The sequence below is a fragment of the Gossypium arboreum genome, chromosome 7 (genome assembly GCF_025698485.1).
Source record: "Gossypium arboreum isolate Shixiya-1 chromosome 7, ASM2569848v2, whole genome shotgun sequence".
NCBI lineage: Eukaryota > Viridiplantae > Streptophyta > Magnoliopsida > Malvales > Malvaceae > Gossypium > Gossypium arboreum.
In genome coordinates, this window is record NC_069076.1 from 105,026,788 (window position 1) to 105,097,652 (window position 70,865).

Consider the following 70,865-nt stretch of genomic DNA (forward strand, 5'->3'; position numbering starts at 1 on the left):
GTAAATTTTGCAATATTCCAATTTTGCCCTTAATTTATCAATTTTCCTGCTGATTTCATGCACCTTGCCGTCCAGCCCAAATAGACCTTGGGTCTATTTGCCTTTTAAACCCTCTTTCTTTTATCATTTAAGCTATTTAATCATTTCCCATAATTTTACATTTGTTACAATTTAATCCTTTTTATTCAATTAACTATCGAAACTTTAAAATTTCTTAACGAAACTTTAATAATAACTTATTAACACTCCATAAATATTTATAAAAATATTTATGTCTCGTTTTTAAAATTTCAAACTCTCGATATCTCATTTCCGATTCTAATTTTTAAAATTTTTATTTCTAGTACACTATTCGCTATTTCAAAAATTTTCCTAACTTCACACTTAACTTATATTTACTAAATTATTAATATTTTCTACTCATTTGTCGGATTTAGTGATCTTGAATCACTGTTCCGACACCACTGAAAATTTAGGCTATTACATGCATGATTAGATTAATTTGCTTTCGGGTTTCAGGAAATCTAAAAGCTTCTATTAACAATTAAAATTTTGTTCATCAAAAAAAAAAAATCTTCTTGGATAATGAAGTTATGGAGGCAGCTAGTTGATGTTCAATCTAAACAAGTTGTTCAAGAAGCATTGGATCGAATCATGGTCGGAAGGATAACGATGACGATGACGATGACAATATCATTCTTTAGTCTAAGGTGTCGCATGGTTAATTTCTTTTAAGAATATTATATTTTGAGTTAAAAAAACCTGACTAATCAAATAAATAAGGGTGAACCCAAAAAATTCTTAGGGTCGGAATTGAATTGTAAATGAATTTAGTTTTTTTTTATTATGTATAACAAAAAAAATTCTCTTTTAGGAAGGCCAAAGTGTAATTTTATATTAACATAAATTTATCATTTTTGAAGGGGCTAGCTAGTTTATAATTTTCCAGCCCCTCAGTTAGGGACTACTTAAGACAAAAATCGTTACGGGCCAATCTTAAAATCGAAATATAGTTCCATACTATTTTACCATTAAAACCTTTTTAAAAAAATATATATTGGCATTAATTTCCTTTTAGGATAAACTACCCAATTGATCATCCAACTTTTAGGATTTTCATTCTAATCACCCAAAAAAAATCCTTGCAATTTTGTCATTGTTGTTAGAGAACACTTTCATTTTAATTGTCCAAGCGCTAAATCTCTAACGACAGTTAATTGTAAATGCCACATCATATTTACACTTTCATTTTGGTCAGGCAAAAAAATCATTTTTTATCCACTTGATGTTTGTAAACATGATTTGATTTGTACAATCAACTATTGTTAGAGACTTTACCCTTAGGTAACTAAAATGAAAGTCCAACAACGATGATAAAAATATAAAGATTTTTTTAGATCAAAATAGAAACACTCTAAAATGTAAAGATTTTTTTTTTATTAAAATGTTGAAGTAATTTAGTTTCTATATATTAAATGGGCAAACAAGTCAAGACATGTAAAGTCAAACTTGAAGTTTTAATTTAAGGATAATATACAATTTTACCCTTATTCTTGGTAATTAGGTTCATTTTGGTACCTATATTTTTTATCCACTTTAGTACCTAAATTTAGTAACTAGATTTATTCTGGTCCATAAACTTGAAAATTTTAATAGTTTGATAACGTGACACTCTGAGATTGTACCACATTGTCACTTGAAAATTAAAAATTCATATTACTGGACCAATGGTTGAACTGATCAGACCACTAATTCTCAATTCAATTGTTAGACCAACAATAATTAAATAATTAATTAAAATTCATAAAAAATATATATAAAAATGGTTCAACATGTTCAAACCATTGGTTTATCTCAACTTTCAATTTTTATCGGTTTCGAGCAATTTCTGATTCAATCAATTCAACACCTTCGTTTGGATTATTATATCGATCGATTCTCAATCTAATTGGTCCAACTGACCAATCTAGTTATATTTCAAAAACGCTGGTCACATCATCAAATAATGACAGAATCCAAGTTTAAGTATCAAATTGAACAAAAAAATACAAGTATCAAAGTAGACCTAGTTACCAAATTCACGGGCCAAAAATTAAATTATCCTTTCAATTTAATCACAAAAACTAAACCCTAAATTTAAAAATAAAATCTGAATTTAAATTCAATTTGATAACAAATTTTATAACTTTATTTAAGTACACCCTTCGAAACATATATACTCTCAAATATTAACTTCTCGATTAAAACAAAAACAAACTGTTTGCTATACTAACTCTGTTAATGCTAAAAAAAACCTGAAAAATTTTAAGGTTGCTATAACAATGAACAAAAAGATCAATGTCATCAAGAGTTACATGCATGAGGTTCAAATGTAATGGAAAAAACAAGAACTTAGTTCTGGTTTTGAAACCAAGAACAAAAAAGCTGTTAATGAAAAAACACCCTGTAATGTTTATAAATTTAATTCCAATCATTTTGCCAATCCCATTATCAAAATATCTTTGTAGCTTTGTACCAATTTGCAGGACTATCCACCATGGCTTACAATTCAAGCTCCTACACTACTGGCATGGATAGAACAGCAAGATCAGAAGAGGTTTGCCTTAAATTCCCACCCAAAGTCATCTCACCAGGCTTGGCTGCATTGCTTGTTCAAAAGGACAAACTTGGTAAACTCATGGACTATTCTGGGCCAAGACTTCATTTTCAAATGGTGGTCATTTTTGTTCTCACTCAAATCAACCATAGTTTACTAAAGCTCTTTGGTTTGCCATTGTTCATCTCCCAGCTCCTTGTAAGTGCATGTTCATATGTTTTGCGTATGTGTATTGGTAATATAATATAAACATTAAAAAAAATCTAAGATAATTATATATAATTTTTTTTAAAAACATAATATGGGCAAACCTAAAATGAGTTTGGTTAGCTACTTATAAATAGACGGGATTAAGCAAAATTTTAATATCATATTTCAGTCGAGCCAAGCTTGGGTAAGTATAAAATATGTTAATATCATACGTAAACTCAACTCATCCCATAAACACCTCTAAGTATATAGATACACTAATTTACTCTTTTTTTTAAGTGAAAATAATAAAATGCAATCTGATTATTAAGACAATAGCCTCAGTACCTTTTATGTTGTTTAACAACCCACGTATATATGTTTTGCAGGCAGGGATACTAATGAGTCCTGTGATAGTCAGTGATGAGCATTCATTGGTTACCATATCAGAGGATAGTGTTGCAGTTTTAGGGTCAGTGGGAGCATTAGGGTTTATGTTCTTCATGTTCTTAAGTGGGGTAAAAATGGATCTTAGGTTAACATGGAAATCTGGAAAATTGGCCATAGCTATTGGTTTGTTCCCCGTGTTGGTATCATTGATATTTTGGTTGATGACAGTCAAGACACTTCACCCAGAAGGCAATGTGTTTTCCAACAAAATCTTTCACCTTGCGGTAACGTATTCTGGGACGTCATTCCCGGTCATACATAGCCTTCTCAGCGAGCTGAAGATACTTAATTCGGAACTCGGCAGGCTCGGATTATCCGCGGCACTCATAGGCGACATGGTGACATTATTGCTCACCATGTTTAGCGTATGGGTCAATACCGGGATCCAAAAGGGCAGCAAAGATGTTCTATTTGATGTTGGAATGGCTATGCTCTATGTTTGTATCCTCGTATTCGTTTTACGGCCCGGTATGAAATGGATGGTGAAACGTACACCTGAAGCTGGCCAAATCAAAGACACTTGCTTTTATATCATCATTTTGGCCTTCATGATATCACCTAGGTTTACTGAACTATTTCGTGTATATTTTTTATATGGTCCATTTATTTTCGGATTGGCTGTACCGGATGGTCCGCCATTAGGGTCAGCATTGGTTGAAAAGCTAGACCCTGTTGTTATGGGCTTGTTTATGCCTATATTTGCTACAACATGTGGTATGAGGTTTGATTTATCTTACTTTAAATACTCTACCAAATATGCATATCATCAAGCCGTTGGAGCTGTGGTAATATTGATTATCAAATTTGGGGTCTCTTTATTGTTGCCTTTATTATGCAAGATGCCCACCAGGGACTCTTTTGCACTTGCTTTTATAATGATATCGAAAGGGATTGTCGAGATCGGTTCTTACAGCATCATGAATGATTCTAGAGTACGTGTTTCTCGTAATATTTTTCGAGTTTGGAATGGATTTCGTTATGTCTAATGCTTTGTTGTTTTGATTTGGTTAAACGAATGCAGATTATATCGGAGGATATATTCGCTCACTTGACTATTGTAATCATTATTGTGGCAAGCATTGTGCCAATAGCCGTGAAAAAGCTTTACGACCCATCTAAGAAGTATTTATGTTTTCAGAAACGGACCGTCATGAATTCCAGGTTGAACCAAGAGTTGCGAATGATCGGTTGCGTTCACGTGCCAGGTAATGTTAATTCCATTATCAACCTATTGAACGCCTCTTGTCCGACTAGGGAATGTCCGATTGCTTTGGATGTACTTCACCTTGTGAAGCTTAGCGGACAAGCCACGCCGCTATTCATCGCTCATCACCACCAACAGAAAGCGTCATCTAACAAAGAGTACTCTGACAATGTCGTGGTCGCGTTCAAACAGTTCGAGCGGGACAACTTGGGAGCTGTATCTGTAAACGTTTTCACTGCGGTCTCTCCATCGAATTTGATGTACGAAGATACATGCAACCTCGCCATGGACCGCCTCACATCCTTTATAATACTTCCGTTTCACCGTAGGTGGTACAGTGACGGGACCATCGAATCAGAAGATCAAACCCTAAGAAGCCTCAACTTCGACATCCTCGAACGAGCACCTTGCTCAGTAGGGATCCTCGTCGAAGGACGTCGCAATATAAAAGGCTCCAATTCCAAAGACACACTATCACCATCCAACTCCTCATCCTACGCCATTGCTGTAATTTTCCTAGGAGGCGAAGACGATAGGGAGGCTCTAGCATTAGCTAAACGCTTTTCGCAAGACGAAAGCGTTAGCCTCACCGTAATCCACCTCAAAGCTGTGGACAGCTTAGAGTTCTTCCTAGCCGAAGATGAACGAATGCTCGACAAAGAGATATTGAAAGACATCAAAGCAAGTGTGCTCTTAACGTACATCGAGGAACATGTAAAAGACGGACCCGAAACATCGACTTTTCTTCGATCCATCGTCAAAGACTACCAACTTATTATTGTTGGGAGAAGATACAGGAGTGAAGATGCAATAACCTTAGGTCTAGAAGAATGGTGTGAATTTCGGGAGATTGGGATAATTGGAGACTTGCTTTCATCTTCAGATTTCATTGGTAATTTTTCTTTGTTGATTGTGCAACAACAACGAAAAAGGAATGGTTAAGCACTAATGTAGAGGATCCATCCTCAATAATAATAAAAATTCTCAGTCACTAATTAAATTTGGATGGGATTTGTGTGTATATATATATATATGTATGGTAATTAGTTTGACTTATATACAGGAAATAATCTTTTTACTCCGTAATGTACGAGTTTGGTTGCATATATTAATTAGAATATTTTAAAGTTCCGTATATGTTTAATTTTAATATCATAAATAAACTTAAATAATTTATATTTTTATATATTTTATAATTTAATATTTTATTTAAAATAACTAAAATAACATGAAAGAAAAAGACTTTAATGTAGAAAACTAAACTACATCGATAGACTTTGATGTCCCTTATTTTACTGTGTTTGTCACAGTGCTTACCTGCTCATACTTTGCTTATTACTTAAATTAGATCAACAAATAATTTAAAATTATAAAAATATTTAAAAAAATAAGATGAAGTACAATTATCATATAAGTTATCAAGTTAAAATTTAACGTCAACAATTTGACTCTCTGAAAAGATTAATTGTCAAATTTAACTCTTTTAAAAGATCGATAGTCAAATGTAACTAAAAGAAATATCAAATTGATAAAAAAATATAAACTTTAAAAACTAAATTTGACATTATCTGAAACTTATATATACATATTTACTAATTTAATCACATATAATGTCACATCATCAAATTATAATATGGCATAAAATTTTACTTGTAAAAATTAAAATTATATTAATTATATTAAATTAAATTAATATCTTAAATTTAAATTTTAAATATATGTATAGCAGAATATTAGTAGAAACTAAATATATAAATTTAATTTTCTTATATGCATTTGCACATAAATTTTTGAAATGAAAATTTATTATATTGGTTAAAATATATCATAAATCTTAGTATTTCTTGTAAATTTAAAATTTTATCCTTATACTTTCAAGGATTGAATCCTTTACTTTTTATATTTTAAAATTCAAGTCCACTTGTGAACACTACTAAAATTATTTTATTAAATTTAAATTCATTACGTCATTTTTGTGATTTTTATTTGAAATATCATACAAAACAATTTAAAAATGTTAACAAATTACATCCAATTTTAAAATCTTAAAATAAAATAACTAAATTCCTGAAAATAAAAGTAAATTTGTAAAGATGGTATTATTATTTAATTATAAAACATGAACAGAGAAACACTCTCATAGTCTGCTTCAAAAACATAATAATACAACAGTTTCAAACACTCATAACAGTAAACATTTCACAACCCAAGTCATATTTTTTGGTCTATTAGACAACATATACAGCATACCATGAGCTTCAAGATGAAGCTATTATATACGAAAATGGTGCATGAAAATTTACCTGTAACTACGGTAGACAGGCGAGTACATGCAGCTCTCGGCATACTTCACAAGATTGGCAGGACGGGGGAGATGAGTTGCCACACCTAGAAAGCAAATTACAAACAGTTTCAGTCTTAAACGAATTGAAAACACCTATATATATGTGTCTGTAATTCGACTAGAAGTGTCAACTGACCGAGTTCATATGCTTTGGCAGCAACGTTAGCAGCTATATTAGCTGAAATTTTCCTAATGTTAGAGAATGGTGGATAAATAAGGCCCTTGTTGTAGTTTTCGTCAGATACTTGTTTAGCCAAGGCTTCCGCTGTTAATACAAAGACAGGCAAGAACAGTATACAGTTAATCTAAATCCCAGCGAATTTCGGTATGTATATGTTGTTGTGTTGCTCATAAGTTAATTATTGTTTACTTACAGGCAGCCAAAAGCATGTCGTCATGCACACGAATTGCTCCGGAGATGACCAAACCCAGACCAAATCCGGGGAAAATGTAAGCATTGTTGGCCTGAAATGACAGAAGAAAACACGGTGATCAGTTCCTGGTATTCATGAGATATTGCATATGGGGAGAATTTGCTATACTATACTAAACAATCAAATAATGGTCGGACCTGTCCAGGAACAAAAACTTTGCCATTGTATTCGAAAGGATCAAATGGACTTCCACTAGCAAAAATTGCATGGCCCTGCAAGATGCGGACAACGTTAATAAGAATGAGATTTTGAAGCAAATACGGTAACTGAACTTTCTGGTAGCTTTTACACCTTAGTTATGAGGTTTACAGAGTACGAACTAAGAAATGAAGAATGTTACCTGACTCCAAGTATAAGCTTCTTCAGCAGTGCACTCAGATTGTGAGGTCGGGTTGGAGAGAGCCATAATAAGAGGTTTCTGCATCATTATCAATATACAACAATGTAAATATTTTCCAGTTCCGGTTGGCAGAAAGTTATATTATACCAGAAAGCATATAGATACAAGGACTTCGTAAAGTACCTCATTGAAGGAGGCTAGAGTCTCGATAATTTCCTTCGTAAAAGTTCTTCCAACTCCAGATGACCCAATCAAAACAGTTGGCTTGATAGCCTGAAAAAGTACGAGAAAAGTAAGCACCGGAAATTAGTTTAAAAAACATGAAAGTAAGTAATATCTTTCTTACCTTGACAGCACCTAATAGATCCTTAACAGGTTCATGGTCATGAGCCCATGGTTTCTTGAAGTGTTGAAGTGATTCTTTACGAGAGTTAACAATCAGTCCCTGAAAAGTTTTTCTCATGCCGATTTAGGTGAAAATGGATGTTCATACGATATATTTATTTCTACAACAATCGAGACCAAGCTTATAGATACCTTTGAGTCCACAAGCCAGATTTTCTTACGGGTCTCTTCCACAGGAATTTTTGTCTGAAAGTTAACAAAAAAATAATCACTCCGAGCACTGCAATGGAATTTAAGATCACTAAAAAGATCTGTAAAATTCTTATTAGTAAGTTTTTACCTGCTTTGACATCTCAAGAGCTATAAGCTCTGCTATACCAGTCCCAGCCTGCAACAGTACAACAAAAGCAACTATCAGTGACTCAATCTAGAGGTATTTCCAATTGGTCCATTAAAAGTAAATTATTTCAGCATATTGCTCCCTTCCCTTCCCAGGAAAAAAAAAATGACGAGGCAGAGATTGGTGTCTTACTTCCCCGGCACCAAGGAACAAGAATTTGTGGTCAGCTAGGGTACCACCAATCAACTTCAATGCAGCGACAACCCCAGCAAGAACAACGGATGCCGTCCCCTGCACCAAAAGTGATCATAAATTAAAGAAAAACCCAAACAATCGTAATGAGGGAGCTCTCTACAATGTTGCTAGAATAACCAACCTGTATATCATCATTGAAGACAAGGTGGGTTGTGCCGTATTTCGCAAGCAATGTAAAAGCATTATGATTTGCAAAATCTTCAAACTGCGTGACGTTTGAAGAACATGGTTAGGAAAATGCAAGAAGAAAATACATTCTAAAAGACAAAAGGAAGTGTCCTACCTGTATAAGAACTTTTTCCCCATAGTTCTGCTTGACAGCACTCATGAACTCGTGTAGCAAGTCAGCGTATTCCTAAAATGTAACCAAAACAACCTCAGAATAACATAAGTTATGTTCATGATGATTAAGATATTAAAATCTGCAAACCTGTCCGGTTGCCCTCCTTTGTCTAAGTCCAATGTAGAACTCATCTTTCAACAACTGCTCATTATTTGTGCCCACATCGATGGTCACCGGTAAACACTATAGGGCGGAATCAATCATTATGATAGCATCATTACAAGTGCCGTTTATATCCAAAGATCACTTCTCCTTTAACTATGTAAAATTTCATCTTAAGAACATAACAATGCTTACCGCTGAAGGACGAACCCCTCCGAGTGCTGTGTACAAAGACAATTTCCCAACAGGAATTCCCATCCCCTGAATTTCCAACAGAATCATATCCAAACTAGTTACTCATTTACATTACAGAATACAAAAACCGCATTAAAACATTTCTAATTTAATCAATTTACCTGACAGCCAAGATCCCCAAGTCCCAAAATACGCTCACCATCAGTTACAACAATAACTTGAATACTCCTTTCAGGCCAATTCTTCAAAACATCAAGAACTTTTCCCCTGCACGTTATTGTCGAATTAAATTGAGCCAATCCACTAGGATATTGAAATTATACAAAAGCAGAGAAACATTCATACTTCTCTTTCAAACTTATATAAAGACCCTGCGGTCGCCTAAAGATGCTTCCATACTTCTGGCAAGCTTCACCTACAGTTGGGGTGTAAACAATTGGGAGCAACTCCTCAACGTTATCAATCAAAAGCTTGTAAAACAGTCTTTCATTCCTTTCCTGTTAATGGTGAAAAACCAATGAGCAAAAATGAAAAAAAAAAACCTGTAGAGGGGAGGTCGGACTCTCTCTTTGGAGAAGTCTTAGAAGTGTCATCTATCAAGAGCCGACAGACCCCTCAACAGTGTAAGTATTGTGCCTGCGGTGTCTATGCTCGGTTTTATCCCTTGTTTAGTCTCCTTACTCCGCGAAGAGTCCCAACGGGTTCACAGAGTGAAAGCACCTTGTCAACCAAAGAAATGTGAGCATGGAGGCCAAATGCTCACATTTCTTTGGTGGGCGAGACGCTCCTTCCCTGTGAATCTGTGGAGTATGAAGACAAAACCCGGGATAAAACCAAATTACACACCCCGGGCACAATTCCTCCAATGTTGAGGGGTCCGTCAACTCTCGATGGACTCCAAAGAGAGACGTCCGACCTCCCATGACCCTCAACAAACCCTTTTTCCCAACAATTCCAAAGCTTAAAGTGAGACCTGAAGTTCCATCATGGCCATATATTTTTGCAGTGGAACTTGATATTTCCGGAGGTTATCCATCAATTTTTTCTCCTAGGAATTAAAACAAACAAAAAACATGCATTAATACCACTCCTCAAAATCTGATCATAAAAAGGGGCTTCAATATAAACCTGAAGCTGTTGAGTGACAACAGCAGGAGGCAGTAACCCAAGCAAGTAATGAGAATCCCTTTCTTTCTCAGTGAATGCAAGCCCTTTGTTATGATGGGGATCCCTCAACAATGAATATCCACTGTAACCATAGAAGAGATAGTTAAAAAAACTTTGTAAAAAAAACCCATAACCGAAAACAAAAGCTTTTACATAAAAAAGGTGACCTTGCAACAGAGTAAGCCCAAGGGGTGACAAGTTGTTCTTCGGTGGCACAATCCTCACCGTAAACATCCTCAACACCGCCACCGACGGTGGCTTTGGGGGACAAGTCAAGTACTGATTCACCACCTCTCATCTCCTTCAAGGTGCTCTCCATTTCTCTCTGCTTCAGCTGATACTATGATCACTTGGTCTTTTTTTTTAAATTTAGTTCAAGTGGATATTATACAAATAAATAATCAATCCCCTGAACATCAAAAAGAAAAACAAAGAACACTTTGATCAGCTGCTTTCAGTGTAGTTAAATTAGAGCATGAAACCAAAAAGTCAAATTGATGACTAAAAATTTTATATATTTTTTTATTTTTTAAATTTGTGTTTTTATAAAATTTAACCCTCTAATATTTATTATTGCACTAAAATTTGAAATGTTGAACAAACAACCACCATTAGAAATGTTGCCCAAGCACCTGTTACTACTCAACAGAAAGAGTAGCTTGAGAAAGAGATAAATTTTAAAAATTAAATGAATAAATCAAAAATTAATAGTTAAATAATCAAAATGAAATTAAAACTATAATTGAGTGGCTATTTTAAATTTATCCATAAAATTTTTAAGATATTATACCACATTTTTAAATATGCCACGGCAAATTATTAAACAAAATTAGCATAAAAAAGTTAACAAAATTACTCTGCAAATGAAAAAATGAATAATAATAATAATAAATTAAAATTACGAAAAATTACATGAGGTGTTTTTATTTATTTTTATTTTGATAATTAAAAGTAAAAATAAAATTAATTGAGATCCATTCCAAATTCTCGTACCCAGAATTTCATACTTTTATCATTGTGTCGACTGTCTTTTCTAAACTTTCACCCTTATAAAAAATCACAGTCATGGTCAATTTGTCATATGCACTAACAAAATGTGGAACAGACCTTAAGAGGAAAACAGCCTTTCCAATAATAAAAGGAAGTGTATTCTTTTAGTGAAATCATTATCATATTAGAGTTTGAGTTTTTTTTCTTAACGCTAGAAAATTGTTCTGATTTAAATTTTAAAGTTTTAAGGATAAATTTAGAAAAAAGTTTAAAATTTAATTTGAAAAAAATTTAGACTTCAATGTGAAAAAATTATCAAATTTAAACATAAAATATAATTTAACCATTTTTCCGTCTATCTTTTATGCCGATATTACCATCTATATTTGAATTCTGTAGTTATCTTTTATAATAATTTTATTTTTAATATTCGAACATTTATTTTTATTGGAATTACAATCTTTAATTGTTTTTTAAAAACTGGTGCTTTAAAATTTAATAGAACAATGCTTTAAATATTTTTTTTAGAAATGCTTTTAAAAAATTTGAAAGAACAAACAAGAGTGATTTATTGATTTATTTGTTTTAAGAAAAATTATACGAATAACAATAGATGATTTTTGACTTTATATTTTTAAACGAAATGGGTATTAAGAAAAACATAAAGTAATATTTAGTCTCTAAATTTAGTGTTTTTCAATTTAATCTTTAAATTTAGATTCCGCTAAAATAAAAATAATGTTATATTTAAAATTATATTACATCATCACATGAAAATTTTATATAAAATTAATAAAAATTTCAAGTGATGATATGATATAATATCACAATGTCATATCATGATATTTTAAAGAGGATGAATTTTCAAGATTAATGTAAGTGAAAGAAACTACTAAGTTTAGGGGTTAAATGTATATTTCTAAAAAAAAGTCTTTGTTGGCAAGTTGAGGCACCGTCTGAGCTGCGAGCTCTATTAATACTTTAACAAATAACCTATGTTGTCCTATTTTGGAAGGTTTCGAATATTAAAAATTATATGAAAACAGTGGGGAGAGGCGGCTAGGTGGCAGATTTAGGCCAAACGTGGTAGCCAAGTGGTGGTGGTGGGTGGCGGAGTTTTGTCATTTGTCAATAAAAGAAAGGCTTAGCTTTTTTATGTTTCTTTATCATTTACAGCACTTTGGTCGTTGAGGTCCCATGAATGTTTATGGCATCATTCATTAGAATATACTCCTTTATTCAATAACAATACAATTTCGACATTTTTCAGCATCTCATACATATATTAAGTTTTAAATAAATTCAAAGTTGAGATATCGATTTTATTTTTGGTTAAATTTGTTAAAGTGAAAAGTTTTTAATTTAAAATATAAAATTAAGATTTATCATGTTAAATTATTAATAAAAAAATTAGATGTAAAACTATACCTCTATTGATATCTTGAGGTCTTTGAGTCTTGAAGTTTTGATTTTCAAATTGAAAAATGTAACTCTTTTCACTAAAGATGGGATGTTAGAAAAATTACGTGGCTGTAATTTGATAACCATAACACTGATATATAATTTTTGCATGTTAAGATTAATTTCTATTTAGCTCATCGTCAATTAAAATTAATTACTAGAGTAACTACATATATTTCACTTATACATTAATATTAATTATTCTTATTATATATGTAATGTTTGTATTATCCAACAATATTATGCTATCCGTCAATGTACTTAATGAAAATTGTAGATTTAATTCATGTACTTTAATTTGATCAAACTTAATCTCTGCAGTTTTCAAACTAGTCAATTTTAGTCTTGGCCCAAAGCAGTTAAATTTATTTAATTAAATTTAATTATTAGTCTTGTACGTTAATCTAAATTTTTATATTTTTGAATTTTAAAATTTTACTTATAATGTAAATGACAATTATTAATTTATTAATTAAATTTTCAGTGACTAATACGTTAAACAACAAATTCACTCGATATTACACTATGGTAACATATTTACCGTATCAGATTCTTGAATTTTAATAGCAAAATTTATCTCCTCTTTTGTACGGGTCCCATTTATTTAGTTTCTAGTGACTCAATTAGGAAGAAATTGTCGGATAAGACTAGGGAAGTAGATAGATATGATGTTTTTGTAAGTAGATATTGTCTTTTATCATCGGTTTTTTTTCATTTTAAAAGTATAATATAAATATAGAATAAATTATTAAATATTTAATATTTTAAACAATATGAATAAATAGATATTGATAATTTTATCTTATTTTAATATAGATATATTCATGGATCAAGTTAAATTTAAGGGTTTAGACAAAATATTAAATTTGAAAAATAAATTTAAACAAAAAATTAGACTTATTTAAAATATGGGTCAAGATTAGGCTATAGCTTAGACATTAAAGCCGCATACCCTTTTTAAGTTTATTTATATGTTATGTTATTTTTATATATTAGGTAAATTATAAAACATAAAAATTAAATGTACAGTAATATATAATATTTCAATAACGTAAACATTTAAAAGTTGTTGACTATATTTAAAATTTTAAAATATTAAATATTAAATAATATAAATATTATATTTTAAGTAAATTCAAATGGACTTGAGTTAATTATTTATAAAGATGAGTGGATTTAAACAAAATTTTAAACTCATATTTCGGACCAAATCAAGTTTAAACAAACATAAAATATATTAATATTATACTTAGGCTAGAAGCAAACCAATTTGACCCAGGCCCGTGAACACCTCTATTTTAACATATATCCTATTTTATTTGTTATATTTACTAAACGTATTAAGCTTGTCCTTTAATATGATATTTAAAATTGTTATACTACGATTGCAACACTCCCATCCGTCTACCTTCACATTACTTCTATTTGTCACTCATGAACATCATGTTTTGGGGCACATCTTCACCACAAGCTACCTCCGTTAGAGATGCCCAGAGCATTTTAATTACCATCCTACTATGTCACGCCCCTAATCTACAGAGTCGAATCACCGCCCAGCTAACACTATGCTTACACGTGATGTCTCTAGTATTCCATATACTTGTCTTCACACCTGAACAGTAGGGCAAGAAACAATCTTAACTCTCTCACTAAACTGAGCAGCTCCCTCTTCTCTCATCTCCCGAAGTCTACTTCTCTTGCACCATTTTATCCCAACGGCTCCTCGCCCTTTAAGATTGAACTGCCACCTTTCTCTGCCTATCTTCTTCCATATTGATTCTTACCATTAAAAAGAAAAAAGAAAAAGACATTCCGTGTTTTAGGGAAAAAACACACAATATATTGATTTTTAAAGTATTGAAGACCCATAAGGGAGACAAACTACATAGTATATATACATACACACATACACAATTAAATTTCAAATTAAGCTCATAATTGCAAAACACTTAAAGCTATTATTATTACATACAACATTATTAGTTCACGAGAAAAGTTCTTTCAACACTGATGGAGCACATGAGAGTGTCTTTTCACCCAGCCCCAAGACATGCAGATTCAAAAGGGCTGAGCCAGCAACTTTCCAAGCGAACCCACATTTGCCAACATCGTCCTTTTTTATGGCATATTCATAGCAAATGTTGTAAATGGCAAGAGCTTCCTCACTGATTTGGTTCATTGGTCTTTGTCTCTCTACCAACTCTGCACCTCCATACAATACCTAATCCCGCAACAATATATGTATTCAATTAGATTTGTGAAGCTAAGAATCGACTAGAGCTACCTAATCCCGCAACAATATATGTATTCAATTAGATTTGTGAAGCTAAGAATCGACTAAAGCTACTAATCATGACCTGAACTTGGAAACTTAATCTGAATAACTCAAATATAAGCTCGGATTTAACTTGATTTGATCAAAAAAGGTTAACATCAAGAAAAGTCAGTACCCCAAACCTGAAACGACCTTGAATCAAGTGGCAAATCAAATGATAAAACCAATGTTTGTTTGAACCAGACCAGACTGACCGATCAAACCAAGAACCAAGCCCAGGTATCAATTCAGTGAGAAGTAAAAATCAATTGACTCGTAAACCGGCACAGACCAATTAAACTGATCTAAAAACCGGTAGCTGAACCGGTTTTTATAGTTTTTAAATTTTTTTTCTTTGAACTGACCAGACCATTCAGACCGAGAACCGGTGGTATGATCAGTTCGACCACTGATCCAACTCCATAAACCTTGGATAAAACCCGAAATGACCTAATCAACCAATCCAAAAACTACCAATGTAACTGAATGACCTGAACTGAAATGAGCTGGACCAAAATTGACCCAAACCTAAAGTTACTTCATTTTGAAATGATTTGGAAAAGAATTTGACTTAAAAAAAAAAAAAAAAAAAACCAAATTGATCTACCAAGATCGACTTGAACCCGAAAACCTAGTTTGATTAACCCCAAATCTAAGTCAGACTCAACTCGATTTGTCTGTAAAAACTCAACAACTTGAACCGTGAAATCGAATCCAAAATCACTTGAGAACTAATTGTCAAGCCAAAGGATAATAAGCCCAACCCGATAGCCAACTAGCACAACCAAATGTTCCGAGCTTGAATTGACCCAAACATGAAACAACACAAACCAGAAACTGACTCAAACTTGAAATGATTAGAAAAGAAAATGACCCAAAATTTAAAAACTCAAATTGATCTACTAAGATTAATCCAACTCTTCTAGCTAAATGAGAGGTCTACTAATCACCTTTTTGTACACGTCATAAAGTGCATTAGCAGCTGCATCATTTTTTTCTTTGTTACTGCTGTTCAGGACATAAGTCATGTCTTTCCTGTATTGCTCGTAAAGTACTGTCCATTTAGAACGGCATTCTTCAGAGACCTCAACGTTGAAACAAGGGAGCTTTTGAACTTCTGAATAGGATTAAGGTTTAAAAATGTTATCCCACTTTCACTTATTCCATAATAAGCACATAACATAAAAACTCTAAGAACATGCTTTACCTTTCCTTGATACTTCTTCTTGATATGCTTTGACATGATCATAAATCTTCCCCAGTATCGAAGTCGACTTAAATGAATTTTCCCGTTCCATATAATGAGGAAATACAGCTACTCTCAACTCTTCCGGAACAATGACCTATTCGGAAGTAGGGAAAGGTTATACAGGTTTCTAAGACAAGCATCAATCTCTCAGAAAGGCTCACTTTCTATTTCGAGTCATTTCGGAGCTATTTAGGGTTTGAGCTATTCAGATTTGAGGCTCCGGCTTTCAGTCCGATCATTATGGTTTCAAACATTTCATGTTCAACTTATTTCAAGTTCGAGTCTGTCAAAGGTTAGAGATCATTCTTCAAATCAATTGCTCACTATTGATTGGCTTCACTTAAAGTATCACATTTAACTGTACTACAAATATCAGTTATATCGATTTCTTTGTCAAAAGTAACTTACTAACCTTCTTTCCCGTCTTTGGTGCATCCAAAGCTTCATAGTATAAATCAATCAGCTTTTTCAGGTTTTCTTTCATAAGAGTTTTCTCAGATGAGTTACTATCTTCAACAGTAAGAAAGCGGTCCATTATAGCAGACCAATTATCTGCTGCCATACCCATAGCATAACTGAAAAAAAGCCAAAAAGCACCATAATATCAGAAATTAATCTGAGACTAAATTATATTAAGGTATAAAGTCAAGTGATTACCTTGGCTGGAACCTAGTTTTCAAGAATGATTCAAAGAGCTCACTCTCCAACTCCTCATCTGAAAATTCACTGGGCCGCCGACTGGGACCTTCAGGAGTAGTACAATTTTCTGTCCAGGGCTCACTGACTTTGAAGTAATCCAATAACTGAAGAAAGTATAAAAACCGGTATCCCTCGTCTCAGAAAACATTAAAGTAAAGCAAAATATGTTTAAAACCGAAAATTTACTCTATGTAGTTCACAGTTGTATCTGTATCTATAAAACCATAGTCCTTTTTGAAGGGTAAGTCGAACTTCATGTTTTAGAATTCAGTGGCCAAAACAATAGGGTGAAAAAATTACCCAACAGACAGGGAAAATGCAGAGGTTGAAGCACCAGAAGTATCCCAACACAACAGTTAAATTTCTTTTGATTTGTGTTTTGTAAATGCTTAAAATTGAATAAGTAGGACAAAAAATAATCCCATCGTTTTCATGCTTGATATCTAAGAATGTCGTTGAAATCTAGACCAAAGGAAATGCAATTGACAACAGTTACCACCAACCATGTAGGAATGTAAAGGCATTCTCATATGTAAGAACTAACGAGAAAATTAAATGTCACCTTTTATCGGATACTGAAATTAATAAGTTCATCCAATTGGAATGAAGACGGAAAAATCATAGTAAACTGTTTGAGTACTATTAAATGATGATAGCAATGACTGAAAAAAAATGTAAGAAAGAGGTAAATAAACTCTTTGACCAGATACTATTTCAAAATGAAACCAACCTGTGGATTTTTTGATACGAAGAACATATCACCATCAAAATCACCTCCAGCCATCTCATCAGCCAAAGAGCGTGGGCCATTGGAAGGAAAGAATATGGCATACTTGGCATGACCTACATATTCATCCAATTCTTTAACATATCTAGCAGTGAGAATATGAATATCTCCAAAATGTACACCAGGATGGCGGTACACAAGCACTTTTCCAGAAATCTGCCCATTATCCCTACACATATCATCAAAGACCCATAAGTTCTATTGGATTAGAGAGATTCATGTTGTTGCAAGTATAAACAGAGTTGTCAGGTGTCTTAACACTCGACCATAGTACCCACTAAATGAAAAGCCCTTTAAAAATTGTGATGCTCCAAGGGATTAATCTTTTTGTTTTCTACTGAAGAGAATATACTCGATGACACGTTGGAGATTATTAATTATTTTTTTATGTGGCCATCACAAACAAAAATGAGACGAACGACAGAAAAACCCTACTTACAAGATGATGCTGACTTCGTCACTTTCTAAGACTCCAGATGGATCTACAGTACCCATTAGATGATAAGAGTCGGTTATAGGGAGTTTTCCACTGAGGAGACCCTTCCTATCCTCATTCAACATTATAGACATCCGATATTGTAAATATGATTCATCAAGAGGAATCCCTGATAAAATCATTTTTGCAGCCAAAAGCTCATCCAAGCCACCACGGTTAAGAGCAACTGCATGTGATAATTAAGAATATTGATTAAAATTGATCACACCAGCGAGAAGCAGCAGATAAGCAAAGGAGCATCAATTAGACAAGACTATTGGTGACATGTAGATAAATACCAGGATATTGTGCAAAGCCAACAAAAGCAAAGAACAACTAAAACATTCGAGTAGAGTTTTTTTCTCTACAACAGTATAACACATTCACATTAAGTTAGTATGATCTTCAAAACAAAAATTGGAGAGAGGACAAATTTGTAAATGCTACAAGTTATGGTGACAAAGAAGTTAAGAAAACTACCTCTGAGAGCTGTTCGCTTGTTGGAGAAAGCACCCTGTGACTCTTCTAAAGCATTCTTCAATAGGTCCATAAAAAAATTGTCTGGGACACCTCCACAGCTAAGGAGCATAATCAAATTCTTAGAAAGACTAGTTCTCTTTGGTTGGTTACTGCAGGAGATGACAAAAATCATATCACCCAAAACTGCAGCAAGGATCATTAACAGCTCACAGGGCATAATCTCATCAAAGCCAAATTCATCAAAATCAAGCCAGAAATAAAAGAAATATTGCATCTTCAGTTGCAGATTGTCTTATAACAGAGAATGAGCAATTTAGGCTGAAAGACTGACTTGAGCAGCAAATTTTTCTGCATTCATGCTCTGAACTTCTAAAGCACAATCTCATGATCTTCTGGTAAGTTCTAGGGATGTTAAGAAACTTAAAAAGGTCATGTGAAGTCATTGGCTTCAAAAGAGTGGCTTTATGCCCACAAATTAGGTTGCACACAAGCACCGGAGTGATCCAACATCTGGGAATGGGAACACACTCCTGATTTTGCACACATTGGGACATGTTCTTAATTGCGATTACTAAAGAAGCAAGAGCTGCCGAGCTTCAACTTTTGCCAGCTACAGTTCATACTTCAATGAAGCATTCACCTCAAGAATAAAGAATAAAAATGACAATTCCAGTAAATGCTTAGGACCGGCCTCAACATGTTGTGACAGAGAGTAAAAGAAGAAACCGGTATTGGATAGATATCCTATCAGAACAACAATGCTACATTTAAACAGACATGCATAAAGATTAACATTAATGAGAAATTCAATCCTTTTCCTTATTTATCTTTTTTTTTTCCCCTTGAAGATTCATTCAAGTACTGAGAATGTTATGCAAAACCCAACTCAGTTCACATATTTTGAACTCAGAACATATTCAATTGGGTACTTATTATTCAAGGATTTGGAAGGGAAAAAACTAAACGGATGATATACAAATATATTAAACAGATATTAGAAGAATTAAACAACGGCAAGTACCTTGTAGTAACTACTTCCAAGGAATTCCTAGTGCAGATATTTGATAGATTCAAATCTGGCTCAACTTTAACCATGGAATCCCGTACTTGAATGGTTCTGGGTGGAAGCTTCAAAATTTTGGAATAAAAGTTAGTACAAGCATGCAGCTTTTGAAAAGCAGAGAAATTGTTAGCCAACAAAAATATGTTACAGTAGGTACTATCCTAGACAACAACAAATGGATTATATTGAACATTTTCTTTTTAAGGGAAATATTCATTTGAGGTGGTCTCACTTTTTTTTAAAGGTTATACTGTTGGAAACACAAATCTAGATTATCTGATGTAATAATTGTCATAACTAATTGAACCAGGCTAATATCTCGGATGTTTGCTCGGCTGTTCCAACTTCTCCTAAAAATTTTACACATTTTGTTCAGCAATAAATTAACCAGTACTGTATACTTCAGGATATACTCTGCAAAAAACTAAACATTGCTGCTCATTTCAAGAATGGACTTTTCCATTGGAGTATGGTTCCAGTTATAAAGGGAAATTTGTTTTCATAATTCCTCAAACTAACAAAATTATACCTTTTTATTGACAAGCAAAGTTCCCTTAACAGCATAACCTTTGTAAAAGAAGCGGATCTGGATAAGCAAAGGCTGGAAAGAAAATAAAGAATGAAATGATAATCAGTTTATAAAATTGGAGAAGAGAGCATCAGCTAGTTGTTCAATGCACATACCGGTACCCTACGGTAAGAATCTGCCTGCATTGTGTCTGGAGACTCCCCCTAAAGTTCATTGAGAAGAAATTTACAATCATAGAGAATCATTGAACTGACAAACAGGTAACAATAAAAGGATCAATAGACAAAAAGCTTAACATCCCAACTATAAAAATTGAGAGATACAGACGGAAAGAAAGTAAAACAAATTGCCAAACTAGTACCATGGAAACTAAATGGCAAATGAATAGTTGGAATCCATGTCTTTTAAAATGACCAAGATATTACAAGCATGCATATCCATTCCACCCCAAACATTGTGAAATTTTAACCAATTCCAGAAATCAGATTTGATGGAATTTTAATGCAAAAATCGTCTATCAAACTGATTTTTGTCCTGCACAACACGTTGATGAATTATTGGGGTAACCATTATGCAATGCTTTCACAAGTTAACATACCAGCAATGCACCAATTGGTCCAATCTCAACATTGGCACCATTCATAATGCTTCCTTTGAAGACATCTTTTGGGCATTTCAATGCCAAATCCTCTGAAATATAACCAGTCCCATCAGAGTGAATACAAAGTTTTCCATCTTTATAAACGGGCTTTTTATCTTTATCCTGCAAAATTTATACAACTAAAATATCAAATTGAACTCGGAAACAAGATAAGATAAAAGAACTAATGAAGAATATGAAAACTTAAATCCATATACCATACTTTGCAAGGTATATCTCCTTCCACCATAAAATTTAAGTTGGACAAGTCATCTTCCAACTTCATGGTCTTAGATAAGATTAGTGAAAATCTACAGACCAAGAAAAAGAAGCCACTTAAAAAACAAAACAAAAAACAAACAAAAAAACTGAAGAATCTAAACATGGATATCTGTATCATCACTAACCTGGCCATGTACTTGGCCATACTCGGTAGGGTATGTACATGCATAAACACACTTCTGGCTTCTTGAACTGTTTTCCCGGATAAAACATATTCTTTACCATCATCAATGGCTGCATTAGACTCGAATCTAACAAAAAAGCATTTGACAGGTGAGGTACTCCGGTCTTTCTTTTTTGCTTCTTTACCTCCGTCCTTGAATACTGAAATTTTACATGGTAAGTGTTCAATGCCATGCCCAAATCCTAATAACTAGGGTATTCCAAAAAATAAATTCCACATTAAATGTTTACTCAAGAAACGAGAGATGGAAGATCGTTAATAACCCATATGCTGCAGATAAAGGTAACAAACATATATGTGAATCCCAGAAGCTGCAAACCGGAAAAATAAAGTAATTCTTTCTTACATGCACAGATACACACTTAACACCATAGTGGAATGGAAGCTGGGGACTGAAATTAATAGCTGTCGCACTAGATCATCCTAATTAATATAAAGACAGAACATAGGAGTGGCATAGGAAAAGTAACACATACATTCCACCAACATTTTCTTTTTGCAACTTACATTTTACCAATATTAAAATGGTGAAACCATCAGGTAATATTATAGCACAGTAAACAACCAATTCCTTCATTTAAAAGCAGCTCTAACATCGTTCCTTGGTGCTGATTCTCTTAGACAAGTTGAACAAAACACCTAAACCAATGCTGAATAAAGCAACTAAAATGAAATGGATGATGTCAGCATTCCTCATTAAGACATGAACAAGAGATGCATTTCAGCTGGCAGATGATTATTCCCCTACTCCTGCAACATGGCATATCATGGACATGCATGCCTAGAATACATTCCGAGATGCATACTGCTAGCAGAAAATATAAAAGCCATCAAGACATGCTAGCTTGAACACTTTATGTATGCTGGAATAACAATTCAGAATTAAATGGAAGGGAAAATAAGAACAATAAATAGTATATTTATTATTCCAAGAATGCAGTGCAGAAGACGCACCAAAAAATCGATATCGGCGCAAACCAACAAGAATTCCTTCTTTTGCAACTTTTTTGAACCCTACATAACCACTGTCAAGTGGACTTTTACCTTCTGTTTCAAACTTAACAGAAAGAACGTTATCATCTCCTAAAACCCTTTGCAAATGACTTCTAGTCCTTTCAAAATAAGGGCCCTGATAAACCACATGAAAATAATAACACATTCAATACAATAAGGAGATGTTAAATTACAATAAATTTGGGGGGAAAAGGGTGGCCAAGGAAAATTAATGCAGAAATAATAATTATTAAGCAAAGCACATTATAATACTCTGTGAATCCATCTACCCCATAAAAAGACGGATCAGGGGACTTAAGTCCCTTTGATAGAAACAACCACAACCATTGCAGCCAGAACTACAAATCATGACCCAAATCCAGTAAGGCAAGCAACAAACAAATACACACTTGCAGTAGATGTTTGGGGTATGCTAGTTCCAACGTCATGATAATTCCATATCACCACTTATTACCATAAAAGCTTTACAAAATCGTATTTTGATCTGTACCACCATACATGCCTACCATATGAAATAGAATAAGTTTTCGTAAGCATGAGATAAAAAGGTAAATCTCATTAGACTGCCTTCAGCTACCTCATAAATCTGTCCATATCCAATACATGTTTCTATAAGTGTCTATAAACTTAACCCAATCCTTTTGTCCTATGAATGTAAGTTAACATATATACATGCAAAAAACAAAGAATCAAGACAATGCAAAAGCCTAGAAACTGAAACTTCCAATTTACCTTGAACCTATATGTCCCGTTTTCTTGCACATGACAATGATACTCAGTCGTTTTTCCTTCCCACTCAAGCAGCTGCAAGACAAAGGTATGCAACGGTAAGTGAGAAAAGCAAAAAAAGAGAGAAAAAAAAAAACAATTTCACAAGGCATCAAAAGCAGGGAAGGTAATATGCCCACATGAAAAAGGGTCGAATACAAGTTAGAATTTTCGGAAACATCTATGTTCATTCCCTTCATAATTAGCACGCCATGTAATTCAAAATATGGCTAGAATCTAACACAGCTAACACCGTTATGTTTACCTTAACACGGTCAGCTCGAGCATAACGTTGACCCAGGGAATCCCAGATCTCTTTTTCAAACTCATCCATCCCCAAATTCTTTAAACTTTGAATGTGATCAGCAGTGATTACTTCTTCCAACTTATTCCTATGGCAAAATATATATGGAAAAGGGTCTTAAAAACACATTATTAAAAGCAGTGAAAGATAGACATAGCCATAAATTGGAAACTTACTGTCCACTGTAACTTAAAATAAGAAAAGCTTTACGAAATTCAAGCTCCCCTAAAGCTACCAACTGTGGACACACTTCTTCTCTACCAACATTTGTTAAAGAAGTCAGAATAGGAGTAGCTACCGACTGTGGACCAAACCCTTCTTCTCTATTAGCATTTACTGAAGAACTCTGAATAGGAGTAACTGAAGCTGAAGTAACATTAACATTATTTCACCCTTTTAAAACCAATAAACACAAAACGTCAAAAACAACTACCAAAATGAAAACAAACCCATGGTTTCAAAGAAGTGTAAAACCTTGAGAGTTCATCATAAGCCGGCAAGTTTTGGAGGGAGAATAAAAGGGGCTACTATTTAGTTGAGCAGAATTGGATCGTTTTTGTGGAGAGCCATTGCCGTTTGATTCGTTTCTTATCATATACATCACGAATCGATCAAACGTAGTACGAATCTCCGTCCGTTGGATTTTCTCTAGAATCCTTAGGGATGCTTCTTCACCTACCTCAGCCAATGCCTGCCTCATTGAGTAACCAAGTCGTGGCTGTTGCTGCTCGTTGCAAATTCTGGATATCAATGCTTCAACCGCTTGAGGTAATAAAACAACGTCTGCATGGGAATTGTTAGCCATTGTTAAACTAGAGTAAACATTTGATGAAATGCAGCAACGAAAAAAAATATTCAGTGGGGGGCTTTTAACAGGTCGTATCGCTTCAAAATTTTCAAACTTTAGAATTGGGTTCTCAATTTTCTTCAACAAAAACATTTGATATTTATTGTCAAATCAAATGTACGTGAAATGTGAAAAGAATCAAAAAAGTAAAATTTCATAAAGATGAATGGTACAATAATCACACCGTGTAATAGTACTACTTTGATGAAATGGCCAATGAGCAGAAAAAGCTTCACTATTATAAAGAAAATTATAAGGAAAGAAGAAAAGGTAAAGATTCCAATTTAAATGAATAGTAGAGTTAAAAAAGATTCAAAAGGTCTTCGTTTGCGCTGTTTTTTCCGTGAGCCGGTCGGCCAAGTAAAATAAATTAAGTCTCCATTTTAAAAGGTCTTCATTTGGTAATACTTTTGAAAATTATTTTTAAAAATATTTTTGAAAATTTTGATTTAAAATTTAAATATTTAGTATTACTGTTAAAGAGTACTTTTAAGAAATAAAATATTTATTTTAAACATGTTATTATCAAGTAACAAATATACATTTAAATAATACTTAAATTAGTTAATATTATTATATTTTAGTAAGAATATAAAAATTATCATAACTTCTTGTTAATATTTTAATATATAAAATATAAATTTAAAATATTTTAAGTAATAAATATTAATTATTTATAAAATTTAATTAGAATATATAAACTATATTTTAAATATTTAAATATAATTATTAAATATTTTTAATTAGTATTTTAATAAATATTTTTATTTTAATTAGTGATTTTAATACATTTGTAATTAAGTACAAAAAAAAAAAGGGAAAGTACTATGTTATTGGAGGAGTAAAAAAGTAATTAAGCACTAAAAGTACTTTTGGGAAAGGAAAAGCTACAAATTTTAGCTTCTCCTTCTCAGGAGTGTTTTTCAAAAGCACTTCTGAAAAGCTAAAATTTCAATAAAAGAACATTGTTCTCAAGACTTTTCTTCCGTGTGCTTTTCAAGTAAAAAGTGCTTTTGAAAAGCAATGCAGAACTAGCCCTAAGTCTGATTTGAGGTTAAAATTTTGTTTTTAATTAAATTTGATTAGAATATATTTATTAAAATTCAAGTTCAGATAATCTGGATTGTATTTAAAGTTTTTATATATTATTTTTATATAAAATAATTTTTAAAAATATAATAGGTCAAATATATTAAAATTTAATATAATTAAATAACACTAAAATAAATACAATTTAGCAAGTAAATACATCTACAATAATAATAAATTTAATAATAAAATAATAATTATAAATATCTAAAAAATAACAACAAAATAGTAGCAATATAATGACGAAATGATAGCAAAACAATGAAAAAATAGTAACAAAATAGCAACATCTTTTTTTTCAAATTCAGGCCAAATTGGGTCTAGCTCAGGTAAAAAAAGCTTACCCGAGTTTCAACCCGTTTAGAAAATAAATCCTATTTTTTTTGTCCAAACTTATTTTTCGATCATATATTTTTATCCAAAATTTTCAACAATCTATTAAATCAATTTTCGGTTTTAGAATAATACCATGTCGAATATTTTTATCTAAAAGTTTGAATTTGTTTATTATTTGTAAATTATCTAAATATTTTCAACTTTTTCCAATCATTTTTGGATGTTGAAATACGTAAAACAAATTGAATTTAAATATGCTGAAATTCTTTTATATATAATTAAAATTGTAAGCATTTTGTAATTAGTGGAGTATAAATTTAAATTGATGAAAATTTATGTATGAAATTCCAGATTGAATTATAATTTTGAAATTTATTCATTTAAATTAAGAATAAATTATTAGAATACTTGTTTAAATGTGAAGAAAAAGGGGTGGACTGGGGGACGTGCATGGAAATTAAAGGACACGGATATGGGCAGCCACAGTATTCAAAGGACAGGCTAAAGCCCTTAAGCCCATTTATAAAAGTTCTTTACTGTTCTTTGCCTTTTAGGCTTGTGATGCAAACATCCTTTATTTGGGTTTTTACCTCAAACAATACCCAACCCATATTGAATATTTGGAAGAATCCGAATTTTTTTTTGTATTATGCATGTCCGTTATATTGTTTATGTTCCGGGTTTGGGTTGTCCCTTTTAACAATTTTGTCTCTAAAGTTCAAACTTACGTTCTCTCTTTAGGATTGCAATGTACCTTACCATTGCATCTAACCATTTGTTGGTGAGAATCCGAAACATTAATTCTACACTATTGGAATATGAATTCACATAGTACACATTATAAATAAAATATTATAAATTAATACTTAAATGTTATATCTGTAAAATAATCTCGAAAAGTGAGAGATAAATTGATAACAATTGCAATACTAGATAATTTTAGAAACAAATTAGATATGCATCACTTTGATCAAATCGTTAAAAATTGCATCCTAATTTCGTCATCATCAGACCAACTTGAAAATGAATTTCAAACATCATCATTGTGCTCTATCATGACGGAACCCTCCAAGAGCGATTTCAATAAATTTGACGATACTCTTACCTTAACAAATCTCATATGTACACTAGAAAGATGACAAGAAACTAAAACAAAAACTAGTATTGCTTTAAGAGTAAACAAAACAAAATTAAAAAAAATTATCATTTTATTCTTGTATATATAAACTATTAAAAGGTAAAAATATAGTAACGTAATATAAAAAAAATGATATGTTTTATGCTTTTTTTGAAGAATTATGTCTAGATATTTAATTGCCTTTAAAAATATTAAAATATTAAAGATAAGGAACAAAAATTAAATTAAAGCGGAGATGGATGCATCCAACATCCATAGAACTGGTAGTGGTTTTTAATATTATACATCCATCGTGGAATGGGGCAAGTGGTGAAACAAAGCATGCCTATTGTGGAGCAGTAGTCGATTTAGCAATATCTACTCCCACCTCGTTCTGTTGTCATCCCTAAGTAGTATTGATGTTTTCTTCTATTGTGGATGCCTCATCTCCTTTTCCATTATTTGTTTTTTTTTTATTTAACTCAAATTTTGACTCTCGTTTTAAAATTCCTCTAAGCTTTAAATCATTCAAATACATCCCTAAACTGTCGAGGTTATGTTAATTAGGTCATTCTATTACAAAAATCGTTAATTGAACTGTGAAATGACACATTAAATCTTATGTGACATAATTTAAATTAAAAATTTAAGAATAATTAAATATTGTGAAAATCTCAGTTTTGAGATTTTCAAAGCTTTTACATTTTTTCATTTTTACTTTATTTTTAATTTTTAATTTTATTTTTAAAAGTTGTTCGAGAACTTTTTATTTTTCTTTAAAATTTTAATTTTAAATTTAGTTACATAAGATTCGATTTATCGTTTAATGATTTTAATAATAAAAAGCTTGATGTAATATCGATACTTTACTAACAATATTTAATATTACAAAAACTTATCACATATTTCAACCTAAAAGAAAAATTACATTTTTTAAAACGTTTACCAGCAACTTTTAAGAAAGAAAAGAAGGAACTCATCTCAAAGGAGTCCCACTTTGGCTTTTAGTCTTCTTTATTTTAGTTCTTATCCACATGTTTTAATTTTATGATTAAAATATTCTTCAGGTGGTTATATTTTTTTACATTTAAAATTTAGTTTTTATTCTTTATTTTCAGAATTCCTTTTTTTCTTTATACTTTTCGGATTAAAATGCAACTTTAATTGTTAACACCGTTAAAATTTTTTATTAAATTAAGGCCTATTACATTATTTTGTTTTTATTTTTTGCATATCTATCTAGTATATTTTTATTTCAAATAAAACCGAGGTTGAAAATAAATTGTAATTTTTATGATAGTAAAATGTAATTTCACTATTTTAATAGCATATACATTTATAATTTTAAAAATTAAACCAAATTTTTATCACTTTTAGAAGGGACAAAATACAATTTTACCTTTACTAAATTAAAATTTTAAATTTTTAAAAGAATTAAATAAAAATTTTATCTTAAGGAGGTCAGCCCTATCAATCCCTTAATTACTCCCTAAATAAAACACCAACATATTTAACAGATTAATTTTGATAATATTAAAAATTGGATTCGAGTTTTAAATTAAGTAAAGTAAATAAACTAAAATTTTAAAAATTAAATTATATTTACAGAAACTTAAAAGTGTATTTTAACCTAATTTTATATTGCGAGATGAAAAGTTTGATTTGTAATAAAACTTCAACGTTTCATCAAAGGGACAATAATAGGAGATTAAAGCTAAAGCAAAAGAGCGTTATGTTCGTTAAAGAGTTTATGATTATCTAATTAATTAAATACGTGGCCATTAACAATATGGACATAAGAGATTATTATTGTAATAATAACAATAATTGAGTTTTGTAAATACATAAATGAAAGTAATTATAGGTAAAGCTAAAAAAATAAAATACATAGTTCGATTTTTTGTGGAGCTTAGTTTAGTAGGTAAATTTGTTATATTTCAATTCAATATAACAAATTATTTAAGTATCACGTTCTAATATAACGACTTAACTTTTGTACTTAATAATTTGGATCACTCACCTCTAAATTTTCTCTCTAAAAATTTAGATAATAAACAATACTTATTTACTCTCTCAGTTGTACTCTAAAAATAGTTTCACAATGATTAGATTATTGCTCTCAATACTCAATATTAAACCTATACAAGTTTCTCAATGTATAAAAATTTTCAAAATTTGTTAACATAAATATAGTAGCTAAAATAGCAAGATACAACGTACTAATAAATATCAATGTAAAGAGGATTGCTAGATATATATCTTCAATGCTATCTTGATCTAATCTCCACAATTCAAGAAATCTGATTGTATGATCTTATCTTCAAAATAAGTTGCTTCAAATAAATTGATCTTCATAGTCAAGCCTGCATACTTCTACAATATCAACATCATTCATAGTCCCAAAGATTTTATTTCAAAAATTGCCAACTTCAAATATGATAAATTACAACTCTGTCGCAATGCTAACCATGGTAGTCACTACTAATAACACTTTGACAACCACATCAAAACACTTGCCTCAAAACAACGTAATAAGTTTGTTTATGCAATTCGAATTCAACAAATCTCTACAAACCCACACTTAGAAAATGGTTTTACTCAATAATTATTAGGCATAACTCTTAATTGAAGCCCTATCAACCTTTATACTAATGGATAATTGCATTTTCGAAATTGTCCCCAAATTATTACAAAACTCTCCAAAAAAATCGCATTATAATAAATTAAACTCTCCAAAAGATACCAAAATCCTCACAATACAACCTAATTAATTTCAAAGAAAAACTTGTACTTGTAATTTCTTCATAATTGTCTCCACATGAAAAACAATAATCGAAATATACAAAAACCACTTTAAATTATCACAAACTCCTCGAACAAAGAATAGAACAACTAGATGAGTCAGACAATAAAATATTTTAACCAAATTTTATGGTTATCTTACAATATGATAACTTTTATCTTGTAATAGAACTTCTATTTTGAGAATAATTGTAATAATTAGTACGTCTTTTCTCAAAAGCAATAAAACTTCAATGTCTTATAAGGGGACAAATAATAGGAGATTAAAGGTAAAAGCAAAAGAGCGTTATGTTAGTTTAAGTGTTGATGACTATCTGATAAATGAAATACGTGGCCATTAACAATATGGACAGCAGGGATTATTATACAATAATAACAATAATTAAGTTTTGTATTATACATAAATGAAAGTAGTTTTAAGTAAAGCTAAAAAAAACATGAAAAAGATTGATGTAGAACTCACATTTTGGTGTCTAAGTCAAAGAAACGGTCGAGCAGGGTACGTGTCTGCAATTTGGAGTGAATTCTTTTATCCAAATAAAAGGAAAATAAAAAGGTGATAATCACAACTATATATATATATATAACATCAAAATTTTTAGGGTAAAATTGCTGTTAGTCCCTCTATTTTGATAAAATTGAAATTTAATCTTTATACTTAAAAAATAAATTACCATATTTTTTTTCTATTTAAAGTTTCTAATCAAATTAATAATTTTCTTATAAAAAATTAAACTTAACATGTGGATAATTATTCTTTACACCCCAAAATCTATAAAATTATAAGTAAATACATAGTAAAATTGTAATTTAATATCAAAAATGATGAAATTTTAATTTAATCTTTTTAAAAATATAAAATATAAATCAATATATTTTAATTTTTATAAAAATATATGTAACTTAATTTCTAACTCTGGAGGAAAAAATTCGGTGTCAATTAAACTACCTTGATATGATGGGCATATAAGAGTGGTATAAGCGGCATATAAGTCCCTTGACCTCCTCCTTAGTTCGAGAAAATCATCTGTTGATCCTCCAAAAAAGTGTAAAGTTGTAAGCTAATCATGAAAAAGAAGAAAAAAAAAGTATTTTGGCTCCCAAAATTTATAATTCAATCTCGATCCTCTTAGTATAAAACTTCTAACTTTTTCTTTAGTGGTGTATGATTGACGAAAAAATACTAAATTTGCTAGTAATCGAATTATAATTTTTAAGTCAAAAAAGTGAGAGGATTTAGTTTATATAAAGATCAAATTTCAAACTTTATTAAAATATAAGGACCAACAAAAAATTTTGACCAAAGTTTCATTCATAATTTATTGCTTGGAGGAGGAGAAAAATGAAACCATGGTTTAAGTGGTAGAGATAAAAGTGATAAAGACTCAAAACTTCAATCATTTATGGAATTTAATGGAAATAAATATAACCTCTCACCCACTATTAATTAAAATTATAGCCATTTCTTGGACCAGCAAGTTCTTTGTTATTTCCTATTTAATAATATTATCCAAATTTGCTTCCATATCTAGAATTATAGACCGACAACATGTTACCTTACTATATTAAATAAAAGAACCCTGTTAATATCTGATATTATTTTATGTATTATCGATACATTTAATTTTTGAAAAATAAATTATTTTCATTCAGGTGTTATGTTAATATCTAAATTATTAATTAATATTTATACACCGAGCGAGAAAATTACTTTCAAAAGTTAAAGAGAATCATAAATTTTTGAAGGATCAAAATGTAATTTTATAATTAAATATTTCATAAAATTTTAAGAAGTTAAATGAAAAAATTATTATTTTGTGGGGCCAAGGTCATTACCTGCCCTGTTTTTCTTAACCACTGTGGAAGAGGTTGACCTATTGGAAAAAGTCTTTAAAGTGTTGTTTGTTGGGTAATTGACCTATCCTCTATACGGAAATGTATTGTCCTTGGATTGTGTTAATGTTTTGTCTCTTGATGAAATCTAACACGACTCGAAGACAATACTTATTATTGTTGAGAGTTCAAACGGTTATTTGTTAAACGGTACATAAAAAAACTTTTTAAAAAAATTTACCCTAAACAAGGAGATAGTTTTTAATGGAAAAATATAGAGATAAATATATTTGTTTAAAAGTAACTTTTGAAACATTAATTATTATTAATTAAATATATTGAACCGTATTAATTGTTTCCAAAGCAACTAACCACTTGAAAATGAAATTAATTTACTGTTATAAATATTTACTTTCATGCATGGCAAACTCCAATAGCGACGTAAAATAAATCAACAAAAATTAACGACAGCCATCACTATCAAAAATTAAGACAGCTACACAACAAATACAAGAAAAATATATTTTAAAACAAAAATAAAACCCTAAAAAGCTAATAAATCCAAGACATCCCACTCTCCATCAACCTCCAAAATTATTTCATTAAATTAATATGATTTCACATATTTTACGGAAATTAAAATTGATATTTTTGTGAATATCAATAATTGAATTTATTTTATAATTTTCGTAAAGTAATGATATTCACAATTAGACGAAACTCAAACACATTCTATTTTCTCTTTTTTCAAGATTTATAAGAAAAATACAGTCACCTACATACTCCTTATTTTACAATTATTAATAAAAAAACCTTCTTAATAATCAAATTACAAAAAGGCAAAATTACAGTGTAAAACCCCTTTTGTAATCAAACTGTTGTCAGATTAAAACAAAAAATTCACATGAGCAACCTTGCCAAATGGATCAAAAGTGTATATATATATGCTTATGAACTTATGATATATATATATATGCAGCAATCGTCATCACCATCATCGACCCCCTGTTTCAAAAGGCAGACATTCTTTTTTGCAGCTTAAGATCCTTATAAAACCTGTTAATGAATTCTTCAGCCGCCATATCCACTTGACTATCACCCCCACCTTCATCTTTCAACGGGAACGGCGAGTCCGTCACCCTTAATTGCCTCACAAACGGACTCTTCCCCCCAAACCCTGGAAAAACCAAAGGCGATACCGCCGCCTCCACCGCCTCATTGTTCAACATCTCAAGAACCTTCTGCACCGCAGCCACCGTCGTAACATCATCGTATCTATACTTAGACGACTTCCCAAAATGATAACCATGGTGGTGGTTCTTACCGCCACGCTTGTGGTAAAAAAACGCCGCCGTAGCCGGGCTGTTACTGCAACTGAACTCGTACTCCCTTGGTGAAACGAAGGATAAGTGAGCGTCGTTCGATCGGCAACTCAAAGACGACAAGTGGTCATGGAATTTCCGGTGGAAAACCAAGTTTTTTATCACTTTACTGGCATTGTATTTTCCTTTCTTCACCATGAAATGAAGGTCCAACATAAATTTGCTCTTGGATATCCCTGTCTTCAACATGAGGAAGACTATCCGTACAATGTTCCATAGTTTCTTTTGGACAACTGGTGGGCTTGCTTCCATTTCCATCTTTGAAAAGATTTCCATGGTGGCACTGAGATATAGGTTTTTTGGGGGGTGATTTTTCAGAGAGATAAAAGGGAAGAAGGGATCTTTTTTGTTGTTGTTGTTGTTTGGACGCAATGGATGAAGGAGATGCAGTGATATATATACACGCATAAGAGCTTTCAAAAAGGTCCAAATTTCTTTTTGGTCCCTCTATTATGTTTAAATTTGAGATTAACTTTTTGTACTTTAATTTGACATACTTTGGGTTAGGGGGTTAGGGGAGAGCAATCGGTTTAATCAATCGGTTCAATCAGGTTTTTTTTCTAACCGACTTAAGAAAATCAAGCCATCTGACTAAAGTTGAGAATATTGATCAAATCGAACCAACTTTGATTTGGTTGGTTTGGTCGGTTTTTCAATTAACTGACATTGGGTTATTAGGTTGGATTTATATGATTATATTTTATTATATATTATGAAATATATAATAAGTATGTTTTTCTTTAGTTGGTTTGATTCAGAGATTCAAAAATTGATAACCAATCAAATTAATCGATTAAATCAAAATCAAAATCAATCACCCCATTTAACTATGACTCCCCTTGATAAATAGAAAAAATTGCAATTCTAAATAATAATTTGGGAAAAAATGTATTTTTGGCTATTTCTAAAAGTTACTAAACCAGTTTAAGGACTTTTCACAAAAAATGTTTAGTTTTGTCGCTTAATTAAATTATATGTTTTCTTAAAAGGGCCCAAAATATAAATTTTGTTATTCAACCAATGGACTAAAGAACTTGAATTATTAATATTTTGGAAAAATTAAAAATGTAGTGTTCTTATTTAACCAAGGGGAAGTTTTGGTTTTGCTTTTGGGTATTTTCAAGAACACCTCGAATAATTAATATTATTAATTATTTAAGTTACTTAACTATATTATCGAATTTGAATACCGAAGTAAGTCAAACTAAAATTTAGGGACTGAATCACAAATTTGAGTATAGCAGTAGAACCAAAACCAAAATTTCACCTTTCGAAATACAAAGTCACACGCTTCTTATGATTTCAATGCAATAGGGAATTCGAAGGAGTGGTTGAATTTTTTTTTTCTTTTTATATATTTAGCCATTTTTTTCCCTTTGATTAGAGGAAATTACAACAAAACCCTGGGGTACAGTCAAATTACATAAGTATATCCTTATAGGGTTCAATAATTTAAAGATATTTAGTATCGACGACGTCGTAAAAGGACTCCTTTTGCCAAGTCAATGGACATTAAGTTTGATGACTTAATTTAATCTCATACAAAGTCTAGACCACATCTCAATTGGATTAAATCCTAACCGTCCGTTCATCATATTAAATACCCCATGGACTCTCCTAGCTAACGTTAATGTTTGAGAGCATTGACATAGCTAATCTGAAAATTCAAAGTCTATCAACTAGGATTAATACCCATATAGTACATATATATTTATTTATAGTTATGGCATTTTCCTTTTTTGTTTGTTGTCTAGACTATAATGGAATGAAGAAAGGTGCTTTTCCAAATAATAATATTGTTTTACACTTATATTAATTAAAATATATATTTATTTTAAAATTAATATTTAATATACTTGACAATGGAATATTTTTATATTACAAGTTCAAATGCTTCTATATGTCTCATTTTCATTAATACTTAATTTTTTTTGCACCTTTTGAATCTTATTTGTGGAGTTCAAATATTCGTATGATTATATATTAAATAGTTTTAGTCTATTTGGTACATAATTATTTATACTATTTATAAAGTCTTTTATTAAGTTAGTGTTACGAGTCAACCATCATTAACTCGGTTAGGAAATTTATGGAAATGTCCTTCGTAATTAAGTCTTCTTATTTTAACAAAACCAATAAAATATGTATACAATGAGATTTGAACTGATGCTAATTGGATTAGTAAAATATTAAATTTACCATTAAACCAAAATTTCGTTTTATTATTATTTTTATATGTTTTTATTTTAATGTGCACAATTCATTACCTTAATCAGTTGTATATATTAATAATGTTTTTGATTGAGTTGGTGTCACAAATTCACTCGACATCAACTCAAGATTGATGACAACATCATGATAGACAATTATACTCAATTTAGTATTCTTAGTTTGATGTATTTATGTGTTTAAATTTCATCCTACTCATAATTTAATCTATTTTTCTATTTTAATATCGTACATATTTTATATGTTATTATTAATTAGTTTTAAGTCATACGTTTTATTATTTATTATATGTTATTTTCAAGCACACCTTTGTGCTCTTGGTACATATTTTTACACATATAGATATGTGATAAAATTTCTAGTGATAAATTAAAGAAATGGAAGTGAAAAGGTAAATATTCAACTCTTGACAACCATTGCTTGGATAATTATTGTACAAAGTGAACCCCGTGTGTTGGCCTTATGGTTAGGATGTTCACCGCCCTAGATATGGTTTGGGTTCGAGTCACATTAGTCGTGTTGTTCCCTCCACTTGTAATTCACTAAAAAAAAATTTATTGTACCAAATAAATATAAATGAAATGACTTTTTACTTTCGGCTTTAAAATTATTTAGAGGAAAAACTAGATATATGTGCATGCTTGTATTCACAACTAGTAACTCATTAATTATCTAATTGGATCTTGTAATAATTTGTATTTAAAGATGTTTTAATGTTATAAATGAATTATAAATTTTTGAGAAGTTAAAGTATAATTTTATCATTATATTAACTAAAAGTAGAAGAGGGGAAGGCAGCGAGCAGCTTTGACTTCCAAAAAGTGAAAAAATAATTATATAGTCTTTTTAATTTTTAAGAAATCACAAGTTAATATAATGGTAAATTTCAACTTTGGCTCTAAAATTTTTTTATTCATTTCTAGCATCAAAACAAGATTTTGGCTTTACCCCTCGTATTAACATGTAATTTCACAAATTTTAAAAGGATTAAATGATAGTTTTACCTTGTCTCTATAAGTTCTTCTCACGCTATTTTCTCTATTCAAAATCTATCTTAAAGATTATTCAACTTTTAATTACTCCACATGCATGGATGATATTGGAACAATTTATTATGAATATCTTTGATCAAATATAATCATTTAAGATTTGGACTTGAATCCAATCATTTCATAAGCTTGTAGAGAGGCGTTGATGTAGAATATTTGATATATATTTTTGTTACTTTGGAAGCTTTTGTTTCCATGACGAGACAGATAGAGATATGTTTTCAAAAAGAATGCCAGGCTGGCAGAAATGAATAGCTGCACCTACTTGGGACACATGGCTATTGGTTGAGGCACATATCAATCTAAGGTCGTACATGCAAATATCAACATTTTGCTTACTCTCATCTCCACCATATAATTGGTGATAGAGAAAAGGAATTAGTGAAAAGAGAGTTTAAATTTTAAATTTTTATTTTTTCTATGAAATTAGGTTTATAGTTAGAATTAATAATTTCAAAATTTAGAGTTTAAAGTTAAGGTTAAGATTTAAGGTTTAGGATTTTGAGTTTGAAGTATTCGGTTTTGTTTGTTAATTAAAGTTGGAAAATTTTAATAAGAGTTAAAATTTATATTTATAGATGTTAGGGTTTAATATTTAGGTATTATTGATTAGAGTTAAAAGAATGTTGATTTTGTTAGGATTTAGTATTTAGGGTAAAATTGAAGATTTTGGATATTGTTAGTGAAACCCAAAACTTTGAAGTCGTAATGTATTATATTAGTGAAGAGACTCTAAACAATATGAATTATTTTATTTTATTTTTATGATTGCTTCTTTTTTTTCTCTTGAACCGAAGAAATAAATAGGAAGCATATATATTCAATATACATTATACATACAATATTACAATATTGGGGCATGCAAAATTAACATGATTGCCTATATATTCTCTTTCAAACCAATTGTGTTGAAAATGACAGTGTTAGCCAACTTGGACAAGCCAAAACTATGATCTCCATTCATTTCATTGAAAAAACCACCACCAACGTGTTTGCTTCCATGAAATTGAAGTGTAGTTTTGTGTCACTTTCGAGAGAGGCTACCATTTCATTGTTTGCTTCAACTTTAGCTTTTGAATAGTTAGACTTCATTTTAACTCTATTATGTAAACAATGAAAGCAGCTTTCAAGTTGGGTCCCTAATTCGAAGACATATTAGAAAACTTGAACTTAACAAAGAGGAATCCAAAGCTGGTTAGGAAATGCTAACTACAATACTTCAATTTGAAATCTAAATTTTCTCATGTGTTTCATGGAAATTCCTTCTCTGATGCATGAGTTGATTTATGGTGCGTGGCAATTTTTCATGATCTTTCCATTTTCAGTCATTGATGAAGGCTTGTTTAATATCACATGTTGTTCTTAACTTATTAAGATTTATGAAAAGCCCCCATTGATTGAATCGATATCTAATTAACCGTTTGACCGGTTTTGTTCATGGGTGTTTTGTCATGTTATTTTATTGGTGTTGAGTGTTTTGATCTCGTGGCTCATATTTGTTTTTGGTGTATTGTTTGATTTGGATATCTTTGTACACAATATGTTTGTGTTGAAATCTCTTTGAGGTCTCGTTTCATTAATAAAATTTTATTTTCCAAAATAAAGACCTGGTTAATATAATAATGATACTTTAATAGGTTAATTAGAATGCTTTGAAATTTAGGGATTAATTTAGAAATTAGATGATAGTTTAAGAACTTTTGGTGGAATTAACCCTTATTTTTCATTTATTTCATACTTTGGAAATGATATTATTATTGGATAAATTATTAGCACTTATCAACAAGTATTTAGTGTAATGGTAAAGCATATTGTAAAATTTCTTTTTTTTATTTAGAAAAGACACAATTCAATTTAACGAAATACTTTTGATGGTGTCATCAATTGGATTTTAATTATTAAGCCAAAAAGTCGAGAGAATAAATTCTTAGAATTAAAAGTGTAGGAACTAAATTTTAAATATGCAATGAGTACACAGAAGGAACATAATTAGACTTAAAAAAGTTATCAATCGAGTCTTATTTTGGTCGGTGGGTGTAATACATGAGTTTAAATGTGTTGAAACACATTTATCATTGTATAAAAAGAAAACTTTAAAAAAATTTAGTTACACCAAACATCCCTAAACTTCAAAACGTTCTAATTACATCTCAAACTATTAAAATTATATCAATCAATTTTATTTTTAATTTTTACTTTTGGAAATGAAGTGCTAATATTTTACATTTTTAAAAATTATCTTAAATCATGCTATATACAATTTATTATAATATTTAATTATTAAATTAACGATTTTAATAATAAAAATTTGATTAATATAATAGCAATGGTATTGCTATTGGTGGAATCCTTTCCTAATTAAAGTTCTAGTCGGAAAGGGAAAAAGTAAAGCAAACCCATATGCATCAAAGGACCACTTGAATGTTTACTTCTTTTAATAAATCACCAACAAATGGACTCTCACTTTGATGTGGGTTTGCTTTAGTGCACACGTTGATTTTTATATTATTTTATTCGAAACCTTGCTACAATAAAATAAAAGATAAAAATTAATTATATCAAAACTTAATTTATTACTTTTTAAAGAAAATGCTTAATGCATTAATTTTATATAAATATATAATAAATTAATTTTAATGTATATGCATAAACATAATACTAATTATCATGTCTAAGCAACAAAAGGTATACATAACAATGGGTTGCTTTTTTCTTTTTTATTTTTTCCAATTCGATGATGGTTTGACTGGTAAATGTTTCTTTTTCCTTTCCTTTATAAAATAGTCAATACATTAAGATTAGTGTTGTATCTAATTAAAACGAAATTAGGTCCATTAATCAAGGATTGTAAACTTGTGATGTGAAGTGTAAATAAGCAACAAAGATCCTTGTCCCGTCCAGTATATGAATATTTAGAGCAGTGGCAAAGTCTGGAAGTTGGTAGAGGTTGTAGTTCTCCAAAAAGGGAAAATTAATTTTCACTTTTTTTATAATTATAAATTTTAAATTAGTAATAGAAAAATTGTATTTTAACTCTTTAAAAGTGATAAAATTTTGATTTATTTCCTTTAAAATTTATAAAGATATAAGCTAGTAAAATAGTAAAATTACATTTTTACTGCCGCAAGAATATACAATTTTATTCCACCCAAAATAATATTCGATTTAGCCCCTAAGCTAGAGAGGTTTGTGATAGATTTGTGCATGAGTTAGGTAGTTCGATTGGTTTGGTACATTTGATTTACATGGGATTAGTCTAGTATAGTTTTGACCTAAATTTTGATTAAATAATACAAAAGATGTAATTTTAGTTATAAAAGTAGTTTAAAAATATTTTATAATTTATAAAATATAAAAGCAGGTAGCTTGACTAAGTTGAGATAAGCTCGGATTTGAACATGATTTTTTTTGTCAAAATTGGGTCGCGATCTAACCAATGATCAAATCTAGTTAGGAAGGTCTAATTTTAAAAGTATAACGTAAATTGCATCTAAGAAAGATAAAACTCAAATTGTCCAATGAATTTCGCATAGATCCACTCTAAATAAATAGGTTTTTTTTTTCAAAAATAATGGAGGAGGGACGATGCGAGGTGGTTTTTTTTTTATTGAAAAATGAGTGTGGAATGGTTTTGGTATTTGCTCCCCTTCCCCCTTGAAACCTTTTGATGAATGCATGATTATTACTATTATTGCATTATCTTCCTTGTTTCATTAGCTTTCTTAGTTATAATTATGGCCGATTAATTGTTGATACAAATCCTAAACTCAACATTGATGGTAAGGTTTTTTTAATAGTATAGCTTCATGTGTTATACATGTTTTGTTCAACAATTACTAAAATGGGATATTATTGAAAAATATGGAATAAATAAGATGTGCTTGAGGAAGTGTCTATTTTCTGAAACACTGCGACAAACTGACTTGTTTCCATATTTATGTGATTGACAATTTATTGAACCACGTCTTTGGAATGTGCTGAGATTTTGGATTGTATTTAGTCTATCAATAAAGATCATATCACTTGGGGAAACATATTTGGAGAATTGTATCATATCTATCTAATCCCTTAGATCAAGGAAGTTGGATTGGAATATTGAAAACTTAGCTGCCAACAATCTTTATTTACTTTGTTTGTTATTATTATATTGCATTCAGCTAGTTTATTTGTTGTTTAATAAGGATTGCGATAAATCTTCATCATGCCAGCAAGTCTTAAAAAATTCTATATAATTAAAAGACTTGTATATGTTTATGTATTGATTTTTTAGAGCACTTAATCTGTTCAAGTGAGAACATTATTTGTGAGAGCGCATTTGATTGTAAAACATTTGTGCCGTGGTTTTACAAGCTAAGTTCATAGTGTCGAATTTAGGGGTGAGAGTTCTAGTCTTCAAAGTTGCAAAAGTGAAGAAATTGTCACTCGGGTGTGATAGATTTAAGTTCACTTATTGCAATTGTTTGAAGATAGTGAATATTTCTCACCGAGTTAGGCTTCACAGTTGTAGGGAAATCAAACTATGTTAATAATCTTTGTGTCCCCTATTTTTGTTTCAACTTCCTTAATCACTTCTACCAGTACTTAACTAGATACTTAGCAACTATGTGAAGTTATATTTTAACTCTTATCAAAATATATAACTTAATTATGACTTTTTTTTTTTTTTTTCTGGCTTCACCTTTAGTTGAAGGTATGTTTTCCCATTAGTTATTATTTGTTTTTTTTTTAATACCAATACCCAATTAAAACAAAAATGGTCTAGATTGAATCTAATTTGGTGAAAAGATTCTAAAAAATTATACAAATATTTTTGTGATGTTGAACATTTTTTCATGATTAAATTTTAAAGAAAAATCAAAGATGAACAATTTGTGATAGATAGGAGCTAGTATTTCATGGATTATTAATTCCAAGTTTCCAATTAGAAGCCAGTAGCCCCACATAAGAATTAAAATGAAAGGACCTTAATATTCCATATATATACACACAAAGCAATAAACCTGTTCCACAATTTTTCCAGAGGAATTGAAAAGGACTATGAGGTTGCATGCAATATGAGAAATTAAGTAACACAACAAGTTGATTGAAAGCAATAGCTTTTGCTCTTAGCTATAGAGAAAATTCAAGTTCAGATCGATATCATGTTTATTAAATCGATCCCTCATCAAATTGAACTCTTGTATTGATAACCACTAATCTCACTATCATATGGATCAAAGGTGTTTATAAATTGGGTCATTTTTAGAATAACTCGGAGTTTTTTCTTTTAATTTGTTTTATTTTATTATTTTAAAAATAATAAAAAATTAAATTTATTTAAATTGAATTTGAATCAAGTAAGATAAATTAGGCAAGTTATAGAGAGATATGTTCCTATCTATAATATGAATTATATTTTTCAAAGATATTTCCTGGCATTTGCCCCTTTGAATTATTGGTGGTCGGACCACATTTTTCTAAAGCTATATGTCTTCATGCCATTTTCTTTGCTATTATTCATTATTTTTCAAAGGTTGTTTTCTTGGTATAAAACCTCTATTATTTATGATCATTTGATCACCCTTCACTCAGTTCAAGTACTTTCATATTCTAGTTTTGTCCTTTTACTAAATTTAATTTTTATATTTTAATTTTTCATAATTTAATTTATTCATGTTTATATCGCTATTAATTAATTTAAATAATTGATATCAATAAACTATACCTTCCAACAAAAAGAAAAAACAGGTCAACATAATGAGTTGGGATGGATTACTTTTAAGAAAAAATTTACATAAGCTTTTTAATTAGACTTATCTATAGGCTAGGCCGAGTAGGCCTGCAAGAAAAGTAGGAAAATTTGGATAAAAATATAGGCCCATTTTTTAAACAGGTTGAGCCTCGGGTAACCTTCTTTTAGTCAAGCCGGGCCGAATTTGCAAAAAAAAAATGTTGTTGTTTTGCCACTGTTTTTATTTTGGGCTTGAGGTTATTTTATTTTGGGCCCGGGCAAAATTGGTTTCTACAATAAATGTTTCTTTTAATAAAATAAAATTTAATCATTATATTTTTATTTTAAAATTTTAGTTTCTTCACTTTTTAGATTTTAAAATTTAAGTTTAATTAATAACACTATTAAAAATTTTAAAACTCATTTGATCGTAATGTAACTATTAACTTAAATTTACACAAAAAATACAATTTTAACAATTGGACTCGAGTTTTAAATTCTTAAAAGTAAAGAGAATAACTTCTTAAAAATAAAAATACATAAACTAAATTTCAAAATTTTAAAAGATACAGAAACTTACGACATATTTTAACCTTTCTAAAACATGGGTTCAGGGGCGAAGCCAGAAAAAAATTTTTGGGGGGGCCGAAGGAAATTTTAATTTTTTATAGTCTATATATTTATAACTTTTAAAGGATTAAATTGAATTTTTATAATTTTAGGGGGGGCAAAGTGTAATTTTACCTTTACTAATTTAAAATTTTAAAAAAATCTAAAGGGCCTAAATGAAAATTTCCCATTTTAGGAGGGGCCGGGGCCCATGCCTGCCCCCCCTGGTTTCGCCCCTACTTGGGTTAATATATGAATAGCTAGAAAAGCTATAGACTAAATTGTAAAGATATTAAAGATAGAGAGGTAGTCGTTAAGGAAATTGATTGAGATTTAGGTGGTGATTTAATCATTGCTAATTGTCTTAATTTGACCATAATTAATATTTAGTGGTGAGAAGATTCATATCAATCGTTAAATTCCACTAATCCAAATCAGATTTTGCTCTGCCCTGGATTAAAGCATTTAACCCTAGCCCACAACAATTAGAAAAAAAAGAAAACTAAAAAACCCTAGCTAGCCGCCGCCCCTATGTCCGACTTTCAGCCAACTACCTTCTGACCACCTGCTCCACCGCTTGTCAACCACCTGCTCCTCCACTTGTTCCACCTGCAAGAAGAAAAGACAACAAGTAATAAAAAATAGTGTAAAAAGGCTATAAAAACCATCAAAAAATACAGTGTAATGATTTTTTTTGGAGAATCAATAAAAAAAACATTTGAAGCATACATCTAAACACAAAAAAGGAGAGAGAACAGAGATAAAAGAGAGATTCTAATACCAAACAAATCTCCAAAAATAGATTTAAAAAAAAAAAAAAACAAGTTACACGAGGGCAAAAGGTTACTTTTTTTCTTTTTTATTTATTTTCCTTTTCTTTTCAAACCTATTTATATACATACATCGACGCTTTCTCTATTTTTCTAAAAAAAATCAGTTACATATAAATATAAAAAAATAAATAAAAAACACCTTTTTTTTGGGTGCCCAACGACAGTGGCCAACGGCGACACCACAGCGGTCCGTTTGCCAGATTTTTGCTCTGGCCAGAGAGAAATAGGAGAGGGGAGGAATTTTTTTTGTAAGCAGGAGAAAATGAATTTTTTTTTGGAAACTTTTACCTTAAATAGCAAAACAAAACGACGTCGTTTTGGGTTAAGCTCATAAGCCTCAAAACGACGTCATTTTGTCCCGATCCGACCTGATCCGACCCGCTTCGACCTAGGATCCGCCTGCTTTTTAACGGAATGGCTAATTTCACTTTTAGCCCTTTCGCTTTTTTATTACTTTGTAATTAAATTTTTTTGGTTTTAATTTTGCCCCGAATTTGTGCTGGGATTTCAATTGGGTCCTACTTGATGCTGCGCGTTTTAGAAGGAGGGGTTATTTCCCGATATGGTCCCTCCTTATTGTTTTCGCATTCGATTAGGTCCTTTGCTTCTTTATTTATTTTCAAATTGGCCCCAAACTTCCATTTTAGGTTCAATTTGGTCCTTTTTCTGCTTATTTTCCCTTTTTATTTTCAAATTAATATGTCTAACACCATTATTATTATTATTATTATTATTATTATTATTATTATTATTATTATTATTATTATTATTATTATTATTATTATTATTATAATATTTTCATCTATATTTATTTTCTTATTATTTATCTAGTTTTTATTTATCCATTTATATTTCTTACCTATTTATATTTTGATATTATTATATTTTAGGTATTATATCGTTATTTATATTTACATATTAATATCATTATTTTACTATTGCTATATTTTTATATTATTATTATTATTATCATTACTATTATACTTTTATTACTACTACGGTTATTATTATTATTATTATTATTATACTGCTACTGTTATTATTATGGTACTATTACCATTTTATTCATTAGTCTATCTACTTATTTGTTCATTTGCTTATATATATATATATATTTTTTTTCAACCTTTTAATGATCAAAGTTCTTTTATTTTCTTCTTATGTACTCTTGTATTTTACTATTATCATTATTATTTATTTATATATTTTATTACAAATTTTTGACGTTTATCCATTCATTACATGTTATATTATTATTATTATTATTATTATTATTATTTCGTCTTTGCTATTTTATTATTTTTTATATTTAAAAAAATCAAATTTAACATTTTGTATATTTATTTATTTTATTTGTTTATTATTCTATACACTTTATACACGTATTAAAATTCATAAGGTTAAATGTTTTATTTATAAATATTTGTTGATTTATGTATTTGTAGCAATATCTACTTGTTTATTCATGTGCTTATTACTTGTTTCCCATTTATATGTGGTTATGTTCGTTTATTTTTTATCATGCATTTCCGTTTTATCGCTTCACTTATTCGTCGAGACTAGTCCACTAACATCGTATTCATATTTATAATTGCATCATTGTCATCGTAACATTGTATCACATATTGTATATCACTTTAAACGTTGCATTAATTTTCACCAAAATTCATAAAAGGGATTCTTTAATAAAAGCGATATTTGGTGTTTTGGGAATTTGAGAAAACGTGCCCTAACCTACTGGGTTTCGATTTTTCTCGTTTAACTAAAATAATCGAATATCCTTTTAAAATTAAAATGTATGTGCTTTGAAAATCAAAAGGCAAACTTATTTTCGGGGGTTTAAACTGTCGTGTCCTAACGTACTGAATGTGACATTTTATTACTTCGAGTAAGAAGGTCTTTTAGCATCTGCTTCGATTTATTTAAACATTTTTGTAAAATTAACATTAATAAACAAGGGATCATATTTTAAAATCTTTTCAAAATTTCAATTTTCGACATTAAGACATTAATTAATCAATTTTGTACTAATTTTGGGCGTTACGAGGGTGCTAATCCTTCCTCATACGTAACCAACTCCCGAACCCGTTTTCTCGATTTTCGTAGACCAAAATCGTTGCTTTAGTAAAACAAAATATTTTATTAAAACAATCAAATTACAAAGTGACCCAATCACATCTCAATAAAAAAGTGATTAGTGGCGACTCCCTTTTTTTCATTTTCATTTTCAAAAAATAAAGTCAACCCCGTTTTTTTAAAAAAAATAATTTCGACAGTTATAACATATTTTAACTCACGTCTAATTAATAAATACTGATAATTAATACAGGGCTCGTTCTAGAGAATTAATTCGTTTAATCACCACGACTACACAAACTCCGTAACAGAAAATTTTAGAACGTTAGTCTTTGGGCCGACTAGCACCGACCCTGTGGATGTGTTGCAGTGTACTCTCAACCATAAACGTATGAATCCAAGCAAATTTGGGTCCATTTTGGTACCAAAAAAATTTACTACGGACACCAGAAAAACGAGAGAAAAGGACAATCACGAGATAAACGATACCCAACAAGAATGTACGAGTAGAAAACTACTAGAAAACTACTTATTGCTCAACAAGTTCCACAGAAAATACATGGACGACTAGACATGCGAAGCAAAAACAATCCTTAGCCACTTAGCCTTTCACCCTTTAGTTTTTTTCGGGGTTAAATTATATTATTCGTCATGAAAAATTATAAAATTATTAAGTAATTATTTGATTTTATTTTTTGTAGTCATTGGTCATTAAATGATTAACGAGAAGATGATGAAATAGTTTTTAGAATTGACATAATAGTAAATTTAACCCTCAGCATTTACATATCATGTAATTTAGTTTTTTTTTTTTGGAGTTTTATTTCTTCCTTTTCTTTGTGATCCTTTCATTTAAAAAACTAAAAAGATAAATTTATCAGCTAAATTTGATTGAAAAGATTTCAAAAATGAAAACACGAAAAAATTCGATATACTAATTTTCATCTTGTCACATTATTTTAAAATTAACCTTCAATGTCATAAAAAAAACAGTAAAAAAATACTAAATTACACAATATGTAAATGTTGAGGGCTTAAATTTTTTAGAATAAAGACTAAATTGACACAAATGTATGAATGTTGAGGATTAAAGTTATTATTATGTCAATTTTAAAAGCTGCCAAGTTATCTTACCGTTAATAATTTAACGGCTAATGACCAAAAAAAAATTACTTATAGTTAAGTGACTATCTATGTAGTTTACCCATTTTTAACGGAATCTTTCTATATATAAGGAATAGCTGCTACACCAAAAAAGAATCATCATAGTGAGTTTTATTTATTTTGGTTGCTTTGCTATAGATTTTGCTAAAGAATATATCAAACATATTTACTTATCCAATGGCAAATGTTGGTCAGCAACCAAAATGGGAAGGCAAGGCATGTGCAAAGCTAGCAGGATGCAAAGCAGAACAAGTATGGCTCCTCTTACAAGATTTTTTCGGCTTGGACAAGTGGTTCCCGAGTCTGACTACTTGTCTCCCCGTCGAAGGTGTCTCGGGACAACCCGGGTGCGTTCGTTTCTGTGCTGGTTTTAAAACTCCGGTCAATGGTAGTGATAAAGGAAGTATGGATTGGACTAAGCAAAAGCTACTGTCCATTGATCCAAATAAGATGGTTTTTAGCTATTCTATTGTGGATGGCAATGTTGGCTTCAATGGTTATGTATCAACAGTGAGAGTGTTGTCCAATGAGCATGGGTGTGACATTGAATGGAAGTATGAAGTTGAGCCAGCGAAAGGTTGGACACTCGGGGATTTGGATTTCTTCATTGCTTCTGGTTTACAAGTTATGGCTCAAAGAATGGGAGCAGCTCTCCAAGTTTTTCAAGCTACAATGGATCAATAAGGTATTGTCCCTTTCAAAAAATGTAGTTCACATAAAATGTGAAAAGAAATAAGTCAAAATCATTAAAAATGGGAATAAAAATTATATATTATCACTAAAATATAAATAAAATTATCTTATACTCAAGAATGTAAAATCTTGAGCGAATGACAAAGGCCTCACTAAAAATGGGGAGTATGTAGTATCAAGACTATGTTATATTACTTCATATTGTTGATTCAAGGGAATGTTACTGAATCAAACATGATAATCTGATGACGAAATCTTTACGTTCTTGCAAGTACTGTAAGATGATCCGATCCAAATGCATTAAATGAATAATCCTTGAAAGTGGCAATGCTCCCTTAATATTGTTGTATGAATTGATAAAAACCTAGTCTCTTTGCTTGAAGAAAACTAGCTTACATGAAATGTAACAGTATAGAAATCAATAATTAGCAAAGTAATTGGAACAAACTAAACTCAATTCTAAGTTGTTGCCAAGCTATAACCAGGAGTCTTGGCAAGTTTCATTTGCTTCATGATCCTTCTAACCCTCTCAACATCTTCCCACAAACCATTACTAGCATAGATATTAGACAATACAACATAAACCCCATCATTCCAAGGTTCCAATTCTTGTAAATGCTTAGCCACCCACTCCCCAATCTCCACATTCCCGAATTTCTCACATGCACCAATCAAACTCCCCCATATCACTACATTTGCCTTCATAGGCATCTCTTCCACCATCTTCCTTGCTTCCTCAAGCAACCCGGCTCGACCAAGCAGATCTGCCATGCACCCATAATGCTGCAAATTTGGCTTTATCCCATAACTATTCTTCATCATATCAAAGTAAAATTTCCCTTCCTCTACTTTCCCACCATGCACACAAGCACTTAAAACCCCAACAAATGTAACATAGTTAGGTCTCACCCCGGACTCTCTCATGCAAAGGAAACAACGAAGAGCTTCCTTAACATGACCATGCATTGCGTAGCCAACAATCATAGACGTCCAAGAAGAAACATTTTTTTCCTTCATCCTTGAAAAAACTAAATAAGCTAAATCCATCCTACCACACTTCCCATACATATCAATAACCGAATTCAACATCAAAATATCGGATTTTTCTAAGCGTTTAGCTTGGAATACACATTTGTGTAACTGAAGAGCTAACTCAAAATCCCCTAAACTACCACAAGACGATGTCACACTAACCATAGTCACATCATCAGGCAAAAACCCATTTTTTTTCAGCTCCAAAAACATATGAATCGCTTCTTTAGCACGCCCAGTTTGAGCAAGTCCAGCTATTAAAGCATTCCAAGAACCCAATTTCCTATCGGGATTTTCATCAAACACCTTCCTCGCATTGTTAAACTGTCCCGCCTTTGCATAAAGGCTTATAAACCCACTCTCGCAAAACTCATTCAACTCTAACCCAATCTTCACAGCCACGGAATGTAGTTGACGGCCGATGTCAATAGCGAAACACTGACAGGTAGCCTTCACGACAAGGGGGAGAGTATAACGATCAGGGAGGAGTCCAGTTCTCGACATGGCAATGTAGATGTGAAGTGCTTTAACGGGAGCATTGAACCTGGTGTAAGATCGGATAACGTTGTTCCAATGAAACGGCGAGGAGTAACAATCGAGAAGTCGGGTTTGAATGATGCAGGCATAAAGTTGGTCCAAGTGGAGAAGGGTGGTGCAATTGGACAATAGATTAGGCAATGTCTTGGCTGGGTCTTCAACGTTTGGATATGGAAACGATGGGTTGGTTTCAATAATGGCAGTCGAAGCGAGATTGAGATGGGAAGGGGCTATGGTTAAGTGTTTGGGTGTTGGCGTTGTAGTTCTGGGAACCAGAATCTTGAATCGAATTGAGTTCATAAGTGGGATAGGAGACTGGGATTTCAGTTCCAGTAGATATGAAACATGGGACAAGGAAGCTTGTTTATTGATACATCGATTATCTATATTGTGAATCGATAGGTGGTGGAGGATGTAGATGAAATTTTAGAAGAAAAAAATGTAGAGAAGGATGTAATGATGGGTTGCACAGAGAATTAACCGGAAAGAGAAATTCTTTTGTAAAATTTTGATGTTCTTTCTAACATTTGTATTAGCAGTTACACTTCTCATAGCTGAAGTAATTTAACAAAATAAACAAAAACTAGAATTAAGAGTAAAAATACAGCCCAAAAAGAAAATAAAGAAAATAACCCAAGAAGTCTTATTCAAAAAAAAAAAAAAGAAAATAACCCAAGAAGTGTATAAAATTTCATTTCTTTTATCTAGTATGAATGCTCCCTTCTTTGCTGCATTCTTATCCTCGAGGACGTACAAAAATTCTCATGTTGAGTCCTTTAGAAAACTGTTGCTCCATTGGGTAATGACTTGAGTAACAGCTCGATTACCATGTTTGACCATTCTTCTGCTAAGTATACCTTCATCATTGATTATAGGTAGCTGAGATTGTACAGGCCTTTGTCCAACATGCTTCTTCAATTGAGATACATGAAATACCGAATGCATCTTAGCTCCCTCAAGAAGGGTGAGCTTATAAGTCACTGATCTCACTCGTTCAAGCATCTCATATGGACCAAAGAATCGAGCAAAGAGCTTGAGATTAACTCTGTTTACAACAGATTTTTGTCTCTATGGCGGAAGCTTAAGATAAATTGAGTTACCTTCTAACGGCCTAATTTTCAGTGGTGTCGGAAATGGTGATTTGAGATCACTAAATCCGACAAATAAGATTGAACAAGATAGTAATTTAATATTTATGAGTCAAGTAAGAATTTAGAAGAATTTGTGAAATGGTAAAATTAGTGAATTAAAAGAATTTATTAAGTCAAACGGGTCAAAAACGAGGTATCGAGACCTCGAATTTGAAAATCAAGCTATAAATATTTTTATAAATATTTATGAAGTTTCATTTAGCTAGTATTAAAGTTTGGTTGAGAAATTTTAACGATTAGGTAGTCAATTAAATAAAAAGGACTAAATTGTAATAAAAATAAATTTTGCTAAAAGGATTAAATAGCTCAAGTGTTAAAAGAAGGAAGATTTAAAGGGAAATTAAGCCTAAAAGTGAATAGGCTGGACGGCAAAGGCAAGAAAATCAGCACAAAAATAAAAGAAATAAGGGCAAAATTGGAAATTTTACAACTTTAACATATAAAATAAGAACAAAATTGAAGAATCTAGAAATATCTTCATATTTTATCAGCCAAAACTCCATAGAAGGTCTGGAGAAAGCTGGTTTTTCATATTTTTACATCATGTAAGTTTAATTATTGCTTTTTCTTGATAATTTTTATGTTTTTGTGACTTTTACAACTAGGTCCATATGTTTAATTCATTAGTTTTTGATTATATGGATAATTTTGAAAGTTTCCATGAATAAGTGCTGAAATTTTATGATGATTTATCATGGAATTGAGGTTTTAATTCTATTATATGATGATTTTATGAAGAGATTTTCATAGAAATCATTATTTAGGACCTAATTGTGAAAGTTATAAAATTAGGGTTTTGTGATGAAAATTTGAATGTCAAAGGCTGTGAAATAGTTTATAATGTTTAAATAAAGTGTTATTTGAGAAGAATTAGTTCAATTGATGAATAAATTGAGCAGGGACTAAATTGTAAAAATTAAAAAGTTTAGGGTAATTGTGTAATTTCGAAAATTTAAGGGCATAAATTGTGAAATAGAATAGAATTGAAATGGATGCTAATGAAGGAATGATTTTATAATTATAGATCAAGAAAACGAACTGAATCGTGGAAAGGAGAAAATTCAAGAATAGTCTCTGAATTTCTACGACTTTTGCAAATTAGTCCAGGTAAGTTCATATGGCAAAGTTCAATGTTTTGTTATGAAAATCTTATGATTGTTAAAGTATTTTATTGTTGATGAATACTATCAATTTGCATTAACTAATAAATAATGTGTAACTAAAAGTACAAATTAGTAGGAACAATGGATTTGAGTGCTTCTATTCTGTGACCCTGATGAATTGACGAAAAATATGTGATAAGTGCGCCTGTTTAAGACCATAGCTGGGCTATGGCATCAGTGCAATGTGATAATGTGACTCCGTATAAGACCATAGCTGGGCTATGGCATCGGTATAATGTGATAATGTGATTCCGTATAAGACCATGTCTGGGATATGGCTTCGGTATGATATGTGAACCGTGTAAGACCATGGCAAGGCTATGGATTCGGTGTGTGATGCGTAACAATGTGAAAGTCCATAGTTTACTGTGGCAATGTGATAATGAAGCACTCAATTCCCTTATTGTTCCGTAATTTGACAATGAAGTAAATGAGAAATGGGCCTAAGGGAGTTAAATTGTGAGTAGCCATATGGAAATTATTCAAATGAGTTATTAATGAAATTGTGATTTGGAGGATGAAATAGTTAAACTAATAGATATATGATTGTGTACAATATTTGATAAGATTTGTGTTTTTATGCCTATGAGCTTACTAAGCTTCAATAAGCTTACTTGTGTGTGTTTGATAATTTCTTTTGTAGATTGAATTAAAGAGAAGTTGGTAGATCGGATCAACACAATAAGGCACACTATTCAGATCAATTCCGGTAGTTTTTGTTTTATGTTTAAAGATTTATATGGCATGTATAGAGTTTGAATGAATTGAAGTAAAGATGTTATAAACTAGTTAACAATATTTGTACTAAAACAGTTTTTGGTAAGTAGCAGTAGTTTGACTTTGAAAATTCACCATAAATTGTGGAAATTGAATTAAGGGCTGAGAAAAAAATGAGATTAAAGCCTAATGAGTCTAGTTTCATATAGAGGAAACGGTGCATGCAATTGGATTTTATGTTATGAGATATTTAAATTGTTGTGAGACAGAGTCTAAATGACTTTGAGTTCTCTTGTTCTAATTTGTAAAAATCATTAAAAATTTCACAAAAATAATTATGAGTCATACTGTATATGTATGAATTCCTCATTGGGTCTATTTTTAAGAGAAACAAGCGGCATGGTTATTTGAATTCTGTACAGAGAGAAATTTGGTTCGTAGTGCACAGGGGTCAAAGTAGCCAAACCCTGAAATAGGGGAGAATTTAACTAATAAACTGTACTAATTGGACCAACCAACAATTATATAAAAAAAATTGATAAGTAGATATATGAGTCTAAATTCGGGAAAAATTTACGGATTTGGATTTCGAGTTTTATAACTCGAGATATGATTTTTTTAGCAATTATGACACAGTTGGACAGCTTGTCTGAAAAGTATGATATAAATTATCTGAATTTGGTTAAGTGCTCAAATAAGTTTAGTAGTGCCTTGTGCTCGACTCCGGCGACGGTCTCGGGTAAGGGGCGTTACATACCTACTTCGAATTGCCTACCAGACATTTTATCATATGCTTGTTGCTTCATATGGTTAGCTGCTCGATAAAGGTAATCCTTCAGTAATTTTATGGCTGCCTCTCTAGCCAACAAACTCTTATCAACAATAGCAGCTTGTGAATCACCAGGTAAGGCATATGCATCGAAGCTGGTTGTCATTAAAGAATAGGTTATTTTACCATCTGACTAAAAAAAAATAATATTTATAAAAATATCCTGATTAAAAAAATATTCACTTAAATAACCTAAAATGAACAGTAAAAATGGGTTATTAGAACTAAATGGTTGGCACCACTATATTTTCTATAAAAAAATAATTTTTGGGACTTTGAATACTAGATAACCGGCACTCATATATTTTTCTTAAAGTCTTTTTGTTTTGGGGTGCTGGTGCATTTATGGTCGGCATCCCTTTATCTGATTTAAAAAATATTTTTTTGGGGTGCGAGTGCCGGACAACAAATGCCCAAAGTTACCCAACAAAAGGGATGAAAATATTGCAACATTAACCCTCCTTATTTTCTCATCTTTTTTTTTATTTTCCAAGTTTAACTACATATATTATATTTTAAAATGATATTAAACTACTTATCATGTTTTTAATTATTATTACATTACTCACATTATTATTAAATTTAAAATTAATTTAAATTTAATATGCACAATAAATTAGATTTTTTATAAAATTAGAATCTACTTTAATGATTTTCATCTTTATAATAATTCAAATAAACATTGTTAAATTATTGTTTCTTTTATTTTAAAAATAACGTGTAATATATTTATAAATAACGTGTTACTATTTAAATGTTTCTAAATTTATAAATACATTACTCGTTATTTTTAAAATAAAAGAAACAATAATTTAGCAATGTTTATTTGAATTATTATAAAAGATGAAAATCATTAAAGCATTCTAATTTTATTAAAAATAATTTAATTGTGCATATTAAATTTAAAAATAATGTGAGTGATGCAATAATAATTAACAATATGATAAGTAGTCCAATATTATTTTAAAATATAAAATATGTAATTAAACTTGAGAAATAAAAAAGATGGGAAAACAAGGAGGGGTTGATGTTGCAATATTCCCATCCCTTTTGTTGGATGACTTAGTGCATTTGTTGGCCGGCACCTCACACATCAAAAAAATAATTTTTTTAATAAGATAAAAGGGTGTTGACAATTCGTGTGCTAGCACCCTAATTTTTTTTGAAAAAAATATATAGGTGTCGACCATCTAGTGTCCAAAATAGAGGTGTGCATGGGCCAGGCTACTCGGCCCAACCTGAAGGCCAGCCCAAAAAATGGGAGGATTCGAGTAAAAATATAGGCCCGAAATATGAGTTTGGACAAAAAGACGAGGCCCGTTTAGAAAACGAGCCGTGCTCGAGCAAAACTTTTTTTTCCCGGGCTCGACCCGAATTATATACTAAATATATAAAATTTTTTATTTTTTTATCATATTTACATTTTATTTTCAATTTTAATATAATCACTTTTTATTATATTTTCAATTTGTGTATTATTTTAAGAATTATTTTAGTATCATTTTTATTTGTTTCTTGTTTTAATATTTGTTTTAAATGTATTTGATTTATTATATTTTAAATTTTTATTTAATGAAATAAGCTAAAAAAATTAATATGGGCCGGGCCGGGCCCAGGCTTAAAAATTTTATTTTGGGCCTGGCTTTGACAAATTTTTAGGCCCATGTTTCGGGCCGGGCCCTAGAAAACAGGCCTAAAATTTTGTTTGGGTCCGGTCCGGCCCAGCCCATGCATACCTTTAGTCCAAAACCCCCCAAAAATTATTTTTTAAATAGAAAAAATAGTCGTGCCGGCCATCTAGTTCCCATAACTCAATTTTACTGTTGATTTAAAGTCATTTAAATAAATGTTTTTGAACCAAAGTCATATTTATAAATATTAATTTTTTTGTGTGAGATGGGTAAAATAGCATAAAGAATCTCATAAGCCGTGATATTTGTTGAAAAGTGAAAGGTGATAATCTGCTAAGGCAAGCTATTTCACCTAATCTCTAGGTCCCTCCCCAACCATAAACCTCAAATAGGTTTGATGGCAATAATTAATCACCTCACTTTGTCCAATGAAATTATTCATGTGATCGGCATCAATTGTAGAAAACAAATGAAATTTAGAGTTTGGAGATTAATTTTTAATTTTTAATAAAACTTTTAAAGTATCAAAATGATTTTAAAATTATAGCTCAAAGGACTAAATTAGTTACTAACTCTTGAAAGTTAACAATCAAGTCATAAATGTAACAATTTGATAATATTAGTGACTATTATGTAATTTTAAAAATCAGGTGACTAAAATATAATTTTAAATAAAATTTAGAGATAATTGATGCAGTTTACATTTCATTTTAATAGTTAAATGATTTAACTTGTAAATATTAAAATTAATAAATTAAATTAGAATTTTATTTAATGAAATAAAAACTTGGAAAAATTACATATATCATAAAAAACAAAATTAAATTTATTTTTATAAAATAACAATTTTATTTAATTTTTAATATTATATGAATTAAATGATTATTAAATATATAAATATAAATTGTTTTAAAAATTAAATTAAAATTGAATAGAAAATTTAAATTTAGTGAAAAAATTCAATATTGAATATAAATATGAATCAAACTACAGTAACACATATTAACCTCTAATAATTTACAAAAATCATAGGAATTTCACTCCCTAATATTAATATTAAGGTTGAGTGGGTAAATTGCTTTTTAAACATAACAACTAAAATCAAAATAGATTAAAATAACTACATTGCCCTTATTTATACTTGATGGCTCTCAAAAGAGCTGATTTTTTTTATATATAGATATAGATGACATGATAGTGCTAATAATAAATTCCCAAAATTCCCCCCAAGAAAAACCTTAATATCATAACATAGTATAAAATTTCAAAATCTCCAAAATTATAGGAAGAAGAAATAACGAATCTAACAGAAGCTTGGATTCACAATAAAATGGTTCTGGTTCTTTTCAACATTTCAAGCTTTGGTTATAATAAACCAGCTGACCTCATTGCAGCTTTAAAGCCTTCCTCATTTCTCCAGTCAGGAACCTGGATCCATAATAACGTGCGAGATGGATATGAAAGAAAAGAAGAAGAATATAGACATGCACACACCATAGACATATGGGAGGGCTTACCTTTGCGATTTTCATGTCGAAATGAGTTTCGATTTTTGACATTATCATTTCGTCCATATCACCGCATAACAAATTGAACACAGCTCCTGTTAACAATAACACACAAAAGTCGAGAATGAAATCAATGTATTTAGCTAATCACATTTTCATTTCAAGAACATAGTAAACTTACCTTTGCGACCAAATCTTCCGGCTCTACCAATTCTATGCAGATAAACCTCACAATCAGGTTCCGTAGAATGGCCATATTTCACGGGAAGGTTATAATTGATGATCAAATTGACCTGTAGATATATACAATATGTAAGCAGGATGTTATGTTGCACGGCAACTATGGGAAAGATAAAAGGGAATGATATTTATACCTGTTGTTGGTCAAAACCCCGGGCAAGAAGATCGGTTGAAATGAGAACTTGAGTCAACCCATCTTTAAACTCTTTGACTATCTTGTCTCGATCTTCTTGCTTGAGAGCACCTTGAATTGTAGTAACATCGTAACCAAGGTCGACAAGGCTCTTGTGCAACATGATTGCACTATTCCTCGTCTGGACAAATATTATCGTCTGCCCTATACGCTCTCCGAATTCCAAAATTTGGTCCTTGATTACCATAACCTTAGCAAGTTCATCTGGACAATCCACTTTATACTGGATCACCGATTCCAATGATAGTTCTTCCTTCTTGACAAACAACTCGTTGTGATTTCCTTTAGCTATCTTTGCAGCAAACTTCTTAACAGATTCATTGAATGTGGCAGAAAACAGGAGAACCTAAAACCAACCCTTATTAACCATTCTAAGTTAGAAAAAGATTATGCATTCCAGACTAATTTTTGAAATAAAAACCTGACAGTGAGAAGTGGCACGTCCAATATGCTCCATCATGTAAGAAGATTTATCTTTAAATCCTTCCTGCAACAAACGAAAAGTGAACACTAAGTTCATATGATTGAACAACATAATTAAAACAGTGTCGCCCATTCTTCCAAAATCAATAAGGCAGGAGGAGGCAATTTAATTAAAGATGCGATGCTTTTGGAATCCTTAATATAAGTGAGGGAAAATCAATACTACCATACTTGTCGCAAGTCATTCATAAACCAAGTAAAACTCGCATACGGAGAAATCTAAATTGCAAATGCCAAAAAAACCACAAGCAAAAATAAACCATTAACACATAGGTTACCTTAGCAAGCATGTGATCAGCCTCATCAAACACAAGCATCATGAGGTAACTCAAACCCAATGTCTTCTCACTCATCAGTCTCATAATAGTGCCCGGAGTACCAATAACTACTTGCGCTGTAATAGGCGATCCTTTCTTATTGCGACTTTTATTAGTAAAATCCCCTCCAATAGCACATTCAAAAGTTATCCCAGTATACTTCCCCATCTTCCTCAGCACTTCCGAATTCTGCAGAAAAGAGAGCCCCGAGTCCACGATCATAACCAAGATCCAAATATCATCAAAAATTCAAATTCACCAAAAAACTAAAAAAAAAATCACAGAAATTGAACCTGAATAGCCAATTCTCTAGTGGGACAACAACACAAGGCTTGAGGAGCTTTTAATTTCGGATCGACACGAGATAGCATTCCCAGCGTAAAGCAAGCAGTTTTTCCAGAACCGTTATGAGCTTGAGCGATTAAATCCAAATAAGGGGGATCCAAAATCAATGGCAAACTAATAGCCTGTATTTTACTAGGCTTTTGGTAATTCATCTCAACATACAAACCCTTCAACAGTTGTGGCGACAAATTCAACTCCTCAAAAGTAAATGCCGACCTGTACGGCGTATCTCCTGATGTAATCTGAAAAGTCCAAACAAAAATGTTACTCAAAATCTTAAATCACTCTATCAAAATAAACTTTAGATTCAGGAAGGTATACGATTTTGATGTTGGAGTCTTCATCAAGGAGCTTATTGCTATCGTCGATTGTTAAGTTCTGAATGTCGATTTCGGATACAACTTTTTCTTCCGATGTTGAGGAAGTGCTCGCCGGAGCATAGTCCTTTTCCTTAGAAATAACCGAGTCTGCAGCAGTTTCAGCCATGTAGGTAGTAAACAAAGGTGGATACCTTCTTCGTCCGAGATAGATATAACCAACAGGGAAAAAGGTGAGTTTAATATTTAAGTCCGACTCGAATTCCTCTGTATTTAAATAAATTTAAATAAATTAAAAATGTATTCTTTTTTTATAAAATACTTACGAGATAATTTTACGAGTCCCACTCGAATTAGACTGTATTTAAAAGCATAATTATCCTTTAAAAAAACATAGTTACTTATTTGGTGTTTTAATTTTACAAAAAAAATTATTCTAACTTTTCGTCTCTTTTAACTATTGAATTTGCATTATTTATTAAATCACTTAAAATAAATAAAAAATATGTCACCAATTAATTAAAATTTTTTATTTTTAAATTTTATAAAAAATTTATTTGGAAAAAGTAAAAATTATTTAAAACAACTATAACTAATTCATATTTTTAATTTTTAAAATTAACTAATTGTTGATATCACATATAAATGAACTGTCACGTAGATGGCAAGTTAATTAATGTTAGCTTTTCCATCCATTTTTTTTTGGTGATTTGATAAATAATGTAAATTCAAAGGTTAAAAGAGTCAAAAAAATTAAATGAATGGTTAAAATAATTTTGTGCAAAGTTAGATAGCCAAATAAGGTGCTTTTAGGCTACTTTCATTTTAGATACTCAAAAAAAAAAACTTATTACAATTTCATCACCTAATTTTTAATATGCTTTCATTTTAATCACTCGATCATTAAATCTTTAATGGAGGTTAACTTTACGTATCAAATCATGTCGACATCATGTTTGCACTTTCACTTTTACAAGTTTTGGTTTAAATAAAAAAATAAAGATTAAAGTTAAAAAGCAATAGAAACTAAAACAATGTATTAAAATTGTGACACCCCACACCCGACTTGATCTCTGGATTTAGATGCGTGACATCACATTATGTTGCAGAAACAACTTAACTAACTCCAATATCGTTTTACATTATAAAATAATATTTAAACATAATAAAATTTCCATACTTTTAAAGATATTAAAATGAATGCTAATTAATCACATTCTATGCATTTAAAGGATTAACAGAATTGAATACAGAGTTACGACTCGAATCCAAACCCAATTCATGTAACAATCCATTTTTCAGTGATTTCGAAAACAGTGATCTCGGAACCACAATTTCAACGAGTGAGTCTGTGAATGTTACTGTTTAATATTTTCTAAATACCTAAGGGAAATGAACCCTATGATGGATTCTGTCGTTTGATTTCTATTTTACGCAATAAATATTTAGATCTTGTTCTCAGTTATCTATGTTTAATTATTGGTTTAATATTTATAGACTATTGATCCATATTTGATGTGGTTAAGTCAGAGGAGGAATAACCCTATTTAAGTGTAGATTTAGTGTAATTGAGTGGAGTTGCATGCAATCATAGGAATAAGACGACATAAATCAACCGGATTAAAGTCAAATTTAATAGGGGAATCCATAGATCGAGTTAATGTGAAAATAGAGGTTTTGATTAGAAAGAAATTTCAATCAATCAACCTAGAGTCAATTGCTCTTACTCTTAAAGTGGGATATTAGCACAATTTAGAGAGATATTAAGAAATTTTGATGTTCTTACTAACATTTGGATTAGCAGTTACACTTCTCACAACTGAAGTAATTTAACAAAATAAACAAAAACTAGAATTAAGAGCAGTAAGAGAATAATGAAAATAACCCAATAAGTTTATAAAATTTCATTTCTTTTATCTAGTATGAATGCTCCCTTCTTTGCTGCATCCTTATCCTCGAGGACGTACAAAAATTCTCATGTTGAGTCCTTTAGAATACTGTTGCTCCATTGGGTAATGACTTGAGTAACAGATCGATTACCACGTTTGACCATTCTTCTGCTAAGTATACCTTCATCATTGATTATAGGTAGCTGAGATTGTACAGGCCTTTGTCCAACATGCTTCTTCAATTGAGATACATGAAATACTGAATGCATCTTAGCTCCCTCAAGAAGGGTGAACTTATAAGTCATTGACCTCACTCGCTCAAGCATCTCATATGGACCAAAGAATCGAGCAAAGAGCTTGAGATTAACTCTGTTTACAACAGATTTTTGTCTCTATGGCGGGAGCTTAAGATAAACTGAGTTACCTACTTCGAATTGCCTACCAGACATTTTATTATCTGCTTGTTGCTTCATATGGTTAGCTGCTCGATGAAGGTAATACTTCATTAATTTTATGGCTGCCTCTCTAGCCAACAAACTCTTATCAACGGTAGCAGCTTGTGAATCACCAGGTAAGGCATGTGCATCGAAGCTGGTTGTCATTAAAGAATAGGCTATTTTACCATCTAGTGTCCAAAACCCCCAAAAATTATTTTTTAAATAAAAAAAATAGTCGTGTCGGCCATCTAGTTCCCATAACTCAATTTTACTTTTCATTTAAAGTCATTTAAATAAATGTTTTTGAACCAAAGTCATATTTATAAATATTAATTTTTTTGTGTGAGATGGGTAAAATAGCATAAAGAATCTCATAAGCTGTGATATTTGTTGAAGAGTGAAAGGTGATAATCTGCTAAGGCAAGCTATTTCACCTAATCTCTAGGTCCCTCCCCAACCATAAACCTCAAATAGGTTTGATGGCAATAATTAATCACCTCACTTTGTCCAATGAAATTATTCATGTGATCGGCATCAACTGTAGAAAATAAATGAAATTTAGAGTTTGGAGATTAATTTTAATTTTAATAAAACTTTTAAAGTATCAAAATGATTTTAAAATTATAGCTCAAAGGACTAAATTAGTTACTAATTCTTTGAAAGTTAACAATCAAGTCATAAATGTAACAATTTGATAATATTAGTGGCTATTATGTAATTTTTAAAAATCAGGTGACTAAAATGTAATTTTAAACAAAATTTAGAGATAATTGATGCAGTTTACATTTCATTTTAATAGTTAAATGATTTAACTTGTAAATATTAAAATTAATAAATTAAATTAGAATTTTATTTAATGAAATAAAAACTTGGAAAAATTACATATATCATAAAACAACAAAATTAAATTTATTTTTATAAAATAACAATTTTATTTAATTTTTAATATTATGTGAATTAAATTATTATTAAATATATAAATATAAATTGTTTTAAAAATTAAATTAAAATTGAATAGGAAATTTAAATTTAGTGAAAAATTCAATATTGAATATAAATATTAATCAAACTACAGTAACACATATTAACCTCTAATAATTATAAAAATCATAGGCTGCTTTCGTTTTAGATACTAAAAAAAAAAAAACTTATTACAATTTCATCACCTAATTTTTAAGGTGCTTTCATTTTAATCACTCGAGCATTAAATCTTTAATGGAGTTTGACTTTACCTATCAAATCATGTTGACATTATGTTTGCGCTTTCATTTTTACAAGTTTTGGTTTAAATAAAAAAATAAAGATTAAAGTTAAAAAGCAATAGAAACTAAAACAATGTATTAAAATTGTGACACCCTACACCCGATTCGATCTCTGGATTTAGATGTGTGACATCACATTATGTTGCCGAAACAACTTAAGTAACTCCAATGTTGTTTTGCATAATAAAATAATATTTAAACATAATAAAATTTATAATAAAATAATATTTAAATATAATAAAATTTCCATACTTTTAAAGATATTAAAATGAATGCTAATTAATCACATTCTATGCATTTAGGGGATTAACAGAATTGAATACAGAGTTACGACTCGAATCCAAACCCAATTCGTGTAACAATCTATTTTTCAGTGATTTCGAAAACAGTGATCTCGGAACCACAATTTCAACGAGTAAGTCTGTGAATGTTACTGTTTAATATTTTCTAAATACCTAAGGGAAATGAACCCTATGACGGATTCTGTCATTTGATTTCTATTTTACGCAATAAATATTTAGATCTTGTTCTTGATTTTGTGTGTTTAATTATTGGTTTAATATTTATAGACTATTGATCCATGTTTGATGTGGTTAAATCAGAGGAGGAATAACCCTATTTAAGTGTAGATTTAGTGTAATTGAGTAAAGTTGCATGCAATTATAGGAATAAGACTAGAGGTGTGCATGGGTCGGGCCGGGCCCAGACAAAATTTTAGGCTCGTTTTCTAGGCCCGGGCCCACCAGAAATAAAATTGTTAAGCCCAAGCCCGGCCCATATTAACTTTTTAACTTATTTCATTAAATAAAAAATTTTAAAGTATAATAAATCATCAAATACATTTAAAACAAATATTAAAACAAGAATCAAATAAAAAATGATATTAAAAAAATTCTTAAAACAATACACAAATTGAAAATATAATAAAAAGTGATTATATTAAAATTAAAAATAAAATGTAAATATGATTAAAAATAAAAAATATATATTTAGTGCAATAGGCCAATTTTGGCCTGGGCCCAAAAAAAATAATAACCGAAGCCAAAGGATGCAACCGGTCGAAAACAAGCCAAAAAGGGCCAAATTGAAAGACAATTATTAAATTGTGGCCAAATCAAAAAGATGGAGAAAGCCAAGGGGTTATCAAATTTTGTTGACTTGGTAAAAGGCTAAAAATAGGAATATATTATTTTGATTTTATTTTATTTTATTTTATTATTAAATTAGTTAGGCTATTTTTAGTAAACCCCATGTATATAAATAGGGGTATTTTGTTCTTTGAAAGGGATCGATTACTTTTGGGATTCCTACTTTAATTTGGAATTGGAATTGAATTATTTTCTTTTCTCTTTCAATTTCGTGGAAATTTTCTCCATTTCATTTCAATTTCTTTATTTTTTCTAAATTCGTCCAATTGCTTTTAGCCCTTCCGTTTTTTATTGTTTTGCAATTAAAATTTCATTATTCTTAATTTTGGCCCTAAAATTTGTTTTGACTACATTTTGGTCTTCCTTGAAGCTGTGTTTTGGAGGGTGGAGATTATTTCCCTTTTGGTCCCTCCTTGTTATTCACATGTTCAAATTGGTCCATTTCCTTTTATTTATTTTTAATTTGCCCCAAAATTTTGCTTTAAGGTTCGATTTAATCCTTTTTTTATTTTCGCTATTTTATTATCAAATTAACTAATTTAATATATTATCGCTATTATTATTATGTTTCTATTTATATTTATTTTGTTATTCTAATACTATTTTTATTTATCTATTTATATTTCTACTATTATTATATTTCTATTTTTTATGTTTTTATTTCTATTTATATACTAATATTATTTTCATTATTATTTTTCTTATATATGTTTTTTACTCTTGTTATTAACATTCTACTTATTTATTTATTTATTTTACATTTTTGTTATTATCTATTTTAATTTTTTATATAACGCTCATTTCAAATTTTTATACATTATTTACTTTAATATTTTCATATATTATCCTTTTTGAAATTTCGTCCATGCTTTTTAAAATTAAATGAAGCAATATTCTGTATTTGGGGAGTTTGAGAGGTCGTGCCCAATCGTTCTGGGTTTCGATTTTTCGTTCAACTAAAATACGGAACATCCTTTGGAAATTTCGTCCATGCTTTTTAAAATTAAATGAGGCAATATTTTGTATTTGGAGAGTTTGAGAGATCATGCCCAATCATGCTGGGTTTCGATTTTTCATTCGACTAAAATACGGAATATCCTTTTTGAAATTTCATCCATGTTTTCTTAAACTAAAACGAGGCAAAATTTCTTGTTTTGAAGTTTGAGGGATCGTGCCCAATCGTGCTGGGTTTCGATTTTTCATTCGACTAAGATACGGGATATTCTTTTGACATTTCATCCATATTTTTTTAAATTAAAATGAGGCAATATTTCATATTTGGAAATTCGATAAATCGTGCCCAATCGTGCTGGGTTGCAATTTACCGTTTGGCCAAATAACCAAATATCCTTTTGAAATTTCAAATGCATGAGTTTTGGAAATTACGAAAAGATCTTGTATTAAGGGTTTGAAATATTGTATCCAATCGTGCTGGACATGATATTTTATTCCTTCTGAACGAGAGAATCTCGACATCCAATTCAAGTTATCCAAACATTTTTGAAAGATTGTATTTTAAAATATTTTCAAGTTTTCAACTTTAGGACGTTAATTGATCAATACGGTACCAATTTTGGACGTTGCGAGGGTGCTAAACCTTCCTCGCGCGTAACCGACTCCTGAATCCGTCTTCTAGTTTTTCGTAGACCAAAAACGTTGTTTTAATAAACTAAAATACTTTATTAAAATGATCGACCATAGGGTGACCCGATCAAACCTAAACAAAAAGGATTGGTGGTGACTCCATACCTTGTTTAAAAGTCGATCCTCGTTTTTCAAAATAAAAATGGTTTTGACATTTAGTATATAATTAGGGCCTCGTTTTTTTGCCCAAATCCAATTTTCTGGCCTATATTTTTACCCAAACCCTCTCATTTTTTGAGCGGGCCTTCGGGCCGGGCCGGGTAGCTTGGCTCATGCACACCTCTAAATAAGACGACATAAATCAACCTAATTAAAGTCAAATTTAATAGGGGAAACCATAGATCGAGTTAATATGAAAATAGAGGTTTTGATTAGAAAGAAATTTCAATCAATCAACCTAAAGCCAATTACTCTTACTCTTAAAGCGAGATATTAACACAATTTAGAGAGATATTAAGAATTTCTAACATTTGGATTAGCAGTTACACTTCTCACAACTGAAGTAATGTAACAAAATAAACAAAAACTAGAATTAAGAGCAAAAATACAGCCCAATAAGAAAATAATGAAAATAACCCAATAAGTTTATAAAATTTCATTTCTTTTATCTAGTATGAATGCTCCCTTCTTTGCTGCATCCTTATCCTCGAGGACGTACAAAAATTCTCATGTTGAGTCATTTAGAAAACTGTTGCCCCATTGGGTAATGACTTGAGTAACAGATCGATTACCACGTTTGACCATTCTTCTGCTAAGTATGCCTTCATCATTGATTATAGGTAGCTGAGATTGTACAGGCCTTTGTCCAACATGCTTCTTCAATTGAGATACATGAAATACCGAATGCATCTTAGCTCCCTCAAGAAGGGTGAACTTATAAGTCACTGATCTCACTCGTTCAAGTATCTCATATGAACCAAAGAATCGGGCAAAGAGCTTGAGATTAACTCTGTTTACAACAGTTTTTTGTCTCTATGGCGGAAGCTTAAGATAAATTGAGTTACCTACTTCGAATTGCCTACCAGACATTTTATTGTCTGCTTGTTGCTTCATATGGTTAGCTGCTTGATGAAGGTAATACTTCATTAATTTTATGGCTGCCTCTCTTGCCAACAAACTCTTATCAACAGTGGCAGTTTGTGAATCACCAAGTAAGGCATGTGCATCGAAGCTGGTTGTCATTAAAGAATAGGCTATTTTACCATCTGACCAAAAAAAATAATATTTATAAAAATATCCTGATTAAAAAAATATTCACCCAAATAACATGAAATGAACAGTAAAAGTGGGTTATGAGAAGTAAATGGCTGGCACCACTATTTTTTCTATAAAAAAAAATAATTTTTGGGACTTTGGATACTAGTGTAATTGAGTGTAGATTTAGTGTAATTGAGTGGAGTTTCATGCAATCATAAGAATAAGACGATATAAATCAACCGGATTAAAGTCAAATTTAATAGGGGAATCCACAGATCGAGTTAATGTGAAAATAGAGGTTTTGATTAGAAAAAATTTCAATCAATCAACCTAGAGTCAATTGCTCTTACTCTTAAAGTGAGATATTATCACAATTTAGGGATTTCTACGGATCAATGTACTAAGTGAAAAAATTGCGTAATTTAGATTGATAATGACAGATGAAGTCTAGGTGAATTTTTTCCTGGGAATTGTTTTGCTTCTTGGTTGTTTACTTGATTATTTTCTTTCGTAGTTAATTAGTTTAGTTACTTTTAGTTTTAATCAATTACTTGAATCTATCGGTTAAATAATAGAAAGATGGTAATTACTAGTACTTTTAATCTTCGTGGGAACATATCTTTGCTTAATGTAACTATATTATTAATTGATAGATGCACTTGCCTTCGTTAGATTTTTAGTTGGTTTACGACTGCATCAGTTATTTATTTGTAGGGAGAGATAAAATATCATTTAACCATTATATTGATTTATATTTTTATAATAATTTAGAAAGATAAAATCAAAATTTTATTATTTTAAGGACTAAACTATAGAAATATCATATGTGACAAAATAATGGGTGAAAAGATATTTTTTACAACTGTAATAAATTAGGTACGGACGAAAAAAGGTATAATTTAAATATCATTTTATTGTTTAAACTGTTTACCATATTTTAACTATGATAAAATAAAATCCTAAATAGAAAAATGAAGACAAATCGAAGGTGAAGGGTGTTGAAGCCCCAAAATACCCCTTTCTATGCCCCTGTACATAATTTACTCCTCACTATGATATTTATTTAAAATAATAAATTTGAAAATATTTTAAATTGAACCATGCATCCTGCGAGTGTCCTTTTAAAAGCATTTTTTTTTATATAGTTGAGAGAGGAAAATGAAGTTGTTGTTTAAGATCCAACTCAACTTCTAATACTTACAACATAAAACTTTTGTTATGCATTCAAGAAATTACTGGCAATGAAACTAATATTGTGTTTAATACTTTCCAAGTTTAGGTATTAAAAAATCGAAAAACAAATTTAGATATTTAAATAAATCTAGTGGGTAAGGCAAAATTATATTAACCTGTTCTATTTTTTTTTCTTTTGCCATAAAAATTAGGATACATACATAAAATTAAATAGCCAACGATTATAAAATAAATATTAAATAATAAAATTTAATTAAAATTAGCATAATTATATTAAAATTTTAATATTACTAATAATTATATATTAAAACCTATATTTAACGAGTTCAACTAATTTTGAATTGACAAAGAAAATCAAGAAACCAAAAGATTCAAAATTCATAGCTGCAAAGGAAAATACACTGATCCCTAAACCTTAAAAAGATATTCTTCTATAGTTGCATGAGACATCATCTATTAATCAAACACTGGGACAATCCTTCTATGGTCTTCCATGCGATAGATTTTAAGCTTTCCCCCTGAGAGCAAAATAAAAAGAACAAAATAGCCTTCCTCGTCTTCTTCTGAGCAAATACCCATTACCTGATTGTAGCCATAATCTAAGGCCAAACCAATTATAAACCAAATTAATAATAATAATAATAATAATAATAATAATAATAATAATACCTTGGAGGTTAATGCGGGGGATGAAATGATCGCGTTCAATATCAAAATAAATCGGTTTAGAATCACGGCCCAAATAAGGTGCAAACGACTTAATGCCCTTTAAGGAGACGAGCATGATTTCATTATCTACGACTTTTCGATTGGAAAGAACCACTATATAGCTGCTTTAATAATAATAATAATAATAATAAAACATTAAAAAGTGAATGTGAAAAAAAAAAAAAAAGATGCAAAGAGAGTTTATATTATATTACCCGTTTCTGAAGGAATTGAAGATTAGGTATGGCCCCATTCCTGGGGGCCCAATGCAAAAGGGACCGGATAGATTCCAATAAAACTCAAATTTTGAATATGCCACTAACTGGGAGGTGGGCTGCCACAATCCATTAAGAAAAAATGAGAAGTGAAATTGCTTTTTCTTTTCTTTTCTTTTTTTTAATCCATTGGGAGTTAAAAAAGAATTGTTAAAGGAATTATATCTTACATTTAAAATTCTACCCATCTTGCTTTTAAGGACTAAGAGGAGGTAATCCTCTTCTCTTCCATCTTCGTTATATTTATAGCCTCCCACAACAATGCAGTCACTAAAAGTGTTGTCGTCGTTAAGAACAATCCATTTAATCGCATCCACTGACAAAAAATATTTAAATAAAAACCGTTCAGTTTTCCTTTTTGATAATTTATGTAATTTTTTAGTTAAAAATCAACATATGATGTGAGGGTGTAAGGCAGTGAAGAATAAAAAGGAGACAAGTGATGGCAACTATCACAACTGTTATTGAAGCAAGTTGGATGAAAAAAATAGGCTCCAAATTTGTGGAAGTAGTGGACGTGTTGTGTTGATTCTGATGAAAAAGAAAATTAAAATGAACAGAATAATAAAACTACCTTTTATCTTGCAATCCGAATAATTATCAACGGGCTCGCCAACGTTGGTCGCTCCACCCATCGGAACCCCAAGCCACAACTCAGATGAGAGAGGTATGATCATTTTCTCATTTAAATCCGATGAGAAAACAGTGATGTTGTTCTGTTTTGCGACCACAATGTCGCCTATGTCGCTCGATTCCACTAAAAAAAATCAAAAAGTAAATATAGTTAGATTTTTTAAAACATACAAAAATTCCAAGGACTTTTAATAAAATAGCAAATTTTATACCTGCGTCAATGCCATCCATTAGTTCTGTGAGAGAGGGGTCAGGAAACTTTCCATGGAATAATTTTCCATCCTTTGTAAGGACAAGGAAATTATATTTAGCCGCCTTTCGCCATACGATGTCCTTAATAAAGCCTGCCTGAGGCAACGGAATCGAACACCTAGGTTCCATATTCTGAAGAACAGCAAAATTCTCCAAATTTCAAATGGATTTTGACGTTTCAAAATATAGGAATTTCATGTATTATTTAATTTTATATATATTTTTATAAATTTTACACACAAACAAAAAATTGGATTGAGAACAATTAAAAATAATACTTAATAAAGAAATAGGAGTACCTGGACCATAAAAGATTCCACATCAAATATATATAATGTCGGGAATACAAACAGCAAGTAGTCTCTCATCCGTGGAAAGAGCTAGTATGTCTACCTTCCCAATAGAAAGGTCAAGTAATCTACGGTCTAGAAGACTTCCCACGTCTTCCTTAGCTGCCATCAAAACTTGTCCCTTTTCTATTACCAATAAACCTACTCAATTACACATAAACATTAATAAAAAATAAACACTAAAAAGCGATAATAATAAAAATCAATCAAAAATAAAAAAAAGCACACACACACCTGTAGAATAGGCTATGAAAAATAGTCGAAACCGTCGCGACATGACGTAAGGTTTCAATGGAGGGCTATTCAGATCATATCCCTGAAATGTTACATCGACCAATCTATAAGGATAGAAGAAAAGACGATTTACTGCCATCCAACAGTCCGCTGGCTCCACTTCCGATATTTCTTTCCTGCTAGCCCAATTTTAGTGTTCAATAAGTCATAACATTTCATTTACCAATTATGTTGAGAAAACTTACAAAAGTGGTGATCCTCCAACCTCCATAGAGAGTGTACTGCAAAATTTAATTACAAACAAGTTTAATTCCTTTTCAAGTCTATTTAATTTTAAATAACTTAATTTTTAAAAATTATTGAATATAGAAAAATGTATAATAATATTTTGAAATAATCTTGAAAAAACATGCACCGTCACTGTCATTTATCAATATGCACCCATCAATCAATATATTAAATGAAACCATATCAGGCTTAATCCCTGCATCATCAGCCATCATTCCATACACAATTTCAACAACTTACTTTTGTCCCCCAAATTAGCAGATGCGTTAAGCACAGCATTATAGGCAAACGTGTCAGGATTGGAATCAGCAACAATTGAAGGATCCGCGAAACGCCTGACGCGGCGAGTCACGGAGTCAAAACGGTTGATCGACTCAGAGGGTGGCTCGGTAGAGAGCCGCGAAACGACAGCGCTCCATGCTTTGACGTGGGGTAGGTAACCAGAGCGAAGCATGGACTTGATGAGCGAAGAGGCGTAAAGGGTATGGCCGGATTTCGCAGAGGCCGAGGGGAGTTGGCGTCGAGACGGTGCAGCTGGCGTTCATTGCGGAGGCGGGTGATGATAGTACGAGCGCGTGAGAGAGATTGAGGAGTGGCTTCGAAAGAGTTGAGCAACGAAGCGGCTTAAGCAAGTAGGGGTAGGGAGGTGAGGGGATTGAGAATGAAGGGTCCAAGCTTGTTCGGTTTTCCTTTGGTGGAGTGAAATAAGTGTATGATCATCGTTGGTCTTTTTTATCACTGGGGAGAGATAAACCGGTAGCTGTGGGTTGAGCTCGCAAAGAAAAGGGACGCGGGGGCTTAGAGGAAGTAGCGGAGGTGGAGGGTGAAGGCGGTAGAGGAAAGGGGAGAGAGCCAGCGGAGAGCGGAGGGAAATGAGGAGGAAGAAGAACAAGGTAAACAAGGATTTGAAGGATATGGTTGAGGAAGAAGAAAGATTTTGGTTTGAATGGAGAAGGGAAGTACTAAGTCGACTGGATTATGTTCTTATTATCATTTGTTTTTATTCGAATATAACGAAGAATTACAGAGAAGAAAAATAAAAGAAAAGAAAGGCATCACCTGACAATTCCTGAGCGTAATATTGGAGACGGAAAGTGAGTGTAGCTGGAAATGAAAAAGAAAGTTTAAAATGTTAGGAACAAGAAAATAAACAACAGTGTAAAGAATGAAAAATAAGAAACAGAGTAACAATCTGAAAAAAAAAAACAATACCAAAATACAGAAAAGAGAAGATAGAAAAATCAAAAGAGAAGCAGAGAAGCAGAGAATAGTAATATTATCATTTGTTTTTATTCGAATATAACGAAGAATTACAGTGAAGAAAAATAAAAGAAAAGAAAGGCATCACCTGAAAATTCCTGGGCGTAATATTGGAGACGGAAAGTGAGTGTAGCTGGAAATGAAAAAGAAAGTTTAAAATGTCAGGAACAAGAAAATAAACAACAGTGTGAAGAATGAAAAATAAGAAACAGAGTAATAATCTGAAAAAAAAAAAAAATACCAAAATACAGAAAAGAGAAGATAGAGAAATCAAAAGAGAAGCAGAGAATAGTAAAAGAAGAAAAGAAATTGGAATTTG

General features: G+C 30.8%; 8 protein-coding genes across 21 annotated transcripts in view; 2 read left to right on the top strand and 6 right to left on the bottom strand.

Annotated features, from left to right (window-relative positions):
- Positions 1-2,536: 2,536 nt before the first annotated feature.
- Positions 2,537-5,381, top strand: LOC108472516 (cation/H(+) antiporter 4-like). Its single transcript, XM_017774058.1, has 3 exons — positions 2,537-2,794; positions 3,175-4,167; positions 4,257-5,381. The coding sequence occupies exons 1-3, from the start codon at positions 2,537-2,539 to the stop codon at positions 5,379-5,381; spliced, it is 2,376 nt and encodes a 791-aa protein (XP_017629547.1).
- Positions 5,382-6,523: 1,142 nt separating this feature from the next.
- Positions 6,524-11,051, bottom strand: LOC108482393 (NADP-dependent malic enzyme). 3 transcript variants are annotated; one of them, XM_053030558.1, is made up of 20 exons: positions 10,914-11,051; positions 10,472-10,713; positions 10,266-10,386; positions 10,111-10,185; positions 9,483-9,634; positions 9,299-9,404; positions 9,138-9,203; positions 8,928-9,023; positions 8,781-8,852; positions 8,619-8,702; positions 8,435-8,533; positions 8,243-8,290; positions 8,095-8,148; positions 7,904-8,002; positions 7,741-7,830; positions 7,558-7,635; positions 7,355-7,429; positions 7,158-7,248; positions 6,920-7,048; positions 6,524-6,827 (listed from the first exon to the last, which is right to left on the bottom strand). In XM_053030558.1, the coding sequence occupies exons 2-20, from the start codon at positions 10,621-10,623 to the stop codon at positions 6,739-6,741; spliced, it is 1,776 nt and encodes a 591-aa protein (XP_052886518.1). In that variant the 5' UTR covers positions 10,624-10,713; positions 10,914-11,051; the 3' UTR covers positions 6,524-6,738. The 3 variants fall into 3 exon arrangements, with proteins under 3 accessions (XP_052886518.1, XP_052886519.1, XP_017641045.1); XM_053030559.1 differs by having other exon boundaries at positions 10,911-10,927; XM_017785556.2 differs by lacking the exon at positions 10,914-11,051 and having other exon boundaries at positions 10,472-10,892.
- A 3,521-nt stretch (positions 11,052-14,572) lies between these two features.
- On the bottom strand, positions 14,573-24,498 carry LOC108472273 (probable RNA-dependent RNA polymerase 5). Of its 3 annotated transcripts, none has more exons than XM_053030728.1 (19): positions 24,018-24,498; positions 23,720-23,903; positions 23,505-23,631; positions 23,204-23,275; positions 22,412-22,586; positions 21,399-21,597; positions 21,215-21,302; positions 20,950-21,114; positions 20,507-20,554; positions 20,352-20,423; positions 19,781-19,887; positions 18,760-18,908; positions 18,244-18,466; positions 17,748-17,973; positions 16,976-17,121; positions 16,731-16,893; positions 16,277-16,412; positions 16,020-16,186; positions 14,573-14,976 (listed from the first exon to the last, which is right to left on the bottom strand). In XM_053030728.1, exons 1-19 carry the CDS (start codon positions 24,481-24,483, stop codon positions 14,740-14,742), a joined length of 3,150 nt encoding a protein of 1,049 aa, XP_052886688.1. In that variant the 5' UTR covers positions 24,484-24,498; the 3' UTR covers positions 14,573-14,739. The 3 variants fall into 3 exon arrangements, with proteins under 3 accessions (XP_052886688.1, XP_017629265.2, XP_052886689.1); XM_017773776.2 differs by having other exon boundaries at positions 23,720-23,909; positions 24,018-24,496; XM_053030729.1 differs by having other exon boundaries at positions 23,720-23,936; positions 24,018-24,132.
- Positions 24,499-32,277: 7,779 nt separating this feature from the next.
- On the bottom strand, positions 32,278-33,346 carry LOC108486120 (uncharacterized). The gene has a single exon (XM_017789960.2). The coding sequence runs from the start codon at positions 33,223-33,225 to the stop codon at positions 32,578-32,580; it is 648 nt and encodes a 215-aa protein (XP_017645449.1). The 5' UTR covers positions 33,226-33,346; the 3' UTR covers positions 32,278-32,577.
- Positions 33,347-46,711: 13,365 nt separating this feature from the next.
- LOC108472342 (lachrymatory-factor synthase-like) lies at positions 46,712-52,053 on the top strand. 3 transcript variants are annotated; one of them, XR_008285508.1, is made up of 3 exons: positions 46,718-47,304; positions 51,057-51,139; positions 51,839-52,053. XR_008285508.1 is itself a non-coding variant. In XM_053030434.1 (2 exons), the coding sequence occupies exon 1, from the start codon at positions 46,797-46,799 to the stop codon at positions 47,301-47,303; it is 507 nt and encodes a 168-aa protein (XP_052886394.1). In that variant the 5' UTR covers positions 46,712-46,796; the 3' UTR covers position 47,304; positions 51,839-52,053. The 3 variants fall into 3 exon arrangements, 1 of the variants encoding a protein (XP_052886394.1); XR_008285507.1 differs by lacking the exon at positions 46,718-47,304 and adding an exon at positions 50,498-50,577; XM_053030434.1 differs by lacking the exon at positions 51,057-51,139 and having other exon boundaries at positions 46,712-47,304.
- LOC108472332 (pentatricopeptide repeat-containing protein At1g77170, mitochondrial) lies at positions 47,575-49,477 on the bottom strand. The gene has a single exon (XM_017773824.2). It carries the CDS (start codon positions 49,179-49,181, stop codon positions 47,772-47,774), a length of 1,410 nt encoding a protein of 469 aa, XP_017629313.1. The 5' UTR covers positions 49,182-49,477; the 3' UTR covers positions 47,575-47,771.
- A 3,450-nt stretch (positions 52,054-55,503) lies between the features above and the next one.
- LOC108482734 (DEAD-box ATP-dependent RNA helicase 38-like) lies at positions 55,504-58,037 on the bottom strand. Its single transcript, XM_017785857.2, has 8 exons — positions 57,780-58,037; positions 57,407-57,700; positions 57,075-57,302; positions 56,735-56,800; positions 56,255-56,659; positions 56,062-56,173; positions 55,890-55,975; positions 55,504-55,800 (listed from the first exon to the last, which is right to left on the bottom strand). The coding sequence occupies exons 1-8, from the start codon at positions 57,942-57,944 to the stop codon at positions 55,738-55,740; spliced, it is 1,419 nt and encodes a 472-aa protein (XP_017641346.1). The 5' UTR covers positions 57,945-58,037; the 3' UTR covers positions 55,504-55,737.
- An 8,777-nt stretch (positions 58,038-66,814) lies between these two features.
- The window catches only part of LOC108483667 (nuclear pore complex protein NUP214-like), a 4,341-nt gene continuing 290 nt past the window's right edge, over positions 66,815-70,865 (bottom strand). Inside the window, exons 1-12 of one of the 8 annotated variants that reach the window (XM_053030515.1) lie at positions 70,788-70,865; positions 70,635-70,679; positions 70,346-70,390; positions 69,244-69,279; positions 68,999-69,080; positions 68,714-68,905; positions 68,375-68,546; positions 68,104-68,286; positions 67,700-67,845; positions 67,470-67,588; positions 67,216-67,379; positions 66,815-67,145 (exon numbers count right to left, since the gene is read on the bottom strand). The exon at positions 70,788-70,865 is cut by the window's right edge and continues 190 nt beyond it. In XM_053030515.1, coding sequence (XP_052886475.1) covers positions 67,003-67,145; positions 67,216-67,379; positions 67,470-67,588; positions 67,700-67,845; positions 68,104-68,286; positions 68,375-68,546; positions 68,714-68,782 — 996 coding nt within the window. In that variant the 5' untranslated portion in view covers positions 68,783-68,905; positions 68,999-69,080; positions 69,244-69,279; ... (1 more) ...; positions 70,635-70,679; positions 70,788-70,865 and the 3' untranslated portion in view covers positions 66,815-67,002. Of the gene's footprint in view, positions 67,146-67,215; positions 67,380-67,469; positions 67,589-67,699; positions 67,846-68,103; positions 68,287-68,374; positions 68,547-68,713; positions 68,906-68,998; positions 69,280-70,345; positions 70,547-70,634 lie in introns of those variants that run through there. The other 7 variants (XM_053030513.1, XM_053030518.1, XM_053030512.1 and 4 more) reach the window with 7 other exon arrangements.

Coding starts and splice junctions, on each gene's coding strand:
- LOC108472516 (XM_017774058.1), top strand. CDS start 2,537: ATGGCTTACAATTCAAGCTCCTACACTACTGGCATGGATAGAACAGCA. Junction 2,795..3,174: donor TGTTCATCTCCCAGCTCCTT/GTAAGTGCATGT, acceptor TATGTTTTGCAG/GCAGGGATACTAATGAGTCC. Junction 4,168..4,256: donor GCATCATGAATGATTCTAGA/GTACGTGTTTCT, acceptor AAACGAATGCAG/ATTATATCGGAGGATATATT.
- LOC108482393 (XM_053030558.1), bottom strand. CDS start 10,623: ATGGAGAGCACCTTGAAGGAGATGAGAGGTGGTGAATCAGTACTTGAC. Junction 9,204..9,298: donor TTGGGGATCTTGGCTGTCAG/GTAAATTGATTA, acceptor TTGGAAATTCAG/GGGATGGGAATTCCTGTTGG. Junction 7,430..7,557: donor AAGCTTATACTTGGAGTCAG/GTAACATTCTTC, acceptor CGCATCTTGCAG/GGCCATGCAATTTTTGCTAG.
- LOC108472273 (XM_017773776.2), bottom strand. CDS start 24,483: ATGTTTTTGTTGAAGAAAATTGAGAACCCAATTCTAAAGTTTGAAAAT. Junction 23,910..24,017: donor GCTTATGATGAACTCTCAAG/GTTTTACACTTC, acceptor ATGTTACTTCAG/CTTCAGTTACTCCTATTCAG. Junction 21,303..21,398: donor ATGGCCAAGTACATGGCCAG/GTTAGTGATGAT, acceptor CTTGGTCTGTAG/ATTTTCACTAATCTTATCTA.
- LOC108486120 (XM_017789960.2), bottom strand. CDS start 33,225: ATGGAAATCTTTTCAAAGATGGAAATGGAAGCAAGCCCACCAGTTGTC.
- LOC108472342 (XM_053030434.1), top strand. CDS start 46,797: ATGGCAAATGTTGGTCAGCAACCAAAATGGGAAGGCAAGGCATGTGCA.
- LOC108472332 (XM_017773824.2), bottom strand. CDS start 49,181: ATGAACTCAATTCGATTCAAGATTCTGGTTCCCAGAACTACAACGCCA.
- LOC108482734 (XM_017785857.2), bottom strand. CDS start 57,944: ATGGCTGAAACTGCTGCAGACTCGGTTATTTCTAAGGAAAAGGACTAT. Junction 56,660..56,734: donor GTGCCACTTCTCACTGTCAG/GTTTTTATTTCA, acceptor GGTTGGTTTTAG/GTTCTCCTGTTTTCTGCCAC. Junction 56,174..56,254: donor GGGGTTTTGACCAACAACAG/GTATAAATATCA, acceptor ATATATCTACAG/GTCAATTTGATCATCAATTA.